The 72,089-nt window shown below is 40.2% G+C and overlaps 2 protein-coding genes across 3 annotated transcripts; both read left to right on the forward strand.

Annotated features, from left to right (window-relative positions):
- The first annotated feature begins 9,202 nt into the window (after positions 1–9,202).
- Positions 9,203–14,859, forward strand: LOC115060451 (glycylpeptide N-tetradecanoyltransferase 2-like). The gene is made up of 12 exons (XM_029528378.1): positions 9,203–9,322; positions 9,518–9,662; positions 10,164–10,282; positions 10,389–10,480; positions 10,915–11,031; positions 11,176–11,346; positions 11,771–11,879; positions 12,085–12,255; positions 12,361–12,528; positions 12,674–12,811; positions 14,311–14,323; positions 14,537–14,859. The coding sequence occupies exons 1-12, from the start codon at positions 9,203–9,205 to the stop codon at positions 14,857–14,859; spliced, it is 1,686 nt and encodes a 561-aa protein (XP_029384238.1).
- On the forward strand, positions 14,678–53,281 carry svild (supervillin d). Of its 2 annotated transcripts, none has more exons than XM_029527722.1 (29): positions 14,678–15,039; positions 26,295–26,807; positions 30,546–30,580; positions 33,205–33,266; positions 35,759–35,856; positions 36,749–36,854; positions 37,976–38,499; positions 38,778–38,916; positions 44,105–44,252; positions 44,774–44,851; positions 45,088–45,174; positions 45,417–45,600; positions 45,708–45,880; positions 46,370–46,525; positions 46,761–46,897; positions 47,115–47,262; positions 47,439–47,584; positions 47,799–47,974; positions 48,141–48,276; positions 48,382–48,682; positions 48,930–49,084; positions 49,280–49,382; positions 49,498–49,705; positions 49,784–49,917; positions 50,013–50,168; positions 50,543–50,686; positions 50,838–50,950; positions 51,264–51,413; positions 51,649–53,281. In XM_029527722.1, exons 2-29 carry the CDS (start codon positions 26,419–26,421, stop codon positions 51,733–51,735), a joined length of 4,473 nt encoding a protein of 1,490 aa, XP_029383582.1. In that variant the 5' UTR covers positions 14,678–15,039; positions 26,295–26,418; the 3' UTR covers positions 51,736–53,281. The 2 variants fall into 2 exon arrangements, with proteins under 2 accessions (XP_029383582.1, XP_029383581.1); XM_029527721.1 differs by having other exon boundaries at positions 51,258–51,413; positions 51,649–53,278.
- Positions 53,282–72,089: the final 18,808 nt, after the last annotated feature.

Below are 72,089 nucleotides of genomic sequence, written 5' to 3' on the forward strand. Positions count from 1 at the left end.
CACATCTCAGCTCCTCTTTCTACTTCATGAATTTGTGTACATGAATGTCAGTGTACTGCTATTCGAGTCGATCATTATGTAAAGTCTGCCACCGTGGGACGGCTGTAAAAACTTTGAGAACTGAAGGGTAATTGTCATATGTCAAGGCAGTAATGGCAGTAGCTGCAATTGTGTGTATGAAAGTGTTTTAATTATAACCACAATGTAACATAGTGTGCACTTTAGATTTAATGTGCAGAGCAGTAAACTCAAAGTTATTTGGTGCCATTGTTCAGTTGTCTTTATTCTGACTCCTCTGTCTCCTACTCTGACAACAACTTGAAAGGTCTTTTTTTTTTTTGTCTTTGTAATGTCAAAAACTGCTCTACACCATGAATTAGTGTCTTTTTCATGTTTTCCTCCCCGCTTCACCCTTCTCTCTCATTCACTTTTCTTCTGTTATCTAATGAGAGAAGAGGCAGCTAATGCTCTTCCACTCCTTTGCTCTCAGTCCGTGTGTCTTTCTTTGTGTTGCTCCGCATCTTTTACAGGTGTCAAAAATAGACCTGTTCACTCCTGCTCTTTTTTCTTCCCTTTTTTTTTGCCCCCTCTCGCCTCTCTCTTCTTCTCTGTCTCTCATGCATGTCAGAGAGACATTTGTGTGCTCTGAATGTGGAGTAGAGGTGATGTTTGGCTGTTTGAAGCAGAACTGTCTGTCTATCCATCTGAATACAAACTGAGACCTATTGATTTCTGGTTTATGAAGGGATCAGAAGCTAAGCCATATGCCACACGCTTGTGCACACACACAAACACACACACACACACACATGCAGATGCCGATATTTAGTGACAAATGTTTCTCCCCAATTGCAGTTAATGCGTGTTTACACCCAAACTGATGATAAAACCCTTTAAACTTTGAAGAGCTTTTCATGACTTGACATGAATTATCACTTTCATTTTAAAGCATTGGGTGCTCAAACACACTTGCTCACACATACATTCACACAGAGTTCACTTGAGATCGCATCAGCAGTGAAAAGTGTGTACTAAAGGAAGTAAGATCTAATTACATACAGCACACATTGTTCTTTACCGAGATGTCTGTTCGCCTTTCTGAAACATCTCGACTATCTTTCTCACACCCGCAAACACAATTTGGTGAGATATCTGATGTATGCATGCTCACACACAATGAAATGTGTGGATGGTAAACAAGTGCATGGTAATGCATGCAATCATCCATGCATAACACACAAACACAAACAAAGAGGAAGAGCAGATTCCTGTTTCCCCATTTCCATGAAAGGAAATCTGCTGACTCACTTGAAGCCTGACATTCCCAATAACGCAGCACTTCTTTTATTAATTCCATCTCTTTTCCTCCTCTACCCACTCCTTCATTTTATTTATTCGGTTTATCTGCCTCTTCTGCCTTAGTCATGTTAGTTTTTTGCAAAATTCAAATGGAAAAGTCCAGCTAATTTTGCTAAACTGAATCAAACAATCGTCTTAAACAGAGTTTAAGACGAGTTTGGCCTGAATACTTTTTTCTAAAACAACATGATCACTCTTTGTTTTCAAATAGAACTAATGAAAGATTCTACCAGGTAACATAAAGCTGAAATTGCAGTAAACATTAAAAAAGACAATTAATTTTGACCTGAAGGGTGGTCTGCAGTTTGTTTGTTTTTTGTTTTTTGTTTTTTTGCTAAAAGTATTATTATATTTATTGTCAGAAAACAGCAATGGCAGTAAATAAGAAATATGTCCAAGTGTTGCACTTTTTGTCTTGAGTATTGGGATGAAATTTGGAGGATATAATGTCCCAAATGTAGCAAACTGTTTGCTGCACTTATGCAGTTATCTGTCTGACCCCAAGGCTGCCTCTCTCGCAGTCACAGTGACATTTGTTTTCCTCCAAGCTTGAAATGTTCTCCTTTGGCATGCCTCAAACTCTGGTTGAATGTGTAAAGTTAAAGTTAAATAAATTGTGTTTAAAGTTTTTTATTATTATTATTTTATTATTATTTAGTATTTAGAGTGTTTTTACATGCCGCAGGACAGAAAAAAAGCCACAAAAAAAACAAAACTATAAACTATAAAAGAAGATGGCTAGAACTAAATACACACAAAAAGAGATGTCAAGTTTTACTTTGGACTGTGATGCTAAGAGAGTGACAGTTTTTGTTGTCTTTCCGGGTAGATCAGTTTGGATAATTAATATGATCCAACAGCCAGTAAAGGCTAGTAAATCTTGTTCACAGTTGTTGGAATTAATATACTTGACCACTTTGGCAGATACCCAAACCACCATATGGACATTCACTTACAACACAAAATTAGTTTGGCTGCTGAAATAATGGAAGTAACTGATGGAAATACAAACAAAAGAAGATTTTTTCCTGCTCTGAATATAATAATGTGGAACAGTAAGTATAGACTTGCATGAATAAGCAAAGCACATACTGTACGTACATGTCGGTTCATTAGTATCCATAGTTACAAATGACAAATGCGTTCTCATTGAAGGTCAAAACAATGCAAAACTCACATTCACATCTATTTTGTTTTCTAGCAACTTTTACAGGAATACTGTGACATTTTGGAAAGTATACTTCCTGGATTCCTGGTCAAATGTTCGCAGAGAAGACTGATGCCATTCTGAGCTTTCAACTTGAAACTAAAGATGGTTAGGTTAGTTTAGCATATAGCCTGCAATCGGAGGGAAACAGCTGCTGCGGCTTTGCTCAAAGGCAACACGATCCATCTAACAGCAACCCTAAACTCCCACACTGAAACACAGCATCCTTTTAAAAGAACATTTGTAATCTTTGGACAGGACCTGCCAAGCTGTTTGCTCTCAACTACTGTAACTGGCTGCAGCCTGAGGCTAAATGTTTAGCAGGTGTACACAAGTGTAGCATAAGTTTTAGTCATTGAAGTGTCATCAAGAAAGATGATAAATGTATTTTGCAAAATACTGAATTAATTTGTTAAGTAAACATGGATAATGCAGATGCATTTATTGTTTCTGGTGCCCATAATTACATTAAAATTGTTTTTCAGAGTTGCCTTGTAGTAAAGAGACAACATATCTGCATGTTTAGCCATTGAAGCTGAACATGAAAACCATTCAGCTCCTTAATTTTTAGACCTTATCCTGCTTGCTTTTATTTACTGAGCTGAAATTGCTTTTGAAGTCTGAAACTACCTTGCTTCGCTGATATAAGGATTAACATGACGTTGTAACTAGGCACCCATGTTAACAATGTATTTTAAATGTGTTCAAAGCAAAATGTATACTTTCAATCAAAGCTAAATAATATATTAAGAGTATCTGTGATCAACTCTGTAGTTTGGGTGTTACTACCTCTGAGCACAAATAAATTACAGTCCACATTCACAGAAGGCTCATCAAGTGCCTTATTATTTTGTACTTGGCAAGTTTGGTTTTGGAAAAAAGTGAGCCACACATTAATTTGATGAACAAACACAACGATTCATTTCTATTCTGTTTTTGTACTTTAATTTATTGCAGGCTTACTCTGGGCAATGAGGACAAGATGCATGCTGGTTGCTCTGTAGTTGTCAGGAAGGCAGTGTTGGAGGGTTTGAAGCGACAGGCTATACAAGTTTATGAGCAAGAATAAGCTCAGATTCAACACGCCCAATTTATTTATTCCAATTTCATTCAAAAATAATGAACAGGTACAATCTTGTAGTTCAGACTCTGGTTAAGATTAGACCATATAATTACCCCATTGCATGTATTTTTGTGCTCTAAAATCAAACACTGTAAACAATATGGTTGGCACAGTTCTTGGAGCTTATGTATGCTTTCTGGTTGCATTTTTGCATTAAGAATAGCTATACCCCTCCTTGTATCCAGGTTGCCAGTTTTGTGTTTGTTATGGATTGGGACTCTCAGCAGGTCGGTCACATTCTGCTTCAAAGAGTTGGCAGTTGTTTTTCATCTGAGGTATTTGATCGTTCTACAGGTGAAAAGTAGCTTGGATCAAATAGGCGTTTCCATTTACGGGCATTTTCTTAATCATTTTATTTCACATATCTTATTAAAGCATGTGTGTTCATTTGGCCACCGAAAGGATAATCTTTACTTTATTTAGCTTTGTTTCATGTCAAATGCTATAAGCTGGAATTTATTCAATGCACAAGTGATTGCCTATTTTAAAGACCATGTCAAACTAAAAATGATGAAACTGCTGCCTTAAATATGAGCTACATATACTTAAGAGTGCACTGAGGACAAATTGAACTAAAGCCATCATCAATGCACACTTATCGCAAAGCAAAACTCGATCTTAAAGTTGGATCTAACTTAAAAAACAAAACCTCTTGAATCCAAATTGAAATGATTTACCTTATGACAAAAATTAGCTTCTAGCCAAATGAGAGCTGAGTCTCCATACTGTCATGAAAGGAGCCGAAACAGTTAAACAGTTAGACTTATGCTGTAGTTAGCTTTTTTGAATGTGCATTGGAGATGAAACAAAAGTGTGAACAAAATCCAAGATGCTGGAGAATAAATCATTTTACAGAAAAGTCATCTTACTAAATAAATTGAAATAAAAAGTCAACGCAACATACTTTTTTACAAGAATATATTTTCCTCTGGGTATTAAAACTTCTACAAAAGTCAGGAATTGTGTAAAATATAAGATCTATAACATTAGTTAAAACAACATTTGAAAGGTGTCTTTGATTCTGCAAGGGTTCCATGACATTTCAGAAAGTTTCATGTCTCAGGTACCAAGTGTCTGTTCTTCTTTCTATTTCATTCCTTTGCAGGAGTTTTGAAAGCAAGAAAATGAGACAACGGGACAGAGTTTTATAAATGCAGACAGAAAAGAAGGGCAAGATGGAGGTTGTGCATAAATGTGACGGCCATTATTGTAAAGTCAATGTTTCGATCACCCACAGCAGCAATCTTCCAGCATGTCCTTGAACAAGACACTGAATCCTGCTGGCCTCAATCTTAGTCACTTTTAAGCATAATGTAGGCTACGCACCTTACATGGAAGATAGACAAAGGTGGACTGAAAATACAATTTTCCAACACCATGGCTATCCAGTTTCAATAATGAAAGCTCTGTGGAAAAAAAACATTAAAAAATGAGCAGAGACAAAAGAATAACACTAATTAGTGTGAGGTGAAGGCGAACAATGCTGTGCATTCCACTTATCATGGCAGGCACCATAACCAAATATTATCAACAAGCCCAGCTATTGCAATTTTGGAGGGAGGCTCATCCAATCAGAACCAAATCAATCATTTTATTTTGCTGGCAGCATCAAAGTAGCATTTTGGACTCTTTGATGAAAAGATGCTGACAAGGACCCAGAGAGCCAGGTATGCAATAATTCCAGGGACGGGGAATCAGTTGGGCCGACCACCCATTTTTGTTTTTCCTCAGAAGATTCGAAAGCCTTTCAGGGAAAGTCTACGCCAGAGTGCTGGAGAAATGAACCCGTCTGTTAGTCAAACCTTTCATTCAGTTTTTTTCTGTGCGGTTTTCACCTAGGTTGAGGAAGGAAACGAGACAAGACAGGACAAACTGACTTTCAAAAAGTTTCAACCTTTCCCACAGGACAGTTAACATTAAATATTTCCAGGGCCACAATAGCAAAACAATGGCGTATTATTTATCGATGAAAGTCCGCGTGCTCATATGAGAATCCTCTCTATGTTTGTTTCATCATCAACCTTGTAGGGAGTTAATTAGCTTGGCCTCAAGCTAAACGATTCGGTGTATGAAGAAAGTCCATCAGAATGAATGACAAGTGTGTGGGATAGATTGCATGACACCTCGTCTGTGAATATTGTGTTAACATCTCTGTAAGATCTTTGGTAAATGTGCATAGTTGTATTGGTATAATCCTGCTAAGCCACAAATTATTTTAAAGAATTTTGAATATGGACTGCTGACATTGCTAACCACAATAAATGGTCAAACGCACTCTAGATAATATTTGAAAAATGGACTTTAGTCCCCCCCCAGTGGTATCATAAAAACAGCAGCAGAGAGTAAAACACACCCATGTAGGATGTATTGGATATTCCCCTTCCCCCAGTAATCTGACCAGGTGAGATTAATGAGCTAGGACAAAAACGAAGGAAAGAAAAGGATCCACCTTGGAAAGAGAGACACAAAGAAAGTCATAAACAAAAAGACATTTAAAAATGTCAATTCTCATGTTTATCATCTAATCCAATTGGTAATTCAGTCCTTTCTGAGGCTGAAAGGAAAATATAGACAGATATTAAACACCCTGTTAATTCCTCTCTGCCTTTTAGAAATCATTATTTTTCATTCTATATTTGGAGAGCCTGATGACTTACGTGACAGCTGTGCCTGTCAAGAGGAATTCATTCAGGTTGGGTTTGTATAAAGCAATGTGTAAGTGACAGAGAATGAGACAAGGACAGAACAATAAACTGAAAGGAAAACCTGAGAGACAGTGAGCCAGAGAAACGGGAAGACAAGAGTCAGCAGAGAGAAGGAGAGATGCAAAGACTGTCGCTCATTCATCCACTCTCGCAAACAACAGAGTTACAGACACAGAGACAGATGATGGAGATGGGAAAGAAGGAGCGAAATCGAGGCAAAGCAAGGAGGATCTTGTTCGGCAGAGAGATCACAGCAATACAGATCTATTTACAGATTAGAAACGGTTCTGACTGCATCCGTGTTTGAGTGTTTGGGAGTGTGTGTGTTGTGTGTGCGTACTGCAGGCACCAGCACAACATAGAAACAGACAATTATACACACACATGTGATTTGCACACACACACACACACACACACACACACACAGCAAACACAGGCTACCTTTGACTCCTCATCCCCTGAACAGAGAGCAACAAATTGTTACACTGCAGTTAGTTCAGCTGGGACACTGGTCTATTTCATATGTTGGGGGTTTTGCGCCATCTACAGGCCTGGGGATAAATACATGCCGTTCATTTTTAGATATGAAGTTTTATCTTTTTTGTCTTTTATAATTTTATATAAAACATTGATAACTTATAAAGTCATCAAGAGCAGACACATATTCTTCAAAAGGCACGATAAGCAGTGTTTTGACATAATGCATTTTTGTGCAGTGTAAATTGGATCATTCCGTTAAAGATGAGGCTGTTGAGTAAAGACATTTCTATTGTCTGAACTCAGGCTTTCCACAACAAAGTACACTGAGTGCTAGAATGCTAAACAATACAGACGCAGTGAAATTAATATAAATTCATTGAAGGCAATTAGGTTCTCTTGCTGTATAGCCTTATGTTGTTCCTGAAATAACAGAGTACTTTGAATGTGAGTCGCCCTCTTAGGAACAACACATAGGAAAAACTAGTCACTAATTTCAGCAGCAATAAATTTTTAATGTGTTAATTAGAAGCAAAAAAAGAGTCACACAAACATTCTTTCCCTTGGTGTAGACCCAAGGGACTGATTAAAATAAAAATTTGTATAACTAATTGTATTATGAATCATGATTACAGCATCCAAGAGAGAAAGTCTCATCTTAATAACATCTTCTCCTTAAATTATTTCACCTGTGGCATTATCATGATGGTGTAACTACATTATGCATACACAAGGTTACACAACATCTAAACTGAAAAGTAACAAGCGAAGGTGGCTGTGTTATGTCGTTCACACTAACTGCAGCCAAACAAAACCGTACACTGGCAGGCTGTTTCTTCAGCTCATGCTTTAGCTTTTTTTTTTTTCAATGTTTTTTTTTTTAACTTCTTAACTTCAAGCATCACTCTGAAATCATTTTATCATATTGCACAACTATTAAAATATTTTTCTCTCTGTCCATATTTTTTATTCATTCATACATTTATTAATTCGTTCATTCACCAATATATGAATGAAAGGGAGTTCCAAATCAGAAGTCTTGTGCCTGATGCACAGGCTCAGGTGCGGATGGGACACATCCTGTCTCTGATGTCCACCACCGGTCCAAATTCGCTTCCTGCCATCTCACCTCCTTTAACCCTTTTCTGCCCCTCTTTTACTCCAAACCCCTCATCCTGATCCCAAACATTGCACCCTCTGTCTCTACCTGGGCAGTCAGACCACTCTGTACATAAAAAGCTCACACTACATTAATTTAAGATACCACAGGATCCAAGTATTCCTCGGTGAAGAGTATATGTCATTTATTCATTTTGTGACCTCCAACTGACAGTGACTCACTATTTTCAAACTCCTTGTAATGTTAGAATTTGGTATTTTTAATTAGTTAATTTATATTAATAAATCAAACCAAAATAAAAAAATTATTACAGGGTCTTATCAAAAAGACACAGACTGAAGCAGACTGTAGTGGGACAGTGGTTCAGCGGGCAGCATTTTCATCATACAGACCAAGGTTAGAAACCTTGGACTTGTGCTTAGGTTAGGTTGATTGGTTACTCTAAATTGAGTGCAAAGGTGAATGATATTGACCCGAGGAGACAAGTGGTTCAGTATTTGGCAACTTTAAAGGTTGTCTCTGCTCTTGTGTCCAAAGGTTGCATTGTGAGGAAGAATGTGTTACTCTTGGCATTTAGCTTAATTTGGGCAAAGAATAGCGCAAAAAAACCCCCAAAAAAACAAAAAAACTTAGATTTATTTCTGTTAGGTCTGTTAGGGTATATTTGTTCTTCTGCTCAAATTGCTGACCTACTGTTAACACAAAGACAATGATCTCGATGTCCATTAAATATAAAGGTCAGGAAAACACGTTTTTCAAATAGTATAGAATATATAGGAACTCTGCAATTAGTCAAATTTACCCAATTAAATCTGCACGCTGGATCAAGCTGCTGGAAACTTTAATGTAGTGCAGGGCTCTACCCAGCGGCTGTCTGACATGTGAGGACTGTGAGAAATTATATTTAATTGTTAGTATTGTTCTCGCTTATCTATCTGCTGGGTGGGAGTTGAGTTTGGTAACTGACACGGCAACTCTCCTCCCCTCACTGCTTGCTGAGATAAGAGATGAAAAACCACAACTGTGTCAGAAAACACCCCATTTCACCCTGCAGCTTCAAAAGCTAGCACTTGTTTCCAATGACTGATTCAAACTCCCTGTAAGTACACCTGTCTGCTGTAATTTCAGAACATTTGACTGGATCTCTCTCTCTCGCTCTCTCTTTCTATACATATACGTGTGTGTTCGTATGTGTGTGTCAGCACATCAATATGTCTTTTAGTGATAAGAAGCTGACAGAGGTTGGTGGTGAAAGTCTGAAAAAGAGCAAAAAGAAGCAAAAGAAGGACGATGCCTGGAGACCAGAAGGACCCAGAGATCCATTTGCCATGGTTTGTGTCCTTATGTGTGTGTGCGTGCACATATTGAGTGAACTCATTTAGATTTGTGTATGCACACCCAGGAACTTCTAGTTAGATGTCCTCTCCAGCAGTTGCTGTTTAAAGTTTGTTATGCTTTTAACTGTAAGAGTCTGTTTTATAATTTTGGTCCTTGACCCATCTTTTTCCTGTGCTCTTCTGTCCTAGCTGGACTCTCTGCCAGAGAAGAAACAGCAGGAGATTCAAAGAGCCCTCCACCTCTTCTCCTTGGGTCCAAGTCTGCCAAAAACACTGCAGCAAGCAATGAAACATACCTATCGCTTCTGGGAGACACAGCCTGTCCCCAGACTGAGTGAGAAGTGATAATCCAAATGAAAAAGTTTGGCCGTTTGGATCAGACTTTCTTCGTATAGATTTGAAAAAGTATACATAACATAGCAATTTATGTGCTTTTGAGTGGCTGGCAGGTGGATTTGGTGACCTTTAAGCTGTTCCCCTACCAACAGTCTTATTCTGTAAACACTTCTAAGCGGCTGCTGGCCGTATAGGGACAACTAAACTGCCTCTGTTGGTGAAGAGTTACTCAAAGTCAAAACTTTTAAAATCAAAACCTGCATTGTGTTGGACAACTCCAGAAGTATCTCTGCCATCTTATTGTGACATTCACACTTTTGCTACCACCTTAGCTCCAGCATGAGTGTAAATCAGTCTTGCTTTTAAATACACAAAATATTAACGAATGCTCTGTCAGCATCGTCGTAGTCTAAATAGTGTGCACAAATTGTTCACAATAATTAAAATTTATAAAACTCACATTATTATGTTATTATGTTATTGCGTATTTTCTCCTCAGATGACAATATTACATCTCATGGCCCAATAAAAGAAGATGAAATCAATGTCCGGAAGGAGCCCTATTCTCTGCCCAAAGGCTTTTCCTGGGCTACACTGGATCTGAGCAGCCCAACAGTGGTAAATTAGTAAATTACCAACTCAAGTTGGAGCAGGCAAACATTTCTGTGTAAACTTCAGGAAAAATCCATTCAAAGACCTGTTGCATTTCCATCTGCCATTTCAGCTGGAAGAGCTATGCAATCTCCTGAATGAGAACTACATGGAAGAAGATGACAACACCATCAGATTTAACTTCTCTCTTGAGTATCTCCAATGGTGAGCCAACAAATACAATTATCACTTTTGATCTCCATATCTTTTCTATTTGAATTGAAGAGAAAGAAGTTCTGCTTCTAGTGGAGACAAAGCTCTCTTCAGAGCAGGAAATCATTTCCCCATTTAAGTTTCCAGTCAGCCACTTGATAAAATTGTATTAGTGCAAGATTTCTACGCTAATCTCTTTACAGCTGCAGTGTTTCTCTGTAATCTGCATAAACTGTATCTCCACCTTTAGGGAAAACATAATAACATTTACTTTGAAACTAATAATAAACATTGCAGGAACTGGAACAGGTTCATGGCTCCAGGGTTAACAGGAGCTGCTTTATTCTTTCAGCCTAGTCGACTCTTGCTAAAATTCTTTAATTGGAAATTGTGATTAATTTCAATTTGCTGAACTTCTCTTACATTTAAATTCTGCCCCTCTGTAGGGCTTTGCAGCCTCCTAACTGGCTGGCCCAGTGGCACTGCGCTGTGCGAGTAGACACCAATAAGAAGTTAGTTGGCTTCATTGCTGCCGTTCCTGTCGATGTGTGTGTATATGAGATGTGAGTAGCTCATAAATATATGCAAAAATATGTGTTTATGTGAGTCCCTGTGAGTTATATTGATATTCAGAGCACTCACCAACAAATCTGGTGCAATTTCCATGCAAATGTCCCAAAGCAAAATGCTCAAAACGTGTTCCGCAGGCAGAAACGGATGGTCCAGGTCAAATTCCTGTGTGTCCACAAGAAGCTGCGCCTCAAGCGAATGACTCCAGTTCTGATCCGAGAGGTCACCAGGCGGGCCAATCAGCTGGGCATCCGCCAAGCTGTCTACACCGCTGGCATAGTGCTGCCTACTCCTCTGAGCTCTTGCAGGTAAAGAGCCAGCTTCATAAGCTTCAGCCACTTTTTATTTCAAGAGGAACTGAAGCCACAGTTATCACAATTTCCATATGAGACATCAGCTTTCAACTCAATGAAAGCTGCTTTAAAAAACATTTTCAACTTTACTGATTCATATTTTATTTTTGTTTAAATCCAAAATTGGAACATTTTGGATTGGAACAATTATAATACAGAAATAAAATCCACCCAAAGAATGATTACCTTATTGCTTATTAATCCATTAAATAAAATACGATTACATATCCATTAAAAGCAAGGAACTGCAAACAAATATACTTCAATGAGGGTTACAAATTTTCTTTAACTAAATATAAGTGGATATCTTTGATATTTTTCAAATTAAGCAGTGTGTATCTTCAATGTCCCTGTCAAATAACCAAACTAATCATTTTAGATACTGGCATCGCCCTCTGAATACGCGTAAAATGATGGAGGTCAACTACCCGGGTCTGAGAAAGAACATGAACCTGCACAGAGCTCGCAAGTTCAACCACTTGCCAGAAGTTAGTTTTTGCTGCCACCTACAGACAGAAACATATTAATGCCACTACAGTTTGACTTCAGCCCAAAAATACTGACCAAAACTTTGGACAGCCAAAAAGATTTTAACCATCGGGAGATTGCAGTGAAGAACCATTTTAATTTCACTACACTTTCTGATATATTTTTTTTTGTTCTGCTTTTTCTTTCCTCCATTTTTCTCCAAAGGCGACAAAGACTAAAGGTTTGCGCCCAATGACCAAAAAAGATGTTGTAGGGATACACTCACTCCTCCAGACAAACAGCAGCAAGTTCCACCTCCGCCCCATCCTGTCTCTACAGGAAGTAGAGCACTGGCTGCTACCACGGGAGAATGTGATTGACACCTATGTGGTGGAGGTCTAACTTACAAACTTAATATTTGCTCACCTTGTTCTGATCCAAAAAAGCCTCTACTGTAGCAGTTATTGTAGGAATTCACTCACCTCCTCTCCCCACACACAGGGAGATGATGGCACACTCACAGATGTGGTAAGTTTCTACAGCGTCTCCAGCAAAGTGCTGAATCACCCGGTCCACACTGACGTAAAAGCAGCTCACCTCCTGTATGTCGCCTCATCTGCCACAGACTTGGCTGACCTGATGGAGGACACGGTCATCCTGGCTAAATCTGTGAGTTATCTAAATTTGGATTTGTGTTACTGTATAATTTGGTTTGGGATATTTGGGGTTATTGGCATAAACATCGTCCCTACATAAGAACATGTGTTTAGCGTGTGTGATGACATAATGCTATGCTCTTTTCTCTCACTGACAGAAAGACGTTGATGTTTTCTCTGCTCTCGATGTGATGGATAACAAGAATTTCTTGGAGAAAATAAAGTTCAGTGTCAGTGACAGGAGCCTTCATTACTACCTCTACAACTGGGCATGTCCAAAAATGAGTCCAGACAAGGTATTCATTTCTACAACATCAAACTTTTTTTCAAAATACAGTCCTGGATGTGTCTTGCTCAATGTTTTGTTGAAAATAACTATAAATAATGATACTCAAGTTGGAATTAAACATAGAAGAAGTTTGAGAAAGCTCTTATTATTTATTGAATGACTGATTATGCAATGATATTATGAAATGACGTCATCACAGGTGAAAAATGACTGACAGCAGAAGCAAATTGTGACCTTTACTAAAGCTGTAAGAAAAACAACATAGATATGATGCTGGAGCACAAAGTTCAGCAGTGATGTTTACATTTTCTTGGAATACACGGTTTCAACCTTATATATTTTGCCTTCATTTGGAATGATTATTGCATTTGAGAGCTGGCAATCATTATTAATTCATGCTGATGGGTGCTGTGTTTTGTAGGTGGCCTTAGTGTTTCCCAACTGACCTGGCACTGAGAGACAGCGGAGAGCACTGAAGAAGAACATCAAATTGCTTCAATAGTATGCATAAGGGATTCAAATATGAGCTAAGAAACGGCCAAAGGACACACTAACAAATCTACTGAAAAAAAAAAAAAAAAAAAAGTTAAATTTAAAGCTGGAAGTTGTTTGTCATATCTGCAAAAGGAAATAATAAGAATTCCTCACAAAATAGTTTTTGTTTGTGTATAAGTGTATTGAATTTTTGGCCATACAACAGAGACTGATTACTACCACCAGATTACATAGAAGGCAACTAAAAAGTAATCATACAACAAAATCATGAGATACAAGAATTGTCAAAATATGTGCAGCAGGAGGCGCTGCAGCACTTAAAAGAGACAGACACTGCAGTCGCAGTCATCAGCGAGTTTAGTGAGATAAAACTGGTGTGCTGCACAAACGAAGTTGTTTTTCTCAATCTTATCTCATCTTTGTTCTTGTCTGTGGCGTATTGGACAGTTTTAGCTTTCTGGTGTTGTCACGCTTCATTGAATGAAAGAAAGACAGATTTAAAAGGGGAACCACTCTTTCAAGTTGACTTCACCGTGTTAATGTTTAACAAGCAAACAGGTCGGGAAACACCTGCAGCGCTTTCGCAATTTATTCTGTTTAAAACTATTACTACATTGGCATTCGTATCCTTTAAATATTAACCACAGCTATTAAATGTTGTTTACAAGAAAAATTTCTCTTAATTGCCTTTTATATATATATATATATATATATATATATATATATGTATATATACAATTTGATATCTGACAGAGTACATAAAAACCATAACCAAAAGAATGAATAATGATGTTGTTTTGATGTTTACTGACACCTCTCACTTTTAAATGGCTTTTGATATAAGCATCTGCCAAAGTAGTAAATGTAAATAATGTAATCTTAATGTCATGAAACCAAATTGTGCTGAGAGTATGAATTATAGTTCATCTTACATCATCAGATGCAGTATTCAACAGAATATTCACTCCTCTATTACCTATGTTATTAAAATTTTAACATTTTTCTTTTCAGGCAGACAGAAATTGTGATTGTTGGGTTGTTTTTTCCTGTATGGATGGGATTGGTGGCATTTCCTTTTTTTAAATAGTCTGAAACTCTGTGTAATAACGCACCTATCTTAATTCAAAATCTGGAACTAAAAAATGACCTGAATAAATTGTTAAGTTGTCTTAAATGGAATAGTTTGTGTGTTGTTGTTCTTCTTGTTTTTTTTTTTTTTTTTTTTTTTTATATACAGTCTCTGACAAAATCTTCAGACTTCCTGGAGGGAACTCCAGGAAGTGGGCGTTCACTCGGGGACACGTGACCGCAGCACCCGCCGTGGCTCTGGACCAATCAGAAGCCAGAGACAGTTTTAAGTTTGAAGTTTCTGCAGAGCAGCAGGCAGCAGCTTCTCTCCGCCGGCCGACCGACCTGCACCCTGTCCGGGCCGGACCGACCGCTGTCGGTGGAGGATGCGTTAAGAAAGCCAGCCTGCCTCCTAAAGAAGACCGGGGCCGTTTTGTCTTCGTTTCTCTCTCACTCCCGTCGGGGAGTCGCTGTCTGTGCGGAGAGTTTTAAAACGCAGACTATCTGCGACGCGTTCAGGTTCTCGTTAGCATTTGTAAAAAACAAAACAACAACAACAACACGCAGCTCGACTGTAGGCTAAAGATTGCAGCTTTATCGTCACTTTAAAGCGGACTCTCACTAACACCCCAGCTGGTTTTGTCGTGAGCTGCCCTCCACAGATGATTTCAGGTATGTTGTCATCCATTACGTTGTATTTTTGTAATAACCGCGTAACTCCGGTTGACGCAGGCTGAGAGCTTCCTGTGGGGCGTTTAAAGTCCTTGAAAGGTATTTAAGCAAATGCACTCATGAGTGACAAAACATGAGATTAAGGATCTGATGTGTAGATCTGTGTCGAAACGAGGCTCGCACTCATGCACACGCACGTTCACAGCTACTGTCATTGTATTAGTCAGCGTGGTTTCCTTCCTCAGTCATCTAGTTCCCACAGTTACACAATGCTTTTATTAAATAATACTTAACGCTTCTGCTGTTTACTGTTACACTTAAACTTCCTGTATGTGCCCTTTTTTTTTTGCCAAGACAGGTTTTTATTTTGTGCTGTTTTTCCTAAAACAGCCTCCAGGCCAACTGGTTTCTACAGCCAAGATCTAACCCTGAGCAGTCCTATTTGCAAACAGCTGTCAGGAATGGGCATTTAGGACTTTGTTGTGCAAGACCACCTGTGAAAACAAAGTGATAACAATGCTTGAGAATGCTCAAACATCCTTCAGGCCTAACTGTCATATGTGTTGTTCCTAACTCTGCTGTTTGAGGATTATAAAAACTGGCACAAAATGGTTTGAAATCAAAGTTGCGTTAATCTGTGTCAAACTAACATGGCTGTACAAATATTAGCACGCTGAGTGAATACTGTATACACTGAGCTGATGAGACTTGTTTGATTTCTTTTTGAAACATGTGACCGTTGTTCTCGTGAGGTTTAGCCTGTGTTTACATAATGTGGGTTTCTTTCACAGGACATGGCTCCCACCACCTGTCACCAGACCGTGAATGCGAGTGTTTCTGAGTGAAAAATGAAAACTGTGAAGCTGGTGAAAAAATGAAAAATTCTTGCACGCTAAATGAAATTAAATGCATTGAAGACTCATATCAGATCTTTCTAAGGCTTGCCAGACTTGTAATTTTCCTACTGTAATGGCCTGTGTCAAAACAGACTTCCCAAAAACATCCTCAGCCAGCTGTGTTGAGCAAGATGAAAAAAATGTATTGTATCTCTTAATAAGACATGCTCAATGTCTTTATGTCAGGAGCGCACATGTTTGTGTTACTCTGCAGCTCATTAATAACAGCGTGCTGCTATGTGTCGCTGTTGTTGATTTGGGAAATAACAAAAAGCCGATGGACAAAGTGCAGTCACTGCTGAGCTGTGGTGCAGAGCAGCTGGACCAAAAGCAGGGAGTGGCTCTTGTCATGCTCCCCGTTCTCTCCCACCCACATAATCCTGCTTCTCTTTACCTGCCATTTCTTTGGACCATGTAAAGATCCCACATAGGAACAAAGACACTCCATTGTTGTTGAGGAGAAGTGAGAGTTTAGTTGCTTGTGGAGAGTGTTATCATTCAACTGAATGCCTCGTGTCAGTGATTCTCGCGGTGGTGCTGTGTTGCCCCTATGGGGATCTTGTTACTCACCCCTGGTGAGAGGGCTTTTGTTGATGTGGGCTCCTGTTGCAGGGACTTGTCTTTTTTTGCAATGGAAGGTCAACTTAATTCTTTTTGTTTTTAATTTTCATCACAGCAAGTTGTTATGAATGCTACTTTGGATCAAGTTTCAATTCCTGGTACAGGAGCATCATGAAGAAACAATAGAAAGAGAATGCAAAGGTTTGAACCATAATCTTAGTACCCAGCCCCCCACCCCACCCCACCCCTCCCCCTTCCCCTCAGCATCTGTAGCCCAAGCAGTAGTCTGTTAAATGGGTCGATGATGTACACTTTATCCCAAAGGGAAGTAAGGTTTATCTCAATTGCACAACCATGTGTACGGCTTCCTTGGACCTTAACTTTGTGTTTTGTGTTGCTGCTTTTCTGCTATGCTGCCAAAAACACAAAAGAGGTTTGGTGTGTGGAGGGCATGTACCTCCCACTGGGTGTTGCTTAGCTGAAAAGTAATTTAAAGGATGTAAAAAAAAAAACCCAAAAACAAACTCTTGTTAAATTAGAATTGTAACTTAGATTTATATGGGCATTTAAGATTTTTAACAAGGCTCTAAAGAAGGTGCCCAAAACACTTGTGCACCTGGATTGGCTCATTTTAGTTGGAAATTAACAGATAGCTACTTTTATGTGTATTTGGACGCCTGGGCATTATTAAAGCTTCTGGTATTGTGTATTTCTGCACCTGGCGAGATTAAATGCACTGCTAAAAGAGGCCTCTAAGGGTTCTTTTCTTTCCTCCGTGCTTATGTTTGTTGCCAGGGTGTATTTATTATATGAAGGCTTAGAAACCACTTACAAGTGTATCCCTTTTGCTTTTGTGTAAAGGTTTTCAACAATGAAGTGCTAAGCTAAGAATTATGTGTACAAATCAAGACAACCTTCATTTATTAGAGTATGTAAAAGGCAAAGAGTGCTTCACATGGCCGGTGAGATATAAATATTACGAGCAGGCTTGTGCTCCTTGTCTTGAACTATGCTGTACCTGTCTGCGTTACTTAACAGTTAAGTACTATACGGCAGCTGAACTGTAAAACTTGCCTCCATAAAATAAAAGCTCAAGATCCGTCCTCCCAGCTCAATATCCCGCTGGATGTCTGATCCACACTCCTCCTCAACTCTCACTCAGGTCTAATGTTGGCTGCAAAGGCAAGAGGGTCTGAAGTGCAAATATTTATATAAAGCAGAAGGGATGACAATGTGAGCAATAGGAACTCCACAGGGAGGAGTGCTCGGGGTTACCCTCAGGCTAATCTCTGCTAAGACATATTTATAAACTGAGCCAGCAGTTAGGGTGGACCACTTCCAGGTTCGACACCAAGATGCTAACTGTTTTCGGTCAGTAACTGCACAGCCAAGGACCATGTCAGTGACTTCTTCTACCGGTGTAATATTTGAATGGCATATAAACGTGGTCAGACTTTCGTTTGATTTATGCAAAATTAATAGTTTCCATACATTAGAGCAGCACAAAGCCTCTCTCTGTAGTACCTTTCACTTTGTTTTAGCTCCATGCCAGGCGTGAATTCATCTCACACCACTGTCAGCTGAAAACAGAACCTCTGAATAAAAAATTAGAGGGTGTTTTGAATCTGTGTTTAAAATAGGTTGGCTTGTGGGTGAATGCCAACCAGCGAGTTATTTTGTTTATGTTGATTTGAGTGACAGCTGTTGCTGTGTAACACACATTAATAAAACATGTTAAACAAATGTATCAGATGTGTTTGAAGTGCTAACGCATGAGGGGGTTTAAGGCTTGCCTTGAACTTAATACTGAGATAAGCTTATTCTGCAAATCCAAATGACTCCTCATTTTCAGTTATTCTTTTGGATTGTGTGTGCATTCTGTATCCTGAATAATACTTCCTGTTTCATTCATGGTTTGCTCTTCTGCCAGTAAAAAAACGTCAACTTCATAGAATTTGGAGAAACAGTTGTATCTTCGGGCAAAACATCAGCTGAATGGCCAATAGATAATTGTTTTCCCCTATTTTAAACGGTTTAGTTTGTCTGGCTTAGTGTAAAGCACCACTACTGTTAATACTCCATCTTTCAGCCACACCCCACTCCCCCCGTAGACTGGAGGCCCTGTAACCCTTCCACCCCCTACTCAGTAGCATTCCAGTTGGCCAGATGGTGTCTGCTCTGCACAGTGGACACTAGAGAGCTGGGAGGGAGAAACCCCATGAGCAGGATTCTCTGGATGAGACATTCAACCCCACTGATCCCCACCACCACCAGCCCCCATGATCCCCTCACTCTCTGTTCAGTTTTTTCTGTGCAAAGATGGTGATGAACACCATGTTTTTGTTGTTGGCAGGAAGAAAAATCTCATTAGAATTCTGTGCTTAGCTCAAGAACTAGCAGTGCTCCTTCATTGTTTTGAAAAATAATAGGATGCTATGTGGTTATATCAATAGGAATAAAGGTCTTTTTTTATGTGTGTGAAGTAATTTGTCTATAATATTCCTCTTTACTTACAGCCTTTAAAGCGAGCAAACTTGATAGAAAGCAGCCCCAGGAGCTTTCAAAATAAATGCTGGAAGTACACAAGGAAGAGGAAGAATGAATTAAACCAAACATCACTGTTCAGGCTGCATCCTAGTCAAGCTGAATGGCGCCCAGCACCTCATTCATTCAACTCATTCAACTTTAAAAATAGTTACCGCAACTTCTGTTGGTGTACTGATAAATGATAAATGCCACAATCAGTTTGCACATTTCTCACTCTTTTTTGTCAAAACTTGCAACAATATTACTGCAGAGGCAAGTCTTGACTTATGTTGCACAACGAAGGAAGGACTATTGATGCCACACCCCTACATGCACTGTGCATTCCTCCAATTTCTAGAACCCTTTCTGCAACATGCAGAGACTCGGCTTGAGAAGCCTGATGGAAAGCTTTTGGTTTGCATGCTGAAAAGGACTTTTTTTTGCGGGGGGACACTTTTATTTAACAATTTGAATGGGCCCATAGAAACTTTCCAAATTTGGACTACTTCCAAAAATTCCCCATAGAAATATTTCTGGAAATTTTCCACTCCTTACAGTAGATCTGTCTCGTAAATAAGTGTGCTTGTTTGCTCATGGCCCACATAAACTAATTGAAAAGCACCTAATTTAGCACATCACACCGGTTTATGCACATTATCCATCTATCTATAGAAAGCCTCATAAACCCCACCCTTCCTACTCTCCACTGCTGCTTCCATGATTGCAGCAGCACTGTACCAAAGCCAGGGTGTATATATTCCTGTTGCCCTGTTTTCCCAATTCTCCAGTCGCCTGCCAGTTCGTGCAACAGTGTTTGTGTTTTTGTGTGAGTTTGCCTGTTTGCTTTCCCATACGTCATTTTTTATGGTTCCTTTGAAAACAGAAAGCCGGAATTCAGTGACAAAGAGTCATCCTGTAAGCGAAAAGAGAAAAAAACAGAGCAAAATACAAACATGCTCCTCTGGTTTTTTTTTTTTTTTTGACCTCTTAGCTTTGTTGAAATTGAATGACGAGCCCCCCCGCCCCAGGTTTCATGGAAGGGAGCAGCACTCTCTATGCCTGGTTGTAATTGCAGCTCTACCTCAAACAGATTGGTACAGTTTTTACAGTGTCAGTTACGAAGGCAAAGCAGAGTGCAGTCATGAGTACCCAGGGAGGTTGTTATGTCAACTGCCTTTTGGGTGACTGGCTACAGTTAGCAGGACTTCTGGTAAAAGGGATTTGAGGGACTTTGTGTCTGTGAGAAAGAGAGGGGAGGGAGGGAGGGAGAGGGAGACATGGATTAGTCTCCAGCCCTGTTTTTGCCCCATCCTCCTCCTCTGCAGCAGCAGCAGATACCACCAGACTGGGGCCCCTTGGCACCGTGGAGACACATGCCCTACAAAGCCATCACCCCACAAAAGCCCATTCTCTCCAGCCATCCTTTCCACCTCCTTTCCTCTTTCCGTCTGCTTTGACCTCTGACTCTCTCTGTAGTCTTTTGTTGTACTCACGCTTCTTTCATTCTAGACTCTCTTCATCTTCCAGTTTCTTATTGTAATTTTCTCCAATCTCCATGCTCCTATCCTGTTGCCTCTGCTTTTCCTTCCTCTGTCACGTCAACCCCTTGTCCTCCATTTTCCTTGCAGCTTAGAGTCAGGGAAGATTTGAGTCATGCGGAAGAGGGGCTTTTGCCATATTGGACACACCCCTCCTGTTAGAAGCACACTTTGAAGGTCTCTATAAGTAGAGGCCTTTTCAAAATGATTGAGTGTTGTCATGTTCTACAAATTAAAACTTAATGCTGCTGACTAAAATACCAAAAGATTGCTTTTTAATGAGAAACACATTGACTGCTCAGTATGTGGTTGATTGCTGTGTGAGGGTGGCTTAAAAAGACCTGCCCCCCAACTCTTTCCCCAGCTGTCCAGTATGTGGAAGATGCAGTTAATGGGTTGGGCAACGATGATCCATGCTCAGGCCTATCTGATTTCAATTGTTGACCACACGGCCCATTTGTAAGTACACACATCCATGCAGACAAACGTGCAAATTTTGTCGGCTGTACAAATCAAAAAAGAGAAACCATCCTTGCAGTATTTAGATTATGAGTCAACAGTAGCCTGGGAAGTCATTTTTAGTGGATGCATAGTGAAGAGGATTAAGATTAAATTTAATTTTCTTTTAAAGTTAAACGAGATTGTTATTGTGGCCTTCTTTTGAAGTCATTGCATGATCAAATCTCAAGCAGATTTCCTTTGCAGTTTAACTGTTACTTGCTTGTTACTAGTTCCTGAATGTGGCTGAAAGTTTCTCATAACTATCTTAAGAACCGATTGACTGTTTTCACACTGGCACTTGGTTTTCTCAGCGGAGCAGAGTTTCCACTGTCCACCTTCTTCCCTCAGCAAAAATGTGTGTTGGGAGTTGGATATATCATTAACTGCCTCCTTGTTTTTAGTGCAGCAAAGGAAAGTTGATGTCTTAGTCTCTGATGCTTGTGGTTTCTTTATGTGGATTCCTTCAGGTTTCCAGTGGCAAAATGTCATAATTGGCACAGCTGAATAGATACTTGGGAAGTGTCCTTTTTTGAGTGTGACAACAACGTAACTGAGGTGTCTACTTCAAACTTAAGAAGAATTCAAAATAGCAGTTTCAAGTGTGAAGTGGTGATAGCTCAGCATTTTAAGGCAACATAAGGAAAAAGATAACACTGACTGGTGGAATTCCAGTAAAGCTGTACTGAAAAAGTAATGAAAAATTGCAGACACATTTTTACACAACTTCGGTGGTTTCCAGGTCTCTATCTTTCATTAGTGCCGTGACCCCTGCAATTAAATTACTGACTTAGAGTGAGCTGTGGGTCCTGTGGTTATACTAAACGGCAGACTGTCTGTCCTTTTGTGAGTTTTTTCCTGAACAGAGCTTTGATGCACACTTTTCAAATGAAGTGACCAAGGTTTGTCTCACTTTATGACATAGTCCCTGATTTCTTGTATTTACATACTTTACCTTTCCCATGCAGATCCACTGTTTATGAGAAGGGTGTAGCCTGCATTCCTGCTCTGTCCTCTTTTGTAGACAGAAAAATACACACTAGTGGTCTACAGGTCAGCTGTTGTCTCTGAGGCAACTTTTTGGCTGGTCCTTGCCTCAGAATGAATCGGTGAGTTAATGTGTATGAGCTCCTTTATGGATCTGTGTGACAAGGATTGTTTTCCCATAAGATGCCAGATTCCTGTTTTCATTGCAGTGGCATCAGTAGTTTTATGAGTAAGAATGAAATCATGGAATTTAACAGGGTTCTGCTTTGTTTTGTTTTTTCAGGTGCTTTAGGTGACATATGTGTCATAAAACAAAGTTTATGCAAGTTCAATTTGATTTATTAATTCTTCTTCTCCGCTTCTGTTTCTGGGTCGTGGTGGGGGTGCTGGAGCCAATCCCAGCTCACACTGGGCTACGGTGGGGTACACCCTGGACAGGTTGCCAGTCCGTCATACAGAGACAGAGATGAACAACCACTCACACTCATGGGAAGAGCACGCAAAAAGGGCCCGGGCTCAGGAAACAAACACGTAACCTTCTTGTTCTGGGGCAACAGCACAAAACACTATGTTGCCGTGCTGCCCTCAGTTTGACTTATTCTAACCTTTTTTGCAGCATCACAGTATCACATTCTTCAGCAATTCCCATTAGCAACAATAAATTTTTTCCAATGCTTTGAGAGCTGCTTCATGGATGGTGTGCAGAGAGATGGTGTTTGAACTTTGTATTGGCTTAACAGGACTTATCAGTTAGTGTATTTTGTGAGCTTTCCCATTTTACTGGATCTCCTGTGTTTGAAGGTTGTTCTTTTTCAAGTTCTCTAGTCTGTGTTAAATCAGAGCATCAGCCAGTAACACATTCAGATTATAAGAACACCATAGTTACTGTTAAATTTGCACAGTTCTTTTATGTTTGCACACACAACACAAAATAATAGGCAAAAACAAACAAAGAACACCTGCACGTTTTATCGGCAGTAACATTTCAACATTTTGCGTTGTGTTGGCTGTGTATGTGGAAACTGGGTAGAAAGCCACAAAAGAGGTTTAAACTGAGCATGAGCATACCTGGTTTCAATACTGATAATATTCAATAGATGTTTGGATTTGATTGTGCAAAGGCCCACTTTTTGAAATTTCTCTGAAGTGACTCAGTTATTGAAACTTTTGTGTTTGCAGTACTTTGCAGTTGGCTTAAGACCTAAAACAGATTATATGTCATTTTAAGTAACTGCGTATCATAACTGGCACGCTTACCAGAAGAGTAAATATTTTCATGTGACTGTTGCAGAGGAAATGATGATAGTAAATCTGATACTCTTTTGAGTCCAAAGGGGATGTCTGGCTTTTGAACCCAGTTGAAGTTTTCTCACTGCCCTTGCCCACCGTGTCTCAAGAGAATTTTGAACTTTTGCCAGGTTCATGAGTAACATTTCCTAATTAATGCAGTTTTATGAAGAAGGATATGGGACACAGTCAGGAAGTGCTGGCCTTTGTTGAAACAGATCTTCCTCTTGTAGCCAGTACAAATTCTCAATAGACAAGGAAAGGTCAGGCGACACACCAGTGATTGGAAACGACTGACTCTCTTTGTTTACATGCCCTCAAGCAGAAGAAATAATGTCACCTGTCTGAATTGGCAACGACTGGTATAACTGCATACTGAGCAGGACAGATGTACTGTCGTCAGTGAAACAAAACCCTGAATGTGCTCTGCTATGTTTCTCACATACTGTCCATCAACAAACCTCACAACTTTGATGAATGTGACACTTTAAGGACAGTTTGACCAAACAAGCTCACTTATCTTTTTCAGTGTTGTACCGAACCCCCCCCCCCCCCCAAAATACCTCTAACATCATACACTCAATCTGCAGACCTTATTCAGAGGCCTCCTATTTTTTTTCAGGTCTGCCCCCATGTGTCCGTATTTCTAAAAAAATATAACCATAAATAGGTAATGACACCTCCTGTGGCGTTTGCAAATTGCCTACCAAAAAAATATTCTTGGGTTAGCTCACTCTTGCTGATAGGGATGATGATTTTTGAAGTATGACTCACAACTGTGTTTGCAATCGCCCTTGTTAAAAAAACAGACAGCTTCCAAACAAAGCAGCCTTGAAGTTCTGGGTCTCCATAAACCAGCTTTGGTATACTGTTTGACTCCTTTTATAGGTAATGACTTAGGCGAATTATGTAAGCTTGTGCAAGTCCTGAAAGCTACATTGCAACTCAGGATAATTTTGCCTTCATAAGGCAATTCACAGGCATTGGAGTGACATTCACTTGAAATCCACCCCTCCTTTTTTTATTTGTTATCGCTGAGGAAAATGGCATCACAATTTACTTATTCATCACCATAATCTTTCAAAAACCTCGTAAAGTTTGAATAACTTTTTTAGCCCGCGAGTTGAAAGGTAGCATAATTCCTCTCACCTCCGTTCTTAAGAAGCTGGGGGGGCACCTCAAGGATTAAGGCTCGGTGGTAGTGGACTTACTGATACCAATTGATTAAATTTGTTTCTTTAATAGGCCATTTGGTTTTGATATTATGCACCAAACTTAATTTAGAGAGCTTTATCCCCATTTTCTTAGAATTACTAGCAGTTTCTGTTCTGGCCGTTCAACTGACTGTAGACACTTGGTTGCTCGACTAACTCGAATGAGAATGAATTTAGCTAATTTGTCAATTTAAAAAACAGATGTTTTTTTTTTTTCCTACAAAGGTTAGACCATGTGGAGATGTGGAGAAGACTGCCAGGCTCGTAACAAGAAACAGACAACTTGTGATCGTCTCACAGTTTACAGTTAAACTGCATTTTAATTTACACAAGGGAATTACTGTGGTCCAGTTGTCCGGCATTGTTATGAGGATGTAGGAGGAGGAGGAGGGGGAGAGGAGAGGTCAAGGGGGAGACTTTGACACACATGCAACCATTTAACACACACACGTATTCCCTGTCACAGATTTCCTGTGTAATATTTCAAAGCCATAATTTTTAAGCGGACCAAGAGTCCCGATACGGTGCTGGTTTTTTATTGCCCAGCAGGTGGCCAATGGTCTGTGGGATGCACTACAGAAAAGGCTCTTGGGGCCAGTGCAGTCTCACAACTCCTGCCTCCACTTTTCCTGTTTTTTTTTTTTTTTGACTCTTAATTACATTGTACAGACAATCCACCCTCTTGTACAATTTTCCCTGTTTGCTGATAACTGTGCAAATCAGGGTATGAATTAACCTTTCTTGTGTCATTTAATTGAGAATGGGGGCTACATAAATCACCAAACCTCTCATAAATATAGATATACCCCCTTTTTCACTTAGTTCCTTCTCGTCCTGTTTGGCCCAAAGCATCATGAACATACTTGTGCTGTGAAAAATGTCTGCGGAGAAGCCTCTTTGATCCCATGTAACAGTCAGAACCTGCACACACTATTTTCATTGCTGCCTTCGACTGGTGATGCATTCACATAAGTGTAATTTTCAAAATGCATATATCTGAGCCAGGTGTGGTTTTCTGCTCTGCAAATACTTAATGGAACAAAATGAGCTCAACTCAGCCTTCTAATTTTTACCTCCTAAATTTAACGCACTTGGTTCTGAATGGTTAAACGTTATTAAGTAGAGAATGTTTTATTGTGAAAGAGGTGGAAAGATTTTTTTATTTTATTCAGATTTATCCAGATTTTCCTTGCTAAAGGGCCCAAAAGACTATATTCAAATTTGTGCACACACTGGGGAAGACACACATGTAGATTAAACACATTCATATTTAGGGGCTATTGGTGTCTTTCAGGCACCATGTTTGCAGTAAATATGCAGTCATTATCTGGTGGGATAATGTTCAAGAGGCGATTAGCATAGATAGAAAGCCTCGACTAATTACAAAATAAAATGGGATGAAGATGTTATGGATTTGTTTTGCACTTTCTCTCTCTTCCTTCTCCCTCTCTCCAGCTGGCTCGATGTGAGTCAATGGAGGTTATATGTGAATCTCATTGTGGTGGTCAACTGTGTGTCAGCAGAGTTGGCTGACTTCATGCTCGCAGAGGGGGTGGGGGTGTGTTAGCTGGAGCAGGGCAGGGCAGGCTAGAGCTTCGCTTGGAGCTGTGCGCTCAAGGCACTTTCCTATGAAAGCTAGGGAAGTAAATGTTTGGGTAAATTTGGATGCACACACTTTCAGAGAGCCAGGCTTGTGAAATTGTATACTCCAATCCTAATCCACTCATGTTTTTCTTTCTATTTTGCAGCTGTGGGGTGATTTTGATGGCGTGAGACATTATTGTCAAGGAAGATTGACCAAGAAATCAGATACCATTAAAGTCGAAGAAGCAAAGTTTGAATCTTGTCACTTCAGCTGCTTTGAACTGCATAATGGATGGAGTAGACACCTTGCAGAGCTCAGCCCCAGAGACCAAAGCTGAGCGAATTGCCCGCTACAAAGCCGAGAGGAGGAGGGAGCTTGCTGAGCGCTATGGCAACACGGAGGAATTCACCTCCAAATATGTCCGCAGGGACAGGAAAATTGCTGACACATCAGAAATTGTGTCTTCAGCAACCAAGGATAAGGCAAAATATGAAGATAATGGATCAGAGCCGACATATAGCAGGAGGGGTATAAGGAGTAGAGTAGTAGAACCAGTGGAGCAAGCTCATGGTGAACATGCCCATCAAGAGGAGGCCACCACTCATCTTAGAATAGATGCAATATCATCCCACAAATCGGAAACTGTCTCTTCCACAAAGACCTCCTCTCATTTAAGGTGAGTTTATTCATTCAAAAGCACACTCCCTTTTGCTCTTGTTTCTTGTTTTCAATAAGACATAAACCTCAAACACCAAGCTGCACTGACACACAAAATGACATAGTATGTCAGTTTTGACATTCATGCCTCAATTTATAGTGCATTTGCAGCCAATAAAGACTTCTGAGAGAATACTGTAAATTGGCTTGCCGGCTCCCAGTGAGTGAAGAGCGAGGCAATGAGTCTGTACATTTGGAGACTACTTAGTGCTATCTTCTGTTTGAAGTAAACACGGCTGCTAACATTTCCAAAATTGGCCATGCATGCAAGCCAGAGAACTGCCACGTTTATTTTGCCATGGTATGCTTTGCAGTGTTGACATGCACACAGCTCATTTTGGCTCACTTCAGAGGATCTCACAGGTTTAACACATTTTGGAGTAACAAACTTCTATTGTCAGGATGACTTGGAAGTTTGGTAATTTGCTGCAAGGGTTGCTCCTCTGAGAGTTGCACGTAGTTGGAGTAAGACAAGTCCAGTCGTGGATCTGGGGATGTTTGCGCTGTAATCAAGCTGGAGATTCTACTGTTGACACACAGCCGGACTTGTCTGCTCTTGTCATTTTTTGAAAAACAGCCTGAGGGAATGATGATAAAGAAGGAAAACTGAGGTGGACATAGTATGAAGATAGTGTTGGAGATTGGGCTGTTTTGGGCTTGGAAAATTGAGCTTGCCAAGTTTTCATGCCCTGTGCTTAATGGAGCAAGATGAGATGACTGATGACTTTTTAGAAATAGTTACCTAAATGATTAGAAAACATGTATTGTGTTGAAATAGAAAAAAGAATGCCTGCACAAAATGACAAGTTTAATCAGATCTCTCTCAAGGCGAAGCTGCATTAGTTTTAACAATTAACACGTTTTTCTTTGTTTTGCTTCGAGTCCTGTTTTTGCAGAATTTTGTGTTGCAATGTATCCAGAGACCAGATGTTTTAAAGCTTGTACTTAGTTGTGAATATAGACGAAGTGGAGTTGTTTTCTCCCTGTGTCATCTCACTACCAAGGGAAAAAAAGAATATTTGGCAAAACACAGAGTAAAGACACACAAAGATATGGTTGACATTTTTAATTAAAGAGAACAGAAACATGGGTTGACACGATGATCTGTTTGTCTTGCATGCCTTTTGTGTTAACTACTAATCTTGTCAGTTTTGTTGTGACGTTTGCTGAAGTCAAGCACCAGCTATGCAGCCTTGTTCAAGGACACAGTAGGATATGTATAAAAGCTTTACTAAAACACATCGGCAGATGCCCAACCTAACAGGTTTATTTGTATTCCCTTTAAAGGAAATTGGATGTATAATTTCTTTCAATGCATCCTCAAGTACGATTCTGGATTTCATATTGTTAGAATTGAATTATGTTGTACTTTATGATTGAACCCTCATAGACAGCATGTTTGTATATGTCTGTTGGAGAAGTAAAACACTCTGTCAACAGTTTTATCTGACACAGACAAGAATCCTAACCATGTAAAGTCGCAGCTGAAGAGTGACATTCCAAACTCTTCACTTTGACACTTACTTTAACAAGTGTTTCTTGAAATGGGGAACTATATAATGCACATTTATATAATAATTCTGTAGTTGTGACAGTTATCATCATTTGATAACAACCAAATACCAAAGGCCATGGTTAAACAAATATAAGATATGAAAGAAAGCTCAGTTGGAAGAATGCTGTAATGGTGGAAAAATACTCATCTCACTTCTTATGAACCGAAGAAACACTCAGTTCAGTTTTAGTTGTATAATAGTCTTCCAGAGTGGAACTGCTTCCCTCACAAATTATCTTTGACAAGTGTTCAATGATAGATGGTAAACACACAAACCCACAAAAGCCAAATTTAATTTAGGCCTGACATCAAGACACCGCAGGAAACAATTTGCGACAGCTTATATGATGTACCACCAACCATGTTTGTCATTTCTAACCATTGAAAATGATGCTCAATGGCTAGAATGCCAATCTGTTGCTGTATATTTACCTATGCAAAGGAGTTAAAAGGAGTTGATTTCATTGATTCCTTGGAAACTTTTTTCCACAAGAATGTGGAAGAAAGTGTAACTTACAGTTTGGGGTCTGATATTATGGTGTAGAATTATAAACAAGACTGGAAGGAATTTTGTTAATCATTGTTTGTATGACATGGATGAAAAAGATTTACAGTACCATCCTTATTAGAGGCTGAGCCCTGCAACAGCTAAGCCCGTAAATTAGAAACAAGATTTAAATCTTTTATCCTTGTAAAAGTAATAATTAGATCCACTCCCTGTTATTAGTTTGCTGGCTCTCTCCTTAATTTGGTTTTACCCAAAGTTGTGTGTGTATGGTCAAATTAGGAGAGAAGAGCACAAGAGTGCTAACTAATTAACTGTTAATGCTAATGTATTTAACTTTGGTCTCTTCAGCCTCCTCCATTATTGTATTGCTGTTTTCTCTCATCCTCTCTCTGCACTCTACCCTCCTTATCTGGTTATTTTTTTTTATGGGTGGATAGCAGCGACATGTGTGGCCCCTCTTAGTCAGCCAGCAGTCAAAGTGCGGGTGGGGTTGATGAAGTGTTGCTTAGCCCTGCAGTTTCAGAGTAGAGCATTTAGTCACCCAGATTGTCCAAGTCGGCAAACAGACCAGTAGCTTTAAGTGGATAATGTTGCATTCCATAGTTCCTCTGTCGGACACTGTCGTAGGTTTAAAGTTACTGCAAATTACACAACCACAGATTATTTACTACATCACTGATGTTATTGTTACACCAACATCAATTTGTCTGCCATGATATTTCGCATCTCCAATTACACCACATTCATTCAGCATAGGTATTGCATTCTGGCATAATCTGCTTTCCACAGTATTGCATATATATACTGAGGCAAACCAGCCAAAGACTGACACAACTTTCTGCAGCAGCCAAGCCTGAGCCCAAATTTGTTATCAAATTATTTAATTTTTTTTTTTTTGTTATTTTTCCTACATACATAACATTTATTTAATGTGTGTGAAGAAAACAGCGTTAGGAAATGGATTCTTGATCTTTTCTAATAGATGTTTACAGTTTCGTAAATTATCGTTATCATATGATCAGTGAAAGCAGTTAGCTGTTGTGTTTCAATGGAGCACACAGGATTAGGCTTTATTTAGCCAATACAAGTAACTTGAAAAGCCCTGGATTGGTTCCAAACTCCATTGAGCAGACGAGCTTGGGGTTATCTCCCCTTCCTCAATAGCCTTTGACCCCTTCCAGATGTCCACCATGGTTTTCTATTGTGTTTAAAGCAGCCACCCCCCCACCTCCCCTCTCCTGTTACATCATCACTGCTGCCCCACAGGCAGCTGCTGTCCCCATCCATATTTAACGCCCATTACTTCGAGATGAATGGTCATCTTCAGATGCTACACAGGAATCGCTGTTCTGTCTTTGCCACCAGGGGACTGGAAGAGCAGCATGAGTAAATGTTGTGGGGCTCTATCATACAAGGGAGAGTAAGTGTCTGACTGCAGCCTTGTCAGTTTGGTTTATGCTGAATCTTTTTTTTTCCTATGTGGTTTAAGTGTACATTTCTGGATGTTGGATTTACACTTCGGATACTATTTTTAATGTCAAGCTTGCCAGCATCAACTGTACAGCTGTGTAATCCTTCATCACCATAATTTGGTGGAGTGAACTAAACTGTCTCTCTTTCTCTGTCTCATGTAGGCTGCTGGAAACTGATGACACCGAAGAGCCGAAGGGTAAGATGAACCCACCACTTTACCACACTCACATCCTATATGATCCCACACACTGCTTTATCTTTTAACTCATTCAGCCTATCTCTGTTACTCAGTTAGGAACACTGAGCTCATTGTTGATGTCAGAATGCCTACCTGCCTTATAGATGTCTGCTTTGTGATACTCTGCTACTGAGGAGGAGCGAAAGGAAACAGCGCTATTGATGTGCTGGGTCATGTTTTACTGTGTCATTTCAAATTAATGTTCTTTGCTTTCTCAAAAATAAGCTAGATATTATAGGAGCTGTGTGCTTATACTTGTGTTTTTGATTCAGCCAGTTAGCATTAGGAACTAATTTTGGAGCCTATGCCATAGAAAGGGGGAAAAAGGGGGAGGCATGCACATGGGCGACTGGCTGCTTTTCTGACAAACACATGACTCCACAGGCTGTTTGTCTGGCTGTCCATCTGCCTGTATGCCTCTCTCTCCATCTGTGTGCCACCTGACTGTCTGTCCCAGTGGCTAACCTGCCTGTGTGTATTTGATGTGTCTGCTTTGCTATGTGTTTGTGTGGGTGTTTACTTGTAAATGCTACATAGTGAAAACCCCAAAACCATTTTCCTGGCAAAGTCAGGGCAGTTTGGGGCAGTGGGGACATTTTGGTCAGTCTTCACTTTCCAAGGACCTTCAAATACTTGCTTGAGTGTTGCTTGTATTAATTAAAGATTGGGTTAGACATTAAGTTGTGATGGCTATGGTCAGGGAAAGCAGTCAGATTTGCTGTGAATTCCTCCATAAATGTATGTTCTCAGATATTCAAAGTTATTGAGAGTAAAACTCAAAAGCCTGTAGAAGTCTATGTGATTCATAGTCTGTCAACAGATGAAAGAATTTTAGGATGATGTAATAAATTTGGGGACAGAATACAAAATACTGGATACTGGGGTTTTCTTTTACTTTGATCTGATGCCAAATAGACAATAGATAGTTTGTAGGATAACAGACTAAAAGACAGAATATAATAGTGTTGTTGTTGTTTTTTTGTTTTTTGTTTTTTTCCTTGTTGGAAGAGAAACAGATTCAGAAAGACAAACAAAAGACTGTTAGTGTGTTGGACAGAACAAGAGTGTGTGAGAACATTCATAGGGTTGGCGGAGCTTCCTGTCCAAGCTGGCAGAGGAGTCAGTGCTCTGGGCCAGAACGCCTCTCACTGTTGCATCAAGGGTTTCCCCGACCCTTTAGCTATCAGCCATCTAACAGTGTCACTCTACAGCCTTCACTTATACATAACTCACTGTAGGAGTGCATGAGTTTGTTTTTTTTAAGAAGTATTGGTGACAGGTAATGTGCTGTGAAAAAGGCCTTGAATTAAAGCAAATACTCCTGTATTCCCCTCCTGGTGAATGATAGTTGATGATGCTGTAAAACATATTTCGCAGTTTGTTTGATATCCACTTTGCTTTCATTGTGTGTTCTCATGTGCAGACTGTAGTGGCCATCAAAAGGTCAAATGCCTCTCCTGGAAGTTCTCAACAGCTAAATTATAGCAGTCTTGTAGGATGGATGAAAACACTTATGGATGAGTGAGCGAACATAAGTGGACGTTTTTTCCATCTCTTGACTGTTTCTTTTCTCTCTCTGTCTCTCACTTGGATGTTGGATAGATGATGATGTAAAAAAGATTGGACTGGAGTCAAAACTGAAGGAGCACAGTCTGAGTGGAATCAACAGTCTGGATAGCTTTAGGTTTCATCATCTCAACTAAATCATGCTAAGTTGCGGACAGCAGGAGATCATGGAAACATAAATCATAGCTGGAGTATTAAACTGAAACTGAGCAGTTTTTCCAGTAGGGGTTTGTCAGAGACTTGCCATTATTTGGATTTTATTTATTTGTTTATTTTTCCCTTTGTATCGATTGAGGAGGTGGGGGTCACTTAAATTGTTAGATTATTAAAGCCTTAAAAACAGGGTCAGAGTGGGAGAATGGGATTAAGTGTGCTGACTTTATGTGAAGAAGTTTATGTTGTTTTAGAGTACCATTAAGTCTAATTGTTTCCTTTTGTGCGGATTAGAAGATTATTATCAGGGCTGGTTTTGATTAGACTTTACTCTGAGATATTATTTTCTTTGCCTCTTGCATATCAGGACAAACAGAGTTTACATGTGCTCCTCCCAGGCATATGTCATGCTATCGTTATTACTATCATTTAAGTCACTGATTATCACTTTAGTGACTCACTAAAACTACCTGTGCCTGGTTGATTTCTCAGACTAAACCTGAGGCCAGTGGACATATCGCTCTTTTCATTTCTGTCACGTATCCAAAGTCACTTCAGAGGCCCAAGTGAAACCAATAAGATTATATCCTGTCAATTTTTCAGTCTGCATTTTTCACATTGTCCCAACGGCTTGTCCCAGAAAGACTGGGAAGAGTGTGTTTGCTGTTTTGTTTGTGTGAAACCGACTTTTGTGCAACTATTGTTGATCATTTTTGCATATGTGTGAGATTGGGATTTTAGTGCCAGGCCAAACAGTGCATAATGCTGTGGATACCAAACACACTTTTCACATGGAATTGGCCAACTCTCTGAAATTACTTAAACAAACTTTTGCATAGTGAATTGTATGTGTGTGTCAACAGTTGGGGAGACACTTGTGGATTCATCCAAGAAGACTGCTGCATCCAAAATATCTGGTTTTAAGGTAAATTGTTTTAAGTATATCTTCTATTTCCCTTTATCCAAATGTTTTTTTATTTTGTGGTTTATTTTGCACACATGTAAAATGTTTAACATAACTAAGTTTATTGTCAGGTTTCTCCTTACAATAAGGCAAAGTATGTACTTATATCTGAATCTTGATTAACTTCTTATTTGTAATAATGTGATGCTCAAATGTCCACCTCAACTAGGTAAAGCCTCCCATTTTTTGCTTTGAATTCCAAACCTAGCAGACTTTTCAAGAGCACAGTTTGCCAAATCTAAAGTTGAACTCATCAGTGTCTAAACTTTCAATGACGCTGTCTCCATATTTCATCACCAGTTTACAGTTAATTCACTTTATATTCCTCGCTGATTTACTCAGAGCTCCTTCCAGTGCAGCTGGTATATGCTTCAACCCCTCGCCTCCCCAGGAAATTTGCTCCATTAATAACAAATTGAGCTGTTCCATACAGCTCTGAGCTGTCCTGCACCTGGATGCATGCTTAGCCAAAGTCCTGATTTCTGCACACATAGTCCATGGAGGTCTTAAAGCAGTGATGGGAAGAAAAGTCTGGAGAGTGAGAAGATGCCCTTGGAAACAAAAACTGGATAATGTCCCCAATCCTTTGGGAGAGCTACATGTGTGGTTAAAATGAACTGAGTATCAGGCTTTCCCAGGCTGGTTAAGTTTCACAATATTGGATGTAAATAGCTGTTCTAACTTGGCCTTCACAGACCAGGAGCGGCGCCAAGGTTGGCCAAGTGAATGCAGATGGCAGCAAGTTTCTCCAACCAGAAACCTGCTGGGAAAACAGACTCCCACAAAGCAGCTATCTTTCAATCACAAATTTTTTTGTCTTCTCTCTGTCTTTTGTTCTTTCCCTCATCTCTGTTAGTATAAAGTCACTTGTAGGTCATCAGCAGTGACAGATGCTCATTTGCTGTCTTCACTCTGCCCTTATCACTCCTCTCTCCTTCACAGCCCCTCATGAGTCAGTGTCTCCAGCATGAGAGACCAAATAGCAGTGAGGTTATAGTGTGTCTGCTTTCCAACACAAATCGAGACAATAAAGTATATACATACAGACTTCTGTAGAAAGATTCAGCTCATTTATATTGACAAACAAAAGTGTGTTGGACAGAACAAGAGTGTGTGAATTTCTTGACTGGTATATAAAAAAAACAACAACCTCATGCTGGGTAAAAAATTAATTCTTTCTTCAAAATCTATAAGCGTTTAGTTTTTAAGTGGCCTCTTACAAACATGTTCATGGCCTCCATGAACATGTTTGTCTTTTGTGAAAAACTAGCATTTGATTTCTGTTGCTCTCCTCACAGCAGGAGATCCACTTATCTTAACTAGGACGACATAGAGCGCCGGGAAAGTGTTTACTGACAATGCTCTTGCACAGCTGCGCAGTTCACATTGAGTGCAAGCTGTAAAAAGTCCCTAACTACAAGGATACCCGAAAAAGATGGATAGAAATAAAATGAGACATTTAGATTCCAGCAATTTTGCCGATAGATGAGGTCCTCAAAAAATAAATGAACAAAACCACAGAATGCATAAAAAATATGTTTCACAAAAATGACTGGGTTTTAACCATTAAAACATTTTCTATCTGATTGTGAGCACAACCACTGATGTGTAAAAAAATAAATTAAAATAAAATAAATAAATAAATAAAAATAAAGCACCCATCTGGGCCTTGTTATGTAATCGCTGTGTAAATACTGTTTTGTTTTATGCTGCTTATGTCTGCCCAGGTCACGTTAAATTATATCATTAGGAACTGATGTTTTCCACTGCTAGGGACTACTAATATGTCACATAAAAGGCCATTAGATCTTAATTGTGATAAAATTTTCACCAAAAGCTCAAATAGGAGCTAAATTACAACCTGCATGGCATTAAATAGTTCATAAAAAGTCTGATTTGAACTTGGTTTCTGCAGAGGACAACAGATTGCACATTGTAGATGGTCTTCATTTGCATGTATCATTCTTTGTGTTTAAATCAAAGGGTGGGGGAGTAGCATTGTTTCATCAAGTGTATCTTAGCCTCCGATCTGAATATGAACATTCACTCAGACAGTGGACCCAGGGAAGCAATATCTAACCTCAGAGAAGGTAAAGTAAAAATAAAAGCAAACCAAAATGGCTCCCTTGAGGATACTTTAATTTAATGTGGAAAATACAGCACTGGCAGTACTCATCTGTCTCCATTTAAAGTTTGTTCTCTACGAATGTACTGGAGGTGGGTATATTTCTTATTCTTGCTCCAGCTCAATTAAACCCTGCTTCTTCAGGATCAGTCACACACTACAGTGCCAACCTTTGAGCAACTCAGCTGGAGTATTTGTAAATGCTTTGCAGAAGTGGAGGGGTGGAGCCTTATTCATTCATTCACTTCCTCTTCAGGATATTTTTTCTTACAGCTGGTGCAGGACTGGAACAGCGACTCAAACCTGTCACACTTCTGTCTTCTTTTAGGACCTGGAGAGGACAGAGGATGGAGGCAGAGGCCAACATGCTGATGATGGTGTAAAGCGTCAACAAATGAGCAGTGACGAAGAGGAAGCAGCTACAAGGTAGATGGGTCCAAATTCTCCATGGCAGCATAGTCAGATGTTTTTCTGTTAGAGCAACTACGTTTAAACGTTTGTCTTTTTACAAGTTGACTCAGATTTTGTTGACTGTTACACATTACATTAACTAAAACACAAACAGAGAGAACACTAAAATTGGTATAAGCACCAAGGTAATTACAGAGCAATTGAAGACTGGCCATTGATGTAAACAGCTGCAGAGATAAACCAGATAAACCTGCAGAGCTTGCCTGCAATAACACTCTTTACATGCACACAGACACACACACAGGTGTGTGTGTGTTAGCCATGAATATGCAAACCAGAATGAAGTTAACTTAAGCAGTGAGAATCAGACTGTACTACACTGTTACTCCTGGACTACTGGACTATGTGGGTGTGTGTTGAGATAAGTTAGAGACATCATTAAGTTCTCTCTTATCCATTATTGTCCACGTGGAGTTTGAACTTTTTCCTCCCAATTCAAAGGTGTTATCAGTGTGTTTGACCTTCTTTTTTTTTCATATGAATAAAATCTCATATTGAAGGGGAAAAAAAAATAATGTGCTGAGAATTGGCAAATTATTCATTTATATTGGCCCAGTTCCTGGATTTATTTAACAGCATCACAGCAGTGACTGTTTATTAATTTTTAGCAGTGCCACTGATTTAGTTGTGTTGATATAAATCAAGGAGACCAATTTTTATTGTAAAATCATTTGCAGAATTCAACTTCTATACGATTCATTTACTGATGGTTATCTACTTTTGTATCTTCAGTCCCTTTAATAATAATAAACATAATGAAAACAAACAATGAATTCTTATAGTTTTCATTTAAGCATTTCATTCAAAAATTGTTTACAAAACATTTGTACTTTTGCTGATATTTCAGGCTTCCGAAATCTGATGAAGGCAAGGCAATGGTAGAGAGAGAGGCTGCAGATGAGTCTTTATGGAAGGAGCAGTGTAAATATGTTGCCCCGGTAGAAGAGAGAAAGGTTGGTTGTTTTTTCTTGTTGTTATTTTTTTATTATTATTATTATTATTATTATATGAAAGTCATCTCTGTAAATTCTTTTGGAAGATTATATTTTAGACCACTATTCTTCCTCCACTGCATGCAAGCCATTTCCATAGCTCTGGGACATCTTAAATTTGGTTGTTTTCCTCAGATCTGGTTTCTTTTTTTTCTTTTTTTTTTTTATTGATCTGTAGATTGTAATGCTTGCAGAGCAACAATATAAACACAAGCACAGATACACATCCTTAGATTTATTTTAACAAAATGTAATTCCCCTGCCTGGATCAAGAACCTCGCCTTACAGTCATGGGAGAATGTGCACTCAGCCCCCATATGTTACACACATGGTCTTTTTAAATTGAGCGTGGTTGGTATGGTATGCATTGCACCTCAGCACCCAGTCAGCCTCACTGTATTCTTATTTCTTCATCTCCTCCTAAATCAGCACTCCCTTATAACCTTTGACCTATCTGTGGGACATCTGCTGTTGTTCCAGCTGCTGGTTTGCCATTGAAGCAATAGTTTATTGAAGAAAGAGGAAAGGGCCTGTTTATATGCTTGTTCATGTGTATCAGAACAGTTAATTATAGCAGCTTTGACTACTGAAGGCTTTTTGTCTCTCAAATGCGTCATAAATGCATTTTCCACGTCACAAAATTCTCTTTGAGCGCCCCTTCATCCCATTTTCTTATCACTATTTTTTTTTCCCTCTCTCTCAATCCATAAATCTTCAAGTGCTTATCCCCACCTTCATGCCTCTTTAAACCATTTCGTCCTGCTTCTCTGACCTACTAACCCTCAGCCTCTTGATAACAGCAGTAGGTCTCTGAAAGCAACTGGAGTATGTGTTTGTATACTTGGTTGCATATTACAGTCTTTGAGTCTTTTATACATTTTAGACACACCATAAGAGTTTTTGGATAGCATTTGTGGAAACTCTGGAACAGTTGTAATCAAGAAATGTTGGTCTGGTCTAAGAGAGTTGTATGCTGTAGTCATGCACTATATGATACTTTTCTTCAGCCGTACTGTAGTGCACATTTCATCATTAATCAACATATTTTAAATATAATGGGTCTTTCTCCCTCTTAACATCAGCCCTCCAGTCCCCTTTCTGACAGCAAAAGCAGAGACGTCTCCCCGCCTGCCTCTCCTCCTTGCCAGCTTGCCTCGCTGCAGCGCCAGGATTCAGGGCCTCGAGGTATCAAGGGAATCCTAAAGAAAAGCCGCTCCACCAGTGTGGAGTCTGACCACAGCGAGGGCTCGACGCCTGAGTGCCTGCCAGCCCGACAAAGCAGCGTCACCCTAAGCCACCCTGAGAGCGAGGAAGAGACTGAGGAGGCAGATAAAGAGGAGCAGGAGGAGGAGGAAATGGAGGAAGAGGTCTGTGAGGAAAATGATGAAGATGATGAACCATTAACTGATGATATCACAGACGGAGGGAGCTTCAGCACCAACCGACGACACAGGGGGGGCAGCAGCAGTAGCAGTAGAGGGAGCTTTGAGGAGATGCAAAGTCCCTCTACTGATGAGAGCCTGGAGAAGACCTCCACAGTGTCAGAGGATGTCGAGGAGTTGGAGAGCTGTTTGGAAGGAAGTCTGGGTTCCTCACTCAAACAGAGGTAATTGAATGAACACAAATACGGCATGCACATATATATCATACATATATCACCTCATACCTCATATATATATGTGTGTGTGTGTGTGTGTGTGTGTGTATGCATATGCTTTTTCTGTCTGTTCATTGCAGTGTGTATATTTCCATGATGTAAGAACCATTGAACATGCAGAGTTAGAGTCCCTCTGCATCTATAAAGCTCAGACATGTAGAGTAAATGTAAATTAGCTAGTTTACAGCATTAAAGGAGAAAACAAATATGCCTTTTGCCTTTTTCAGACTTAATGAGTTCACTACAAGTAGGGAGGATGAGAAGAAGGACAGACTGAAAAAGCCAAAGACATCCGAGCTGATTCAGACGTCACTGGCTGACCGCTTTAGTCAGCTTCAAGATTCTGAAAATGCCTGGAGGAAAAAGGTAAGTGAAATTTCACTGAACCTTTCCTTAGTGATCTGTGCTTCAGCTATGTAATGACTAAATCCAGCCATATGTTTAGGCTTCCCCCCAGCTTTGTGTGCAGGGAAAGAAAGAATTGGCCATGAACTTCCTCCTCTGCTGAATCAGCTTATTTCCCCAAGTGGCTGCCAAGAGGGTGTGAGGTTAGGAGGGCTTTGAAGGGGGGTTGAGGGGTTTGCAACAGATTTGGGAGTTGTGAAGCCAAAGCCAAAGATCCAGGGCTTAGCTAGCCTCCCAGAGAGAAAGAAAGACACACCCCTTCCACATGTAAAAATAAAATCCTACACTATGGCAAACACCTGCAAAACCTCGAAGCTAAGGCCCATTTCCTTTGCTGGGTTTTCAACTGCTCCTTCAATAGGTTTTTTTCTTTTTTCTTTTTAAATTCTTCACAGACTTTATTGTCTCACAAGTAAAAACAGACAGGTCATACAGTTTTTCGAAGTGAAGCACAGCAGGGTTAATAGATACACGCTACAACAACGGGCATTTTGAAGTCAGGATGGAAGTGCATGCAGGTTTCTACATGCTCGTCCCCGAAACAAACAAGACCACCCTCTGGGAGTGTTCAAGTGGAGAGGGAATGTTACAGTATATCATAACCATCCCACTGACACCGTGCAATAATAATGGTACTAATCATGCCACATGGCCATAATCAAAACAGTCAATAGACACTAAGTTTGGTGATGTCATGTTTAGTTGTATGAAGTACTGCTTGATTTGATGTTTGACCAATGGTCCTCTGGGGGATTTCTGGTTTGGGTTCATCCATCATCCAAAGATGATCTAACCTAAGAATGAATTCCCTGCTAGTCTGGAAAAAGCCACTCTATGAGTATCTACAGACGTCCAAAAATATGGAGAAATCCCCACTCAAGTAAATTCCTTAAAAGTGATGTAATTTTACATTTTCCTATCTTTTCTCGTCTTTTTGTATTTGTCTACAGAATTTGGTTCAATTCATTAAATGGTACAAAACTGCATCCTCAACAGTCCCACACCAATGAGGACCATACTGGCATCCAAAAAGTCTGTAGATTTCGTCCTTTAAATCTATCTGAGGCCACAGCTTGTGAATTGATCTGGAACCTGCTGTGTGCTGCGGCTGCTACTGTACAGCACTGGGGAAACATCATATCCCAGGTGTAGATAATATATGGTTTGGCTACATTATTGCAGCTGATACCAGGTCTGCATGAGCTGTGGGACGTTTATGTGCATATGACTATTCTTGATTGAGGAAAAGGCCGTTGGTTTCAATGTTTAGACATGTTGACTTATCTCAGACACAGCTAAAGTTGGAGCAGATGTTGTTGCTCTTTGGTTGATATGTGGGCGACCAGGGAATGTAACGTGCATGGTACACACCATGGTCATCTCCAACCAGCTCCAGATGTTTCCCGTTAAACCTGCTAAGCTGTTTTGTTTGCCATGCTTGTGTTGTAAAATGAGGCCTAGTTGTAAATTTAATTTAAAGAGGGTCTGTATGTTTTGAATCATGACTATTAATCATAAGTTGTGTTGACTCTTTCTAGCATGTTACCAGTTAATAATTAACAGTATGTAGGTGGGTCAGTATCAATTAAGTTTTGGCATTACACAAAGAGGTTAAATTCCAGAATCCATGCAAACATTGAAAAAATATATGAAAAACTGTAGTTTTCTTTGAAAGCCACATTGATTTGTTAATTCCTAAGTCTGGTTTTCCAGCAATGACTCACTGTAGACCAATCTGACATTGCTGCACAAGTCAAAGCATTGACACTGCAGCTTTGGAAATATTGTCCCAGGAGTGTTGATTCCCAGAAATTGGATTAAAGATGATCAACTAATCTAAAAGACACTGTGAATGTGTTGAAATTGGCTCTCTAAATGGAGATGATCGATGGAACATTAATGCACTAAAGGTTCAAAGTTTTAGCCGTTAATTCTCTTCCACCTATGGGATTACTCAGTTTCACTGAATGAAATAATGAAGTTAGTTTCATAACACTATAAACCAGAATGAGTCACATCATCTCAGATTGTGGTGCTTGATTTCTCCTCATGCGTTATAAACAATCTGTTTCCCTCTTCCTTTTGCTTCCATTCTCCCAACTGTAGTCAGGCTTTCTAACCTCTATCTATTCTTGCATCTTCTAATCCTGCTCATTCCAGCTGCCTTTTCTCCTCTGTTATTTTCTGATAAATTTGCTTTTCTCTTCCCTTCCTTCTATCCCACCTCCCTTTTACCTAGTTTCCTCTGTCCTCACCTGTGGAATCTACCCCTTTTTTTGACTTTGACACCTGCCTGTAAGAGTTTTCCTGTCCCTTCAGGTGAGTGTTTGTACATACATATGTACTACAAGCAGCACTCTGCATGGACTTAAATCGTTTAATATTTTTACCCCTCTTTCTAAATTTGTTCCTCTTGACGATCTTGCATTTTCTGAGGATTACCACTCAGGAATTAGAGCTGTCAGCACACTTGGTATTGCTACATGAATGTGGTTTGCTGACCCTCAGTTGCTCTATATCTGTCTCAGTGGTTTGGCTGAGGTGCTGTCTGCTACATACAGTAAGGCAGGGCTGAGAAAAATAGTTTCCTGTGGGGGGTTTGAGGCCCAGGCTCTTTCCTCTCCTCCCCTCTCAGGGGTCCTGTCAGGCCAAGGTATTTCCCTTCTCTGATTGACTCCAGAGATGGGCCGCTTGCTGGAGGGGCTGTGTCAGTGTGTGAGAATGCTTCAAGACTGTGTTAGATGACAGATATGGTGGTTTGTTTTGTTGCATGACTGTACTTAGGAGTACCAGGAGATTGTAGTCAACGGGCAACATGAAGTGATGTTTGGAGTTTTAATTTTTTAAAGGGACGTGAAACAAAATTTTGTTTTCTGTAGTGATTTTTCTAGTGTTAGATTTAGTTTTACGTCACACAATATTTCAAGTGAAATGTTGTGTAACGAATTGTTCATTGGTACGAATAAACATTGGTACAAAAGTCACTTGTGCTCCATTCAAGATATATGTGCAGAAACATCTCTGTATGTCAGATGTGACACATTATCTCGAGCTCTCTTTGATGTTTCGCCCCAGTGTGTTGTTTCTGTCTGCATGCAAGTTAGAGTAAAAGTATTTCTTTGAACTTTTCCCTCATGTCAGGCTAATATTTGACCACATCGAGCAACATGTTTGACATTAGAACAAAGAAAAAAAAAAATCTGTTACCACTTGTACCTTTACCATTATGCCAGAGAGATACAAATGGAGAAAGAAATGGTCGGTGGGGGGGGGTTGGTGTGTGTATGGTGTTTTTCTATTCAGTACATGGTAGTTTGTCTTGAATTAATATGAAACATGCGTAAATAGGCAAATGATTCTTCGGATTCAAATTTTGCTCTTTATAGCTGTAAAGTTTGTAACTATAAGTGAGTAAGCAGTGATACAGCTTCTCTCTCAGGGACAGTTCAATAGTAAATATTTTTGCAGTAAAGAAGGACTTTTTTGTGCGTTAACCCTCTAGTCCTCCAACCGTTGAGTTATCTTAATCTTACATCTGCTGTAGAAGCCACAGGTCCAGATCTGCATGATTTCTCTGTCAGAGTTGGATCAGTAACCTGGAACCTATGAAAATGTTATTCATCGGAAAAGTCAAGCCAAATAATTTGTCAGAAATTAATTCTATTATGAAAATATTTTGATTGATTTTTAAAAACATATAATAAATAATAATAAATTATTATTAGATACAGATTCTTGATAATCAAAGTAATCATTAGTTAGGATGGTTGGAATAAATCAGTGACAGGTGGATTACAACCTGGACAAGTCATTAATAATACTGGACTATTCATGATATTTAAAATTCACTTAAATTTTATATAGTAAGTACTGCAGGTATTGTTACCTAATACCAGATAGATAAACAGATTATTAAAAAAAAAACAAAAACAGTTGCAATATTAGATATTAACAGTTTGTTTCTGCTGTTAACTAATTAATTTGGAAACTGTGACGCCCAAGTGCAAGTTTAACAAGCTATAGGATTTTTAACAAAAATGGAATGACAATCATTAATTTTCTCTTTTTTAAGGCCAGTGTAGCCTAAGAAATTGTCATCTGTAGCTGATTAAATCTTATTCTGTGAGTTGGCAAAGCTCAGATGTTCAGGCTTCTACCTATTGTTAGTACGATGTTTTCATGCTAGTGTCTGCCTTATTAAACTCATTAAGGAAGAACCCTGGAGCTATCCTGTTTATGACCATATAGACAACCCGTAAAGACAATTGCACATCATGCCTAAATTATTCAGACTATACTATGACATAATTCTGTCTGCAAATAAGAGACAATTTATTTTGCAAGGAGGCACAACCCATTCTAATGACACACTGAAATCTGTCTGGCCACAGTTCACTACTTAAGCCCAACATCTTTTTCTCTTTAAAGTTTCAGACATCTGTAAATATTTCAGTTGACTCTTCAGAGCATGATGTTATAAGTTATAGTATGACAGATCACACAGGCCATCTTTCATCCACAAAGCACATTCCTCTGAGTGTAAAAGAGTATTTGGTTTTGCAAATCCTGATCATTTGTCATTGTCATTTACTCAATTGTCATTTACTTTAATATCCTGCAGCACAAACAAATTGTCCTCTCCATTTGAATGTTTGTCTGCTGACACCAGGCAGCCTGATGCACCTCTGTTAATTTATTTTTAATGACAGAGTTCAGGTGTGGAAATGGCAGTAGGGCTAAAGGTCGTAAGGAAAGCTCTACTGAATAGTGGGTGATGGATAGTCTTCTTATATAAACAGGATACTTCACATTCGTCATGTTTTTTGTATTAAAGATAAAGTTTGATTAACACAGTAAAAACTTCCACAGAAGTATTTCTTTTTGGAGGAGGCCGACCTCCTCCAGAAATACTTAAATGTCATGAGATATTTGATAGCTCCCACTTACATTAATCTCTGCCTGTGCGGTTGCTTCAGTCTTCTTTCACCATCACCGGTAGTTTCTCTTATCCGTATGCAACCTTTCTCACACACTTTTGGTTACATCACTGTGCCCTTAACTGTCTTTTGCCAAGTGAATTAAATGCACAGCACAGTAAAAGGCTTCCACATCTCATGCAAAAGCTAAAATGTAATCCTTTTTCCAACAGAAGTCCGCCGTAGATGTTGAACCCAAGATGTCGCTGGCAGACAGGATGAAGATCCTCAAGGAGAAGGAGGAGCAGTGGAAGAGCAGAGGCAAAGGAGCAGCCAACGACTCCACTCAGTTCACTGTGGCAGGGCGGATGGCCAAGAGAGGTGTGTTGACTATGAGACACCTAAGCTCCTGCAAGCTTTGTCAGTGTTCTACTGGAACACGCCAAGTCTGCAAGTGCTTCATTCAGCTTGACTCTTCCTTCAGTTGTCTCTCAGGATGCTCACAAAGGTTTACACAAAGCCTATTAGTCATGATATGTCTTCAGGACTGTTGGTCTGTGTGACCAATGAAGAAGATTTCTGTAATAGCTGCAGTGCAGCTGCAGTCAATTACACTGATTAATCTGTTGTAAAAGAATTAATTGGGCGTACAGCTTCAGTCAGGTTTTGAAGAAAAAATGCCGTCTATTCTGTTCATGTTTTGGTAACATGAAAATATGCTTCTTTCAGTGTGTTATTGTTATTTTTCTCAAACTTGATGGAAAGCTGAGAATCTGTTATCCTTTTACCGTTGAAATATAACTTTTTCACTATTTACTGCCATCAAGAAGAAAAGGATCAGATTCATCTCTGACAATAATTATTCCATTCGCAATCTTGCTTCTGTGTTTCTGTTCAACCAGGTCTTGTCTCAGACAAGGAAGAGTCACCTCTTAGCTCACTCAAGAAATCAAATGCCACACCTGTGAAGCCGCATGAAGGTACAAATTTATCTGTCAATCATTGAATCAATCAATCAGCAGACGAGGGTTTCTGATATATTGATACCTAAACTAGACTCCCCTGACGATATGAGTCACAAACTGCTGCAAGTGTATACAAACATTTTTATTGGGTTTTTAAAATTTGACATTTAAGTAAAAAATTATTATTGTTCTGAAACGGCAAGTATACAAAGCCAAAGTTTAACAGACCGCTCTTTGTTTCTGCTGGACAGAAATCTCCAGTAGAACTGCTTTCAAGGTGGAAGGAGATAAAAGGCTCGACAAGCTTGAATCATTTCTAGACAAGCTCCACAATAAAGGTATAATCCCACTGTGTGCAAACGTCCTCCTACATAAGATTCAATTTAACCATAAATTGTTTTATGAAACTGTATTTTTTTGCAACTCTTAGTGCCACTTGGCCATAGTGTTCATTAATATTACAGATCTCAACCACTTAAAAACCGTATATTGCACTGTTCATCACAAGCACAACACAGCCGTTCTATTTTAACACTTCCTGTTCCATCCCTGCTGTTTCCTCATATCTCTTCGGGGTCAGGCGTGAGCAAAAGCAAGATATCCACCATTGAGGTGACGGCAGAGACGGAGAAGGAAGTGATGACCCTGGATGACGAAGAGACATTCGGCAGCTTTTACAAATCTGTCTCACCCACGACACTCCAGGACTCCAGTGTGGTCGTTACTGAGGAGGACCTTAGCCAGATTCAGGCCAACACGCCAAAGTCCGTTCATGTTAATCAGAAAATAGTTTGTTAAACAGGTATTTGTTGATTTTACATCTCATATTGTTCATCTATATAATTTTCACTTTATTGTCTGAATGTCTCAGGCTTACCTCAGCTGTAGCAGACCACAAGCGCGCGGTGCGACCAGCTCGGAAAAACCAGGGCTCCAGGAACCCTCTGCGAGCTCTAGCTGCTCGCAATGACCTCCGACAGGTCTACACCGAGCAGAGGCTTAATGTAGCCTCAGTGGAGACCAAGAGGATCCAAGTGGAGAGGAGTAAGCTTAAACTCTGCTAATGTTGCTGTCACTGAACGTTAAGAGATTTTAAAGGCCCAACAGCTTTAAAGGATCACCACAATTTCAATCCATAAATTGTCCATGAGTTTGTGAAGGACACTGCAAAATCCCTTAATCAGTATTATGTCATATTGCTATTATTACAGGTTTCAGTTTTAGCTCGTGTTTTAATTAAATTATCAATAAAAGGAGGAATCATTTGATCCTGGGGAATTCTGTCAGTGTGCCCCCTGATATTTTTTCTCTTGGCTGCTTGTATGCTCTCAAGTTTCTCACTGTAGGCACTCTGCTGACCTCAGACCTTCTCAAGGCTTACATAATTGGAACTAAAACATTAACACATGTTCTCTCAAGTGCAAGTCACATAAAAGAATAAATAAGAAAACACATCACAACTATACTAATGATTTATTTGTGTTTTTAACCCAAAGTAGTAAGTAATTATGTCTTTCTTGCTCCCCCACCCAGTGGCAAAGCACTCCAACCTGGCTGATGTGGCTTTGGCAGGCCTCGCCAGCAAGGAGAACTTTCGCAAGGTCAGCCTGCGCAGTGTCAAGTCCACTGATGTTGTGACCAACAACAGTGCAGTGCCTTTCAATAAGCTCATGCTTATTCGCATCAAAGGTCAGAAACACAAGAGAATTGACTGTGTGTTTGTTTTCAATAAATCATTTTTTAATTTTTTTGTGATGATTAAAACTGTTGCAAATGGGAAGTTCTCAAGTGTTGTTGTTAAGTTTTTTTTTTGGTATATATATATGTAATTAGGACCACTAAAAAGAAAATTATGGATCAGATAGATGCCATTTGGGTTTGGTTGCAAAGAAGCTCAACAAGCTCTTTTTGTTGTTGTCTATAGGTCGGCGACACGTCCAGGTGCGCTTGGTGGAGCCAACAGCCCACTCTCTAAACAGTGGGGACTGCTTCCTTCTCATAACACCAAAGAATTGCTTCATGTGGAGTGGCGAGTTTGCCAATGTGATTGAGAAAGCTAAGGTAGTGAACCTTACACATACTTAGATACTGCAAAGACAAGCCAAGCCTTAGAGCAAGTATTGTCATGTTTAGACAGGTACTGCTGCTTGTTCATTAAGCAGAAAAATGCTGCCAAAGATCCCTCTCCAGTTAAATTGAGTTCAGCATTCAAATCATAATGCCTTGACTGAAGCCATACTTATAATACAATTTCTATCCTCACTTTTTGTGTGACCAGGCATCAGAGATGGCATCATTTGTTCAGGCCAAGAGGGACCTCGGCTGTAAGGCGCCCCAGGTGACGGTGCTGGAGGAGGGCATCAACACTGAGAGCAGATGGGCCAAAGAGTTCTGGAGCCTGTTGGGAGGAAAGACCAAATACAGAGGTACAGAATGAACTTCTGCTTTCTCTCTGGTTGTTCCTTTTGGTATGCATAACAGCTCAGGATCAAACTCCTCTAAGAATGTTTTTTTGAGTGAGAGCTGCAGTCCTTAATGATACTGAATTCCACTTGCTCACTCACATACATTCTTAGCCTGCTTTTTGTGTTGTGTTCTATAGGGGCAGGGGAGCCAGAGGAAGATGAACTGTATGAGAGTGGAGTGCTGGACTCTAATGGGGTGTACAGACTGCAGGGAGACAAACTAGTGCCTCATGAAGATGCCTGGGCCTCCATCCCGAGTGTCTCCTTGCTCAACTCGAAGGAGGTAACACCACTGCTTCAATGAGTTCATAAAGTTTTGGACACTTTTGTAGAAATGGGCAAAGGATGGTGTTCAACTTCATCATCAACAAGCCATCCCTAATAATCCAGTACATGTTTGTGTCTGTTGTGCTGAATGTTGTAATATGTGTAATGACACCCTTATGTTTCTGTGTTGTCTTTCTACTGTCCTGCTGCTGCCAATAATCCCATACCAGGTCTTAGTGTTTGACTTTGGCAGTGAAGTGTATGTTTGGCATGGGAAAGATGTGCCCTTGGGTGACAGAAAAGTAGCTGTCAAACTGGGAAAGCAACTCTACAGTGGCAGCTATGACTACAGCAACTGCAGGATCAACCCTCTAGATGCCTCCTGCACTAATACGGATGTGCCTAAGTGAGTATGACAGGCAAGCACCACCCAAAAGCAAGAGTTTTGAGTTTGTTAGATTATTGGTAGTGTTATTGTAGCCCCTAGTGGCTTTATTTTGTAAGTACAGCTGTATAGAGAAGCTTTTTTTTTTTTTTTATAATAATGTATTTGTGTAATTGTATGTATCCAGAGAAGGGGAGGGTCGTCCAAGCTGGGCTCTGTTTGGTCGGCTGTCAGAGCATAATGAGACATCGCTGTTCAGGGAGAAGTTCTTGGACTGGGCCGAGAGGAAGAAAGAGGAAGCCCTTCAAACTGAGGAAATCAAGGTAAGTGTACGTAAAGATAAAACAGCTGTTTCTATGCAATGATAACATATTGATATTGAGTAAAGGAACAAATATATGAACTTGAAAAACTGTGTTTCTGCTCAGAGCCCAGTCCACTCCGCTCCCCGTTCCCCACTCGAACTGGAGCTGCGGCCATATGATGCCAGAGCCCTGCTGGACAATGAGCCTGAGCCGGTGAAGACTGTCCTGGAGGGGGTTGACGTCCAGCGGGGTCACGGCTTAGTGAGGACAGAAGATGGCAGGCAGGCAGAGCTGGCTACGGTAGCTGTAGACACTTGGCACATCAAAGAGCACAGTGAGGAGGAGCTGCCTAAACAGAGTTTGGGCCAGCTACACGAAGGCGATGCCTACATCCTCCGTTGGAAATACTCCATCACCACGCTGGGTGAGTCATGATTCTAACACAGCAGCAGTAATCTGAAGAATCTAATTTAGACCTGAGAAAAGGGAGGTTTGAATATGATGAATATTAGTAAAACATGGGAGAAAAAGAAACATCTAGAACTGTTAGTCCATGTCTGAAAGTACTTACAGTACATCCATCTAAAGAGGCAAATTTAACTGTGGCAGACGGGCTTTAGTGTTGTGGCAGATTTCATCCTCTGGGTTCTCTGTGGTTCTGTTTTTCTCAGTGGGTAAGCGGCAGAAACCCGGTGAGCTGAGTGCAGGGACTCCTGGACGAGAAAGGACTGCTTGTTTTTTCTGGCAGGGCCGGCACTCCAGCATCAGCGAGAAAGGAACCTCAGCTCTAATGACAGTAGAGCTGGGAAGCCACAGGGGATCACAAGTGAGTAACATTTGGTCGTACCAATACACAGTCCTATTTAAAACTGGAAATATACTGTTGTATTAACAATAAACAAAAGCTCAATCAGCAATCACTTCATTTATTCTTAATTTGAATACAGATTCACCAAATGCTGCCTGTTCAGCTAATGCATGTAGCTTTATTTATTTGACTCTGATTTTTGTGTGAATCGAGGTGTTGGTGAGTCAGGGGCAAGAGCCACCGTGTTTCCTTCAGCTCTTCCAGGGAGGTTTGATCATCCACAAGGGCAGCAGAGAGGACAGGGCCAACAACACAGGTAGAAAAAAAGGAATTCACTGCATTACAACACAATAATATAATAAACTCATCAATATCACAGTGAGTTTGGACTTGTTGTCGTCTTTTGCTAATCTATTCCTGTGTGCGTGCAGGTGGCTGGAGGTTGTTTGTTGTCCGGGGGGAGGCAGAGGTGGAGGCTTCGCTGGTGGAGGTGGACTGCCATCGTGCCAGTCTGCGGTCACGCGCCAGCCTGGTGCTTCTTAATGCTCCAAAAGCTCAACTCTATTTGTGGCATGGGTGTAAAGCACATCCCAGTGCTAGGCAGGTGGCTAAAAGAGCTGTGGACAAACTAACCCAGAGGTAAGACGTGAAGATATTTATCATCAGTGGACCTTCGGCTGCTGTGGTGGACCAACCGGTTTTTATATTTGTGTCAAGGTGTCCCTCAGAGTTGGGTCTGAGCAGCACCGACAGTGTGAAAGTGGAGGAGGTGGAGGAGGGAGCAGAACCCTCAGAAGTTGTGAAGGCTCTAGGCCCGCAGGATAAAAAGGCTTACGACTGTATGCTGGAAGGTCCGTCCTCACATTCACATGTCACTTAAAGCCATTCAGCAGCTTCCCAAATTATCATCAACAAAGCTGATGAAGGATTTTTGTGCTGTCTCCAGATCCAGGGAAGTACAACTACACGCCCCGGCTGTACCAGCTGAATGCCAGCTCAGGAGTGTTTGAAGGGGAGGAACAGTTGTATCCTGCCCGGGTGTCGGAGGGAGTTATGGCAATGCCTTTCCTGCAGGAGAACCTCTACTCTGCTCAACAGCCAGGTATGGTTGTTGTTTTGTTATTCATTTATTTATTTATATATTTTATGAAACTTAACACCCCACAATCTTTTTGGGGTAAAGATCAATAAATGTCTGATATGAGCAGAGCAGAAATTTGTCTACATTATATATAATGCTTGTTTAAGATGTGTATAAAAACGTCTTATGAATTAAAATTCATTTACAAAGAAGAGGACAATATTTATGTCTTCATTAGGTCACGTTGTAGCAGCTGTACTGTAAATCCCAGCATCAGCTTTGTACAGTTTAGACACTCATCTTGGAAAAATCCAGGGATTGTTCAGTTTTTCAATCATCCAGATCTGGGTGGATGCAAGTGCTCTTCCTCTTACTCTGATGCCATTATTTTCAAGCTCTGTTCCTGCTGGATAACCGTATGGAGGTGTACCTGTGGCAGGGCTGGCAGCCTGAAGACACGCAGTGCACCGGCTCTGCTAAGATGCGTTGGGACAATGAAAGGAAATGTGCCATGGAGACAGTGCTGCAGTACTGCAAAGGTCAGAGTTCAGACAGGATTTTTTGCTAATGGCCTGTTGGAGCTGAAATGTTTGTGTAGGACAATGACTGATGAGAAAGTCTATGAGGACCTGTCCAAAGTGAATTTGGAGCTGGATTCAAATGCATCACCTCCACTTGTGTGATTTACAGAGAAGAACCTGCGGCGACCCCCCTTGGCTTATCTGGTTTTAGCAGGCTGTGAGCCCCTCACCTTTACCAATATCTTCCCATACTGGGAGAAGGACAGCAGCATAGCTCCAAAGGTAGGAGCAACATAGTTCACTCTTGAAAGAGTCAGATTCTGACCTGCGGAATTGCATTTAGTATGAATTGAAAAGATGTTTCGGAGGAAATACTACAGTGATATATGCAGAGTAAAGTTTAAATGCTGCCTTTGACAGAAACCAGTGACTTCAGTTTCCAATCAGCCACCTTAAACTCACCTTTAATGTAATATTTCAGCTGATGTTTCTTTTTCACACATTTTCTATTCAATATTTTCTGTTTCTGTTTATTCTCCATTTTGCATTGTGCATTTGTTCATCAGCTGTCACATATGTGTGCATGCAGGGGGAGAGCTCCAAGAACAAAGTGATGTTGGTGAAGGAAGTGTTGTCTAAGCTCTGTAAGCAGCAGTACTCCATCAAGGAGCTGACCCGCAAACCGCTGCCGGAGGGAGTGGACCCGTTGCGCCTTGAGGATTATTTGTCTGACCAGGACTTCAAGGTAGGACACACCTTGTGACTTGCTTCTACAAGGGGACATTTTCCTGGCAGTTTTTGGTTTTGGCTGATTCAGTGACAGAATGTTACAACAAATTTATATTTATAAAAAATTTAAATGGCACATCAGTGTCAAACATTTATGTCTCTTAAGTTTTAAAATATATTTGTACTACAGTTCTGAAATTTTGTCACGTGTCATCTGTTGTGTAACATTTTACCTCTTAAACATTTTCCAGACACTTCTTGAGATGAGCCGAGTTGAATTCAACGCCCTGCCAAACTGGAAGCAAAAGAATCTGAAGAAAAGCAAAGGTCTCTTTTAAAATCAATCTTTTCCACACACTTGTTTTTTCTTTGTCTTCTCAGCAGCTTTTTTTACTCTTTTATTATTGCAAGAAAAAAGTAATCTCTTTGTTTTGTAAAGGATTTTTAAAAAATGTACAATTTTGTTCAAATGTTAATCTATTTTTAATATTAGTGCCATGTTTTATTTTGGGTTGTTTGGGGTTTTTTCCCTCCTGTGTCATTCAAATATTTTAGCCAAGAATTACGTGCAATTGTTACTCTTTTCTATCGTAAGATGTTTCCTTTGTATGGTCAAATAGTTACCCAGGCATTATAAATATGCAATACTATAAATGAATGTGCTTTTATGTTGAGTCCAGACATGGGGATTTTTGGGTGCCATTGTTTGTATGAAATTGGCAGCGGTTTAAAACTTTCTTCTTTTTTTTTTTTTTTCATCTTCACTCTGAGGTCGACAAAGAGCAAAACAACTGACAGTTCACTGAACAATCCCTGTAATTTGTGGTTGTTTTACAGAGATGAGGTGAGGTCATACGAAGATTGTCAAAAAAGTCTTGTGCTTTAATCAGGCAACAGCAAAAATATTGACTTTTTTTCTTTTTAGTTTTGATCAAAAATGTAATCTCCTGAGTCCCAAAGAGTTCCATATTCATTTGTTTTATACAGCATTATTTGTGTCGATTTGAGACATGAAGCTGACCTTCTAACCATTACAAAGATAAGACCATCATTGAATGTCTATATCATTGATTCACTCTGTCTCTATATATATATGCATATAAACACACACACATATTTATATAAAGTTTGGTACAGAATATTTCCTGGAACTATTGATCTGTGTTCCAGCAATTGCAGCTGTCTGAAAAACAGATTTTTTTTTATTTTTTTTTGGGGACCAAATCAAATCCTTTTTTCTGGTTATGAATGTTTTTGTGAATGTGTATGTCTAAATGTACAGTTATAGTATTATGTGTATGTGTGAGAGACAGTGAGATAAACTGCAGAACAAACTGCTTTTTTGTAGCAATGCCGATGCTCCTTGTGATGGTGTGTTAACATACAGAACATACTGTCAACAGGACTGTCTGTGATGGGTGAATTAGGAGGTTCCTTGCATGATCCAGTTTGGTTTTAACAATCCTATATGAATGTGTTACAATATGCATCTTTTTTCTGTGATATCTAAGCTCTGCATTATATGTGGAGACAGCAACCAGGCCAGCTTTAAACATAAAAATGGACGAAGCTCAGTATTCCCCATTTTAAATAAAATATTTTGAAAAAACGTTTAGTTCAAATATTTTTAACAGCACCAGCATTGGCTTGATAAACGAGCTGTATGAGAGATCACATCGGATGTTGTAAAATGTTACAGTAGGAGATATATGGCGAAAAATAAAAAATGAAATACGATGGCTCATGTGGACGTTTGAGCAGAAGGGAGCTATTGTTAATGTTAATGGTACTGAAAGTACTCTGGCAATTCAAAATGTCGGCTCTCTAAAAGGCCTGTTGGGATCAATATTCCAACAGCCACTGCATTATAGACAACACTATATTTAGAATATCTCATCACAGTCGTTAATTTAATCACTGATTTTTTTTCCCCCTTCTGGTTTCTGTGCTTGAAAAGACTCTTGTGTTCCTCATATGGGCTCCTTTAAAGCTCAGAGTCCATAGCAGCTGCAGCTCCACCTGTACTTGGACGAGGCATCATTTTAACACCAAGATCCTGGACAGGCTGAACTCTCATTGCAACAATAATTTCTTGTTTTAGGAAAACAAGTGGACTTAATCACATTTACCTCAGCTCCATTTCATTTAGGGGTCTCAGAAAGCTTCTCCTGAAATCACAGTCAGAGCTGGAACTGGCCCGCCTAGGCTGCATAAAGACAGCATTAACAGCATTAGTAATACCTTTGTTGCATCAGTCAAACTCTCCGAGGCCTCCGACTATATTGTTAGATTAGAACCGGCACTTTCATTTCAATATGATTCTGTATTTTACAGTCCTGAAGTCAGACCATTGACTGATAGCAACCAGTTTGTTGATGCAGTTGCCATCAGTTTGATTTCAAGTTGGATTGGCTCTCTGCTCCCCTCCTCTCGATTTTAGTCTTTTCAGTCAGTCTGTACCAGCTTTTTTTGATGTACACTTTTGCTAACTAAGCACTGTGAAAGGTAATAATGGCAGGCATGGTCATATTTACCCACCAGGGGGTGTTATCTTCCCATTTACCCTCTGCAAAGCCTGTGCAGCCTTTTGGGCTGCACATCATCAAAATAGCATTCGGAAATGAAACATAATAAATGAACCAAAACACATTTGTGCAGCAGAATGAAATTTCTGTTGGTGGGTGGAGGTTAGGTTCAGGCACTGCATTTTATATATTGTTTGTTATAACACCCAGAAATCTCCTTAATGCACCGTCTGACACACAATGCTGTTTCTAACAACTTCTTGGCTGGGCTGCACTGTGACTGTGCAGCGCACACCCAAGGCCGTTGACATGAAGCATAATGAAACACTCAGATCTAGGTGAGTATTACATAAAAGAGACATTAATTCATTTTAAACATAAACAAGCTTTCCATCTCTTTCCTGAGTCGCATATCACACTGATGCCAACAAACCAACCAAAAGTTATTTCCGCATTAGATGGCAAGAGGTATCTCTCACTTCCTCCAACAACAACTGGGCGGCTGGTTTGTTTATTTATTATCAACTCTGTCCTGAAAGCATTAATCACCTGAACGCTCTGCTGTCTGGCTCAGGTGCCCGGCAGCCCACAATGTAGCGGACATGCAGGCAAACAATGAAGCTGCTGATCCAAGGTAGATTAGCTTGAGTAATATCACGCTGGATGTGAAATGATGGAGCTGGACGAGGTGCAAACATTGTGACACTTCGGTCAAGCAACACATTTTGACTTGGCACTGAGTCTAATCCCAGGGGAGCGTTTCATGAAGTAAAGCACAATTTGTTTTCTGGCATTTTGGGCTGAAGCAGCACAAAATGCAACACACTTGTAACTTCCTGTTATACTCCGGACTCTAGCTGAGTTTTACCAAGGTGAAACCAGCTTTTAGTGTTGATGTATGGAGTGGAGGAACAGTTCCAGATGAGAAGATCCATCTAACTTTCATGTCTGTTAGGTGAAATGTTCACAGCACAAACCAAATGTGACTACCAGAAACTTAAAGGTTCACTTACTGACACAGTATAATTGTATGTGTAGTTTTTGAGTATTGTGGATGTTATGTGCTGCAATATTTCTTGGTTTGAAGCAAGAACTTCCTACATCTATCTAAACCCCCCACCACCACTTTTTTTTTTTTTTTTTTTTTTTTTTTTTTAAATTAAATATATATGGAGTTAATCTGGTCAAATCTCTGCTTCCTGTAGCTGTTTATTAACTGCAATTTTAAAACAATGATACCAATCTTTCCCATCTCCTGTAGTTCTTCACAAGAAAGCAGAGATTTCATCTCTTTGCAACTGTGAAGTGTAGGAATTTATTTTAACATTGTGCGGACAACCATTGCAGTGTGAATCATCCCATTTATGACAGGCAGCATCAGGCCGAACTTTTCTGGCTGTCTCCTGTATTTCACCAGAGTGTTCTTTGTTTTTGTCGGCTCTGTCCTTGCCAACCTATCTGCTGGTGATTCAGTGGTCTTTGTGTGCAGATTTCAAAGCATACAAAAAGATAAAAGTAGTATTGGTATTTTCTCATTTGTGTGTGAGTGCCTTTAATAGATACAGCCTTCAAATCTTCCACGGACTCATTTTTGGAGAAGCGAAAGCCCAAAACAATGCAAATGTACCTCTGCTTTTCTTTGAGGTCTTATTTCATTAGAAGATAAGATGTGTATTAACTGGAGCAGCAGAAATTAACTCAAGATGGAAAAGGCCTTCAGAAGGGAGTCCTTCAGATTCTCATAACTCACAAAGCAATAGTGCTGGGCTCCCCTGGAAAGAAATCCAAAGTAAAACTCTATAACTGTTTTTTTTTTTTTCTTTTAAGTGAGAAATGTACGACCTTGAAAAATTAACAGTTTGCTCTGAGTGCTGGAGACGAGGGAAGAGCTAACCTGCAGTAACCCTGGATGCCTGTGAATCTGTATGTGTGCACTGAGGGGAATCGGTGGGAATGAAGGCGATAATGTTGCTAATCGATGATGTACTCTGGCTTCCCTCCCAGCGGCTCTGGATTGGGATGAACCCACCAAGTTCTCACAGCTACATCAACTCTTTTTTTTTTATCTTGGTGTTTAAAGTACCTTTTTTTTTTATCACACTTATTTTGAATGAAGGGGGTTTTAAATGCAAAAGTCCTTATCAAAGAAACTGCAGCTCAGAATCTCTCGTGCTAGATTTGTCAGGGCTTTCAGCGGTACCTCACGGCCTTAATTGTAAGTATACAGTATGTGTCCTTGTGTGAGGATCAAAATGTGGACTATTTGTCATATGATAATGAATACTTGATTCATTGACGGAGGCTGTGAAAAGCCGTTGAAACCTCAGCACATGAATCTTAGACATGAATGTATTGTGTAGCACATAACATTCCCAAGGACAAGCTAAGCTTCTATTGTCCTTAACCCTGCGAGACCCACATCGAGGCTTTTCCCTTTTTTATTGCCTTGTCATTTTTAAAAATGGCACCAAGTCCTCGCGACATTCAGCACAACTTCCGCGAATTGCATTTGTAGTTTAATTATAATGAGGCAGCGCAGCAGCATCGTGGTTAGCACTGTTACCACACAATAAGAAGGTTGTGGGTTCGGTTTGCATGTTCTCCCCGTGCCTTCACGGGTTTCCTCCCACTGTCCAAAGACATCGTTTTCAGTTTAACTGGTGACTCTAGCTTGTCTGTGCGTGTGAGTGGTTGTTGGTTTCTGTTTGTCTCTGTGTGTTGGCCCTGTGATGGACTGGCGACCTGTCCAGGGTGTACCCCGTCCTCACCCAGAACGTTGGTTGGGAATGGCTCCAGCAGAAGATGGATGGATGGATGGCTGGATGGACTGTGACATCACCCATTGGAGCCAATGAGAGGGTCCGATTTGGTGACGTGACTCTGGACATCGCTGACGGGTGAGACCTTAAGCAGCAATGAGCCAGTCAAAAGGTCAGACTCAGCTACAGCTTATACCAAAAGCAAATGCTGACAAATTCTCCAGTTCAAGAAGCAAAAAACAGCGTGTCTTTGGCTCAAACAATCAGGAAGCAGTTGAGCTTGAAAGACAATGTGATTTTTGGAAGCGAATATATTTCTGTCGCATGCAGCTTTATCTGCAGAGAGTGAGCTCTCCTGATCCCAGCTGACTTTCCTACTATTCACATCAGAGCCCAGGCAGGTTGGAGCTGCACCTCCTCCCCAAATGAAATGACCCAAATCTATTGATCCATCCAAACAGGGCCCATTAAATTAAACTTTTTTGTTGGCTCGGGCATCAATACATCTTGTAAAACCATCGACTTCATTATGCTGTGGATTTCCCATCCTCAGATTGTCCTTGCCCTTGAGCGAACCTTTTTTCCGCCCTTTTTTATTGACAGATGTGGGCGCTGTTCAATTAGCTCTTAAGTGCATCAGGTAATAATTTAAGATCGAGTTTTGTGGTAAAATAAAGTGCGGGATCAGGACAGACACATTCATTTTAGCTGATCCACAATGTTTCTAATCAATTAAGAAACACTGCAGGTCAACACGGCTAATCACGTGTCCCAGTAGGCCATGATGATGTGACAGTGAACCAGCCAAATGAAATTGAACTATTTATTTACACTTGAGCTTCCCCTGCTGCCACATGTGAAAATGTCAACTGTAAGAGCAACCTATTGAGCAAATAACCTCTAAAGTGGCTTCACTTCACTTTAAAGCCTTTTAAGAGGCGATCTTCTTGTAAGGGAATTTAAATGAAGATTGAAATTAAATCAAACAAGCAAACACTTGCATGGCACACATGTTCAGTATTATGAGAGCTGCTCCGACTGAGCCAACTGCTGAAGTGAGCATTTATATCGTCTGATGTGTAATGTCAGCGGGTATTTCCAGGCAGCAGATGGTGACTACTTTACCCCCCCCCAACCCACCCACCCTCTCACACCTTAACCACACAAGCCTCCACCACACGGACAGAAAAGAAAATTCTTAACCTAAAGCATCTTCTGACAAACGCAGGTACCCCACTGCACTTCCATGCGTATATTCCCCCTCCGTTCACCCAAACACAAATCTCCCAGTGACGAAAGTCTGTCTGTATCGACCATGACATCAGTTCAGCTTCCCATGGATGAGAGGAGAAGTGCAGCCGACAGATTGATTGAAAGATCTTCCTCCCCCTCTCATCCATCATTTCAGCCTGTTCAATGCACCGGCCACTAAGCGGGAGAAAACCATTTAGGCCAACCCTGACCATCAAGGCACCCAGAGGGGCCTTATACAACACACAGCTGGGGCTCTTTTGCAGGAACCAAGAGAGCCACAGCCATGTTTGGCTTGAATTAACATAAAGTGCCATTTACGTGACCTTGTCTTTCTAAATATAAAGGTCGCAGACCATTTCCTCCTGATGGTGAGTTAGACTGAACGTTATCATCCCTGTGACAGTTGAGCTGCCTGATAATCTAATGCCAAAAGTTCTTTACCTGAGTGAGGTCGGAAAAAGCCCAGAATTTAATCTGGAGACATTGGAGGGGATTTGTCTAAGCTCCTCTCAGATATGTCTCAGCTTGTGCTGTGAGAAAGTTAGTTGGAGGGGAATATTTTCCTCTTGCCAATATGCTTTGCAATTCCAAGCATGAGATGCATGGTGAAATAAAACTGAAGAGTAGGCACAACAGCATATGTGACTGAGGCAAACCGACATAAATCCCTCACATTTGTCTCTTTTATTGCATCTATTCAGCTGTTGCACTGTTGAACCCAACAAGGTGATAAATAACAGCACAGATCAACTCTCAGATAGGCTTTTTGAGATTGAAAAAATATTAAAGACCCACACAGATCCCTCGCAGGCAAACTGAATCAGCACTTAAAATGTTAGAGCTAAATGCATTTTTCTTTGATGTTCAGGAGTTTGTGCACGTTATAGTACAGTGGTGAAATAGTTAAACTAATATGACAAAATAATAACAGCTGAAAAGGATCATAAATGTATAGTCACAGTTACCATTAGGGTAATGACAAGCATACCGGTCTTCTATCTACTGTATATCCATCAGGGCTGATATAGATATATAAAGAGAATTAGACATTAAATTGGGAATTGGGATACATATTGAATAAAAATAAGAGATAAAAGTTCAATTTCCAATCTACACAGTTCATTTTATTTCATTAATAGCTCAAAAAATGGATAGAAATGTCAAAATAATTAGCTAGTAATTAGCTTGTTTTATTTTTTTAGCACATCATTACTGTTTTTGAATATTTCCATTTTCAGCTTTTAGGCAATTTATATGTGGCCTACATTAACTGCATTTCCCAGAAGTCCCCATGTGATTCACGTTCCCTTCCAAACAAGTCACATGAGCCCGCCTGCCAGAGTCTATTCTGTTGTTTCCTCTAAACTAACAAAAAGCAAAACTGCACCTCCTACAGCCTCCTACGTGGCTGTAGAAATACCAAACAGCCTCTCCATAAATTCTGCCAAAATGATAAACCAGCAAAACCAATAGGACTCAAAATAAACACAGGACTGAACTTTTACACACTCGAGACCTCACAAAGCACACCAAAACCACGAAGCACACAAAAGAGACAGAGAGCCAACTGGTGGTGTTAACCCTCTGCAGTCACACATCCTCAGCAAGGAAGTTGTTGACAATCACCCAAGTGCCAACAGCTTCCCTATAAAACCCCTCCCCCTACAGACTGATTAGCCCCAGCTGAGGGCAAATCACAGGCGGGCTCATCATAGGTGCCACCAACTGGTCATTAAAGCGGCACTAACTGAACTGCTGACATGCCGTGATCCCTCCGACCAGAACAATTCCTCTTCCTTATATCTGCATCTGTTTGTCATTGCCTAATATTGGGCAGAGGGTGAGTAGTAATATTTTGATGCAGAGGTGAGTACCTGATGCTTTTTTGTCCATTTTAAGTCCAGTCGTGGATGAATTGTTTTAAAGTCCTGCCCAAGCGGTTGGCGCAGGAATGAAAAGTTACAGAGACCAAAACTTTGTCAATTCAGCTTTATGAAAATGTGCAAATCTAACAGAGCAGTGCTGGAAACCATGTGACCATGTTCAGCAATTACATGAACTTTTTTTTGTTGTTGTCAGTCTGATATGGTGCCATAACTTGGATGTGTGCAGAGGGTTGAACATTGTGAAGACTTGCAGGGTGATTATCCAGAGACAAAAGCAATGAACAAAACAGGACAATACAACAAGACTTCTAGGTCAGACAGCCATTGGAGAGAAATGCCAGATGGAGAGCAGCCTGTTGACAGATACAAACACTGAATCCTCGACAAAGTCGTGAAAAAGAGCTTCTCCATAGTAAAATATGTTTTTAAACATCACAGTGCACCGCTTGGTGACTAATCTGATGTAAGACAGCACAGTGAAGTGTATCATGTCACGAAGAGCTTAAAGTTAAAATAAAAAAAAAAACGATATGTGACTAATTTCTGAAGGAAGACATTTAAAATGCTTTTTAAGAATTTTCAAGCAAACAAAAGAAGATTAAAAACTACACTTGAAACCTTCTATAGATCTTCCAGGTCCACTGAAGATGAATTTTAAAGACTTTGATCTTCTGACTTTTCCTCTATAGCACAAGATCCTAGTTCATAGTTCACATCCAGCCTGTCTCATTTAAAAGGCTTCTTCAAATGTGGCAGAGGCATTCAGCTTTTTATTTTCTAGACCACTTTATTCTGAGATTACTTTTGTGAAAACAGCCAACATGACAGAGCTCAGTGATATCACTTTCAAATGTCATGTTGGGCTTCAGTTCAGATCAGCAGATGATAGCTCAGTCCCAAAACGTCATGTTTTTGTGGGGGGGCTCACTTGTTTAAAATGGTTCCTAGGCAACAGGAGTTGGGCCTTGAGCAAAAATGTGTGGATCTTTGTAGATGATGACCTCTGAAGGATGTGGACTGTAAATTGAGACCCATCTGTGGTCGGTGTCTCTGCAGAACAGAACAGAATGAAACAACAGAAAAACTCTTTCACAGACCGATATGTGTCTTAGAGTTTGCAGAAGGTTTTGTAATTGAACCATCATTTCTGTATAATGATGGTACCATCTCTCCTCCACTCTCTCCACTTATTACATCCACTGAGCTCTTATAATCCCCACTAAACCCACGGGATCTTTGGCGAAGCTAAATGGGGTTGTCCGCTGACCGATATGGAGTGACCTTCTATGTGGCAGAGGAAACTGAATTAGTTCTGCTTGTCCCACTGCCAGTTCTTTTTTTTTTTTTTTCCCTGTCCACCTTGTAAAACCTCCAAACCTGCATTTTTATAGTGTTTCAATTGATTTGTTCCAAAATGAAAGTTTCGCTTTTTGCCTCTTGATTGACTGATGACATTGTCAAACTTACCTCTTTAACGTCATTGCTTTCTACCTGCAGTCATTTCCACCACTTTCTCCTGACCAATTTGTTCTTATGTGCACATCATCCTCAATCCACCACCTTCTCAGTTCATCCTTACATAAATGTCCTCTCTTTCACTGTTAATAGTGAATTTTTTTTTTTATTTTCTTACACTTTCTCTCGCTCATATTCCCATGTGTACACGACCTTCTTTAGATGACTAATCAAAATAAATGATGAATGGTTTGTTTTGAAAAGATGTAATTGTAACTCCTACAGTACACCGCTGTCATGTCTGTCCCTCATTATATACAGCCAACGGCTTATACACAATGATAGGCAAATGAAATCTTTAGTAGTTACCAAGCAGTGAGCTTTAAAGGACTTTAGAGTGTCATCAGCTGAGCTTTTGTTTGTCTGAGCTGCTGCGGCTTTGCAGTGGTCATCTAGCATGTCCAGTAGTGATGACTGTTTATTCAACCTTTAAATTCACATTTGCTTCTGCAGCAATGATTTTTTTTTTTTTCTTTTCCCCCCCAATTAAAAACACAACACTGCTTCTTGTAGTCTGATTGTATACCTCAGCACAGAGTTCCTCACAGATCATTTGGACAAAGACAGAAGTCTGTAACTGTCTCAAGGGTGGGACTCTATCAGATCTGTAATTGCACTGCAGCGAAGGGTTGATACTGTACCTATAGATGTTTGTGGAATAAGGCAGGGAGTTTGGGCTTCAGTCACCTTTTATGTACTCTGAGGCTTTGATATATTTGCCCAGATTGGATGCTTCTGATGTGTAACAGTCTTGAAAATGATTTATTCCCGCAGTATACATCTCCTGTCGTTTCATAGAGTTATTTTCCTACACAGATTCTCTGAAATTGCCTTCATAGTTGTGTTTACCTTTGCCTGTAATTCTCACTGAATATGCTGCATGACTACTCACAAATACAACCTCAATATTTAAAATTTATATCGGTTTGTTTATACATTCTCAGCTGGGTTTCGGTATCACTGCAGGTGTTTATCAGAGCAGCAGCTTTTTACATTTATTTTCCTGTTCTGTCTCATTTTCTCTCCATCTAGTCTCCCACCCATTTATCCATTCATCTCTACTTTTCCTTTCATCCTCTCTCTCCTCTCTTTCAATCTGTCAGCCTCCATTCTTCTTTTCTCACCCCTCCATCTGGCTCCTGTCCTCCATCCAAGTTGGTAAATTTGCAACAGTCACTAGCAGTGAGAAGGCTATTTTCTGTCTGTGAGCTGCAATGTTGGGGCAGAGGTGGTGGTGTATACACCTCAATGTCTCTACAGGTCAAAAGAGATGTATGTAACATGATATGGATGGGTTTCCGCAGTGAAACCGGCTTCCCTGTAATGTGTAACAGAGGAATTTAGTTCAGAAAAGGCTTTGATTTCTGAGTTTTATGGATAACTCTGATCTTTCTCATCTTGATTCTTCGATTGGGTGTGTGTGTAACGTGATTCATTCAATCAGCAATTAAAACTCAAATGGTTTCCCTTAACAGGCCTTTCCCTTTTGTAAAATGCACTTGCAGTGTAACTTGCAGTGCCATTAAAAAGCTGGAAAAATTATCCCAGTTTAATTGCAGACTTCTGTCGCAGTCTAGATGACAGGATTGCAGCGGTATTAAAAATGATGGCAACGACATAATTGTGATGAATGCGGCTGAGCTGACTGACCAGCTAACAGTTCTTAACAGGGTCCAAAGGAAGAAATGGACCCAAGTGGCTGATCGTCACAGAGGATTTCTATTTTGTGCATGTTGACACAAGATTGTGCAGTCTGACATCATATGCAGTCGCACATATCGCCCTGACAGGCTTTACAAGGGGGACAGACACATGCACAGTCAAAAAAAAAATAACAACCTGCCATCTTCACACATTTCTCAGCCAAGATGACATGAAGTTTAATTTCACAACTTCAAAGAGCTGTTTGTTTCTCTCTGCCCCGAACCTTCTGTTCATGTCGTCTGCTGAACTTCAATTTTCCCTGTAAGTGTAACTTGACATCTCGCTTTTCATGTCTGCACTAATGTTGGCTTTCATGCAACCGTTGTTGCATGAAAAATGTAAAAGGTGAAGCCTCTAGAAGACCCCCCCCCTTACTTTCACCTTAACCTCTAAATGTTGGGGGGGGGGGTGTTATTCAGACAGTGTGCTCTTATGTTTTCTTTTTTTATTTAATCACTCTAAATATTTAATATCTAAATATTAAATAAATGTAATACAACATCAGCAATTTTCCACACAAACTCAATTTCAGCAGCAGCAGAAATGATTCTCTGTGGTGCTCGCTATAGCTGTAATTTTGTATTTATTTTTTCCATATCTCACCTCAGTGAAGTCCATTTGACGCATTTACTGTCAAGGGAGTTTATTACAGCCAATATATATAAGTAATGCTGCACATGTACGCTCGTAATGACACACATACACTTTGACATGTCTCTAAAATAATCTGTTCTGTGACCCCTGCTCACTGAGGATCATGAACAAAACCATTTCCTTCTGTTTCACAGCATCCCTGATGATTTCTCCTCCAGCATTGCATTTGTTGTTGGCCCCTGATCTGTCTCATTATGATCCTGACACACACCCCCCCCCCCAACCCCCGCCATGCCACGTCAGCGTTTTCATGCACCGAAAAGATGTCTAAGCTGTGTTTGTTGTTGAGGTTACTTTGATGGATGGGATAGAGTGCTTGAATAAACTGTTTCATAAAGTGGAAAAAGCAGATTTGTGCACTTTATCTTTATCAATAGCTCTGCACTGACAGTTACTTTCTAAAGCTGCACAAATGAAACCTTAGAAAGTTTTGCTAAAAGAGATGAAGTGGATTTATTGTCTATATTACAAACTGCCTCTGGATTAAATCCTGTGGTTTCCTTTACCTTTAAACTCTGTCATGACACCAAACTGTTTCTCTTGACTCTACTCTTAATTAAACATTAATTATTTTTTGAAAGCCTTTTCATTAAAGGAACAGTTCAACATTTTGGACGCTGTTACCTTCTTTCTTGCCAACAGTGAGATGAAAAGTAAAATTAGAATATAAAAAAAACAATAACAAGCTGATTTATGGGGGTCATGGACAGCTTCTCAGCCAGGAGCAGTGACGTCTCTTGGTTTTCACACTTTGCTGCCTTTTCTTTGTGCAGCAACTTCAAGGAAACTGCTGAAGATTTATTTTTTTATTTTTAAACTTATTCAAGTGTTTCAACAGTAGGCTTAAAAATATCCAAATTCAGCCTGATTTTTAAATTCTCTTGCAGGGACAGTTCAGCTATGTCTGAAAGAGAGATTTCATTCATTTACACAGTGTCGGTGTGTATCTCTAACAAATATGCTGTATTTTTCCATCCGTGTAAACAAAGCCGATACTTTAAATGTCACCTGCTCATGCGTAAAATGTGGTCGTGCTGGATTTCTCTGACAGCTCTCATGGACACCTCGTCCCTTGTGACTTGCCACTGATCCAGATATTCGAGGTTGAATTCTCACATGCGCACACACTTAAACACACAAAATATACTTCACTGAAGACTTGACCTCCTGTGTGCTTCTCCACTCAGGCTCTTCAATCCCCTTCATGCTGAGATGAACACACACACACGCCACATACAGACACACACTGCACAAACAACATGCACTGTTACACGTGATGCATTCACTACACTCAGACTTCCACATACCATGTGGTGAATACCATTTAAAATGTAGCTCATGTCCGCACCACGTTTCTGGGACTCAGGGATATTGATGGATAAACTACAGTAGCGCTGAGTGGGATGATTGGCCTTTGGAAGAAAAGAAAAAACAAAAACGTATTAAAATCGATAATTTCATAGATTTGACCCTTTTCACAACATTACTGAGACAGTAAACATCCACCCAGTTGCATCTTTTAGCCAGCTGGCATGATGGTGTTGGACTGTCCCTTTTTTAAGACTAATAAAGATACGTCAACAGCCACACACCCTAAGCCTTGAAATTTTTGCTCAGAAAGTCATGAAGCCCTGGGGATGAATCTCAGACATTAGACACCCTGACTTTCCCTCCAGCACCAACATGCTAACAAACATACATTTCCCACTTGCCCAGTTTAAGACATAATGCTTAATGAATTTTCCATCAGCCTCAGCAACACATTTTCTGCTGAATGTTAAAGTAATATGCTGTCATGGTGAGCTACAAGGGTGAACATGATAAACTCTGTACCCACCAAGTCCAACAAATCCCTCAGTTTCACAGAGCTCCATATGGACCCGCAGGTGGCTAATGCAAGCCTTGTTAGTGCTCAGGTGACAGAGAGCTGCTGTCCTTTGCACAACCTGCATATCTTTCTTTCTTTTGTCTATAAACCTTTTGTCCACAGTTATTCAGCATTTTGCGCTCGAGTTGTACAATTGTTCCTTCTTTCAAATGTCATTGAGACACTTCTAAAGAATTTAATCTTGTAGCTATAACAAAATGTCAAGAGGGCATTACTGCAGGTCAAGAAACAGTTCAGCACGTAATACCCTCAATTGCGGCTGAAAGGATATTTAGAATGCATTTTAACTAAAAATAAACAACAAATATTTCAGCTGCTTCCCCTTGTGTCCCCATGTGTTGAGATAACCAGCAGCCGGGTTATCTCGGTTTGTTTTTTTTTTCCCGGTTTATGTTTTTTTTTTTTTGTTTTTGTGTTTTTGTTTTTTTTTTTTTGATCATGTATTGTGTAAAATGGCTCTTTGGCGTGCCCTGCTAATAGCTGAGCTACCTCGATCCCAGGTGCTTCAGATCAGCAGATTTAAAACTGGCTGATTGGACACAACCTACAGTATTTAAGCTTTGTGTGCGCTGCCATGTGAGAAACTCTGATATGACTGTTTATCTTCAGTAAAATGTTGATTTGAATGAATTGCATCAAAAGAAGAAGAGTGTCTGATGGTTGTGGTGATTGTGCTGCGTTTATGGACTCTCAGACCTGCATGGTGGTAATAAAGTGGCTGATTAATAGCGCGGCTGTATGAAACAGAGGAGTGTGGTATCTGGGTGCAGTGTGAGAGGCGACATTGAAATGATGTCACTCTTCCTGTCTCCCCCTAATTCAATAAACTCTCTTCTCCTACCTCCATCTACCTTGCTTTCTCACCGTGTTGCACTCTAATTCCATCAGATCCCTCTGTGCACACTGCAGAGGCAGGTGGTGTGCTTGCGTTGGAGTGCAGGGGGTTAAACATGCAGATAAGACAGCGGGTGCAGTAAATTCATGGCCTCTATCGTTTGACAAATGACTCTGTCATCCTCTCGAAGGGCAGCAGCCTCCTATCGACCCTCAAGGTGCCCTTCAACACGTTCAACTGTGACTGCTGGGATCTAAATCACAAAAATCACAAGTACAATGAACTTCATGAACAAATTTGTAGCTGGTGCCTTGGGGGAGAACAGTTAACACATCTCATGGCGTGCTTCAGTACAATGCAGCTGACTTTTATAGATTTATCTGCAGAAAGAATTTATAAAGCGAGGCTGTTTAGTCGCGTTATGATGACATATGAGGTTTGCAGTGATAGTCAGAGGTGAGACCAAATGAATCGGGGATCACTAGTTGGTCTCCACTCAGACATTTTGTTGCTTTTGAAATGTACGAGAAGCAAAGACAGGGTGCTGTTTGGAGGAGGGGTGAAATCCTGTGTCACTTCACACACCCGCCGAGTCACTGTCTGAAGACTGCAGGCTTGTCAGTGGCAAAAATTGTGTTTTAAAAAAAAAAGGAAAATACTGCAAACTTGCACCGGAGCCAGATTTCCCTGCAGAATAACTCTGGTCAGGGAGACGAGTTCTTGTACTCAGTACTCACCGGTTACTTTTTCACTTCGAACAAATCACTTTCATCAGTAATCACCAGTGACATTTGGAAATAATAATCAAATCAAAGTCGTGAAATTTCTCCAAGTGGCTAATTCTGACTTTTCTCACACATTACCGAAAATAAAGTCAGTTAGATTTTCAAAGCAATTTTCACAGTTTTTACAACAAAATGAGAATGAAATCAAATTTATTGACACTGTGTGTGTGTGCATGTGCGTGCAGGTAGGTGGGAGGGCAGGCAGTAGGCACCAGGCACCCTTCCATTAGGGCTAGGCGTTATGTGGTGGCTGGAGAAATGAGAGGTTGTGTGGAGCTGGTGGGCGGTGATGTGGGTCCCTGTGCTGGAGAGGGACGAGGGGCTCTGTGTGATAGAGTCTGGTCAAAGTGGACTGATAGAGTTGAGCTTTAGTTATGAAATCAGCTCTGAAATGGAGGCATGTGGGTGCCAAGTGCCTCGTCCAACAGTCACTTATCTAATTGCATGTCGTTAAGTAGTGTGGATATGAGAAAATTAGAAAATTAGCTGTGCATATATACGTGTGTGACTGTGTGTTTTCAATCATCCCGGGCCTATTGTAATCCCATCATATTAAATCCATGTTATTGCCTCTGTGTGTTGTAGTTTCCAGTGCCAGCTTGTGTATTTCTTGTCACTTGCTTTGATGATGTAATTAGGTTATTTATTCATGAAGTTAGTGAGCCATCAGTGCACGTTCGCTTACAGCTCATGCTGTAGTTTGTTGTGGCAGGGCTTCCTCTCCCTGCACTCATAAAAGTAATTGTAGTGATTCAGATTGTGAAAGCTGGAAAATTGCTGAGGGGCTCCAACTCTGGTGAGGCGTCCCAGGTCAGCACACTGCAAGACTGCAATGACATGATTCATAACAGCAGAAAGTAGCTTCAGTTTAGGAAAACAGTCAGTTTTCTGTGAGGCCGGCGTGACTGCTGCGGCAGAATGAATGCAGTTAAATAGATGACAGTCCCTGCAAAATGATTTTATTATTTTATTTCTCTTTACATCCAAAGTCACACATTTGCTGGATGTTCAGTATAGATCTTAGTTTTGCATCAGCAGCGCGACTGGTTTTTAAGATCTGCCACATCTATGGTTGTGATTGTGTTGGAATCAGGCAAAAGCGCCTCAGATGAGGTTAACAATAAAAGTAAGAGTTCAAACTCATCTGTCACCGGAGATGTGGCTGACAGCTGACTGAGTCATACCCAGGCAGGCGTACTGTGCTGTCACTCAGCACTGTTTCATAGCTGAAATGTTCATCCCAAGGTAGTTTGATATCACGGCTCCTCACTTCCCAACTGTCACCTAAGGTCCTGAGGCACTGGGGTTATATGAAGGTCATATTCTGAGGTTTGTAATGCAAAGGGAGGAATGGGAATGCTTTCATATAGTTCTTCTTCCTTGTTCAGCCACAGTATTGTATATCATCATCAGCGCTTCTGAGCTATTATTCAAAGAATCAGACCCTCATTCAGTGTAGATAACAGTCATAGATGAAACATTTGCTGTTGATAGGAAATGGAAAACAAACAGAAGCTGCTGGTATTAAAGTCTACACTTAGCAAACTGTGAGCACAGTCTGATTGTCAAGAAACACTGTAGGAAAAGATCCTTTTTGACACATTCTAATTTACATTTGATTTATGTTTTGTTCCTATTTTCTATCAAGTCCTTGAGCTGCATATTGAATGTATTATATAAAACTATCCACCAAGTCATCAAGACTAAATGCAACAACCCCGTTGTGGATCGGAGCTTCAGTGTTTGTGAAGATTAATGCTAAACAGCTGTGACAGGCAGATGTAGGAAGTGTTGACTGTCAGGGCAAAGAAAATTGCGACGCGTGTTTGTGTGTTTTTGCTTGAGCTCCAGTATTCCTGTCTTTGTGAGGACAATAACAGAGAGCGGCTGTCTTCAAGTCCTTGTGGTAAAAATTGTCTGTGTGATTAAGTCAGGTTTAAGTTCAGGATGGGCTAGGATAAAAAGGATTTGGGTTGAGGGGAAGGAATACGTGTGGGCATGTGAAGGTGTATGCCCACTGTACATCAGGAATCACACTGCGTATGTTCTCAGCCCTCTGCTCATCAATACTGACGGCATACTGTGAACCTGCTGCATTATTGAGGAGCAGAACGTACGAAGAAAATGAAGGAGGCCTCCCTGTCCGGCTTCTGCTCTGTCCAAACCTCAGCCCTGAGATATTCAGCACCCTGCTCTTTGTTTACACTCCCTGTAACCGGCTGATTCTGTCAGTCGTGTGCAGATGCAGATTTAGATGGAGAATTGCAGCAGCCCTGTTTTAGGGACGAATTAAAGAAATCAAAGCTGGGAAACTTTGAAATTCATGTTTCATTCAGTAGCACTACCAGGGGGCTAAAAGTAAACGGCACAAGATCAGGTGTGCATCTGTGTGTGTGAGTGTGTGTGTTGGGAGGTAAACTCGATGCATGTGCGCTGTGCCTCTGAGAAAACCATGTGTTGATGTGCGCCTGAATGAGCAGCGGTCGACGGAAACAAGCCCCATGAGGGGAGTGCTCGTGTGCATGTATGCGTTTTGATTGAGTGCCCATTTCAGCGTGTAGATTCACACTCGTACACACGTATGCACATCTCGGTGTGTTTACCTTAGCTGTACATGCATGCCTTCATGTCTTCAGGCTCATGCTGCGTGAGCAGCACTGCTAGGCCCTCGATTCATTCATCTCCCAATGCAGGCTTTGATTCCCATCTTTCTTTTTTTTAATTAACCACTAAAGGATGCATCTAGGATGAATCTCCAACTGTCAGCACCTCAAAGCATCCTCTGTGTGAAACTCCATCACCAGACATGGACGCCTGTGTGTGTGTGTGAAATATGCTAAATCTGTTGCCTTGATAATGTTTCCGTTCCCTGAGTCTTTCTATGCTGGTGGTATCAAAACAAATCTAGTTTCACTTCAGCTCATGACACTGGACTTCTCAATATAATAACTTTCTCCGCTGATGTTTGCACTGGTTAATATCAAATGAAGAAAAAAGCTGAATATTTGTATCAGCTGAGGTTTATCTTGACAGAGTACCCTGCATTTCATTATAAAACCTTTTACTTTGGCTGGTGGTGCAGTTCTGTAATTCGGCTGCTTCAGTACTGGAGATGTTGCTCCTCCATCCTGTATGATCTGACGGTGGCTGCTCTATCTGCAGCAGACTGCATCACACATCCTGAGCTGTTTTACAGTTTGGTCTGCAGTTCATTTATCTCTCTCCTCTTTCCTTTTTTACATTTCATATCGTCTCCACTGTAGCAGGTCATTAAGCTTAAAAGGTCAGTTAATCTAAATTACAAACCTGCATTTTCCTTCTGCAGTGGTCACCAGCAGTCCGGTGGCTTCATCGTCTGTTTTTTTTTTCAGCTTTACTGAATGATTCCAGGAATCTGAAAATTTCAAGCCATAAAAGGGATTTTATAGGACTGATGCTAACATTTATCAAAGTGAGTATCCTAATATAAAAGTAGTACACAAAAAAATGTACATTACATTAGATGGATGGATGGATGATGGATATTTTTTATTGTTTCTGTGTCATGCATACAGATTTGCTTCCTTGCTAAATAATAGTAAATAATAAATAATAAAATAAAAAAAGTTGACACTCAAAGCCGTAGAAAACATCTACAGAAAGATAAACTTGTTAGAAAGTGAATAAAGCAGAAACACTCGATGCGACGTCAGTCAGTGTGGCTGTTGGCTACCGCAGTTAAACTGTTGGTTGGCCACCATTTGAATTTGTGGACTATTTGTGTGCTTTTTAATGGATGTGTGAAGTGTTTTGTTTTTTCTCATATCTGATTATGAACAGTTGACACAGCTCTAAGTCACTTTCAGTGTTCAACTATCAATCCACAGTATCCCTCTCAATTCAAATTGCTTACATTATCAATCACAAGCTCTGTCTCCCCTCATTGGCGGCGGCTGTGACCACCGCCAATGAGCCATGCAGAAAGCAGAATATGGCCTGACAAATAGATTTCCCTGGCAGAATGAGACGAAACTGGTGTTAGCTAAAATTCTGCTGCAGCTATTTATTTGCTTCAGCAATCTTTTGTTATCTCCTACTGGGCGGGAGCAGCACCGCCGGTTGTAACCTTGCAGAAAAATACAGCTGCTTTCTCCGGGCTGATGGTACAAAGAAAGCGTTTCACTTTAATGGCTTATGCATTTTTTAACAACATTTCTAGTACTGAGTGCAAAACAGTCAGAATGTATTTGTTGTTTTTCTTTTTTTCATATCGCTAGTCTCATCTGTGCCCTATAGTCCCATCCAGCGATTTTTAGATCCAAAGGGGGAGGAGGCCCTGCTGTCCGATGTTTACACCACACACCAAGCGTTGTGTAAGGAATGTGTATGTGTTTGAGCATTTATGTATTCACATGCAGTATGAGTGTGCTCGGGCTAGTGGTGTGTTCTTTTATCATCCTGTTTGTGTCCTTCCTCCTTTTCTTCTTAGTGTTTCTTGTCCTTTTGACTTCCATGTTCAGATTTTCAACAAACCCGAAGTCACCTCATGTTCAGCCACAATGCCAGCACAGTTCTCATGGTGGTACTGTCACTGTATGTAGGTTCATTGTTTTTAATAATTTAACAGCTGCTGGATGGACTTTCATTCAATTTTGCACAAACGTTCTCGATTCCCGGATGACCACCCCTACGGGTATTGGCGATTCTCTGAATTCTGAGGCATCTTTATCAGGTTCACATCAGTGTTTTAGACTGAAATAGCTTCTCATCTTGCTGATGAAAGTTATATGACATTCAAGCTGAGCATTAGAATCTTCCCAAATAGTTTTTTTTGTTTGTTTGTTTTTCTTTTTGCTGTGTGATGCATTCAACAACATGAGAATTATGACTTTGTACCAAACCTTTTAG

This window comes from Echeneis naucrates, chromosome 19, assembly GCF_900963305.1.
Source record: "Echeneis naucrates chromosome 19, fEcheNa1.1, whole genome shotgun sequence".
NCBI lineage: Eukaryota > Metazoa > Chordata > Actinopteri > Carangiformes > Echeneidae > Echeneis > Echeneis naucrates.

Bases quoted from the DNA above. Each gene is read 5' to 3' on its own strand.
- LOC115060451 (XM_029528378.1), top strand. From the start codon at position 9,203: ATGTCTTTTAGTGATAAGAAGCTGACAGAGGTTGGTGGTGAAAGTCTG. The intron at 10,283-10,388 runs GTAAATTAGTAA...CTGCCATTTCAG, and splicing joins ATCTGAGCAGCCCAACAGTG to CTGGAAGAGCTATGCAATCT. The intron at 11,032-11,175 runs GTGAGTAGCTCA...CGTGTTCCGCAG, and splicing joins GATGTGTGTGTATATGAGAT to GCAGAAACGGATGGTCCAGG.
- svild (XM_029527721.1), top strand. From the start codon at position 26,419: ATGGATGGAGTAGACACCTTGCAGAGCTCAGCCCCAGAGACCAAAGCT. The intron at 45,881-46,369 runs GTAAGCTTAAAC...TCCCCCACCCAG, and splicing joins GAGGATCCAAGTGGAGAGGA to TGGCAAAGCACTCCAACCTG. The intron at 46,898-47,114 runs GTAGTGAACCTT...TTGTGTGACCAG, and splicing joins ATGTGATTGAGAAAGCTAAG to GCATCAGAGATGGCATCATT.